The following is a 60,948-nucleotide window of genomic DNA, read 5'->3' as shown; positions in this document are numbered from 1 at the left end:
TTTTTTTTTTTTTTTGAGATGACATCTCACTCTGTTGTCCAGGCTGGAATGCAATGGCACGATCTCAGCTCACTGCAACCTCTGCCTCCCGGGTTCAAGCGATTCTCCTGTCTCAGCCTCGCATGTAGTTGGGATTACAAGCGTGTGCCACCACTCCCGGCTAGTGTTTTTGTATTTTTAGTAGAGACAGGGTTTCACCATGTTAGCCAGGCTGGTCTTGAACTCCTGACCTCAAGTGATCCACCTGCCTCCGCCTCCCAAAGTGCTGGGGTTACAGGCGTGAGCCACCACACAAGGCCACTTTGCCTTCTTAATGGATCATAAACTAACCCCACCCTCTACCAGACCTGGCTGAGAAAACAATTCCTAATATCATAGCTACAGTAGGGAAATTTGGTCCTTTCATGCTGTTTGGAGGTGTTTAAATATAGGTTTCATCATTGGATGACCCTATTCTTCAGTCCAACACTCAATATAACAGGATACAAAATACATCAGCCGTATTAAAGGGAAATCATTCATTTATTAAGGATCGCAAGACAACATCTTAATTTCTGTAGCACGATTTAAATGTTTTACTTCTTTGATAAAGCAGAGTACAATAGAAAAAAAAACAATTAGTTTCCAGTAATATCTATATCTCTAATCAGAATTAAGTCTTCCAAGACATATTACCTGGAAATAAAAGCCTGTTACAATAAGCAAAGCTTCAACCAGAGCGGCTACTTTTCGTGCCAGGAAAAAGTTCATCCCTATAGGAGGAATGATGTGCTATGTAAAATGGCTGTAAGGTCACAGCCTTGAGGGCATTGGAAGTATATTATCCTATTCCACATTAAGTATTTCAGCGAATTTCAAACATCAGTTTATCTGCAACCATGCTGGCAACCTTTAACTGATAGTTCAATCAACCGGTAAAAAATAAATTAAGAAATCCCTTCACGGATATTCCGTGATTTACACTGTTAAAAGGTACACTGTTCATTAACATGTAATTCTGGTTCAGAATTACCTTTGAGACTCCTTGCTCAAAATTTGGTTAACAGTAAGAATCTTCCAGAAATTCAAGTTCTTATTAATCAATAATTTGTCAGCTAGGATACATTCAGGCATCAGCTGCAACTACAGAATAGGTGCACAGCCTCAGCGCTTTGGAAAGACATAATCTAGAACACTACTAGCAGACAAAAAATTACCTGCAACTGGATAGCGTAAGTGCAGTATAGCAAGACAAAACATATATTCATATGTTGGCTTGTTTAAGCCTCAAACCCTCGACCCTTTGTTGAGATCCCATAATTTTATTCCTATGATTTTAATAACTCAAGTTCCAGGAGGACTATAAGTCTAATTTGTACTCCAAACCAAACAGCAGTGCAGTTCGCTACTACTGAGGCTGAATCTGTACAGACTTCAAGACCAAGTCCAGAAGAGAGTTATTATCTAAAAAATAATTACTTGAATACATAGATGATCCTTCAGAGATTTTACCTATAACCTATTTCTTGATGAAGGTTATTTAATGCACTGGAGATAACTGTGACTTACTGATCAAATACTTGAATACTTATACTTACCTGGGATTTCATTTCTGCTGAAAGAAATAGGAAGAACAGGACTCACTTAAAAAAAAAAAAAAAAAACTTTAGAAAGGAAGGTAAAAATCTTACACACACTATCACTTTTGGAAGCAGCATAGAAGGGGCAGTCAAGGGTAAAACACTGGTGAAACAGGTCAAAATTAGGAAAAAAAAAAAAAACTATATTATTATCAATGACAGTACCACAACTGTGCCCTTGATAATTAGTAATCACTCCTAAAAATCTTCATTTGGCACCAGATGGTGTGTTTAAGAGAAACACCCTAGGATGTTTTGAATCAGGCTTGATTTTGTTAGTTGAGTTACAGGAGAATTTTAAGGGTGGGGGTATGGGGGTCAGGGAAGAAAAGGAAATGGGAAATGGACCAGAAAAAATCTTGAGTCATCATCTAAATCAACAAAGCACTGATAGCTCCAAATATTAGGTCAGACACTAAAACGACTGATATAGGCTCAAGTGGTTTATAAAACCTATAAAAAGACTACACCAGCAAAGTCCCTGTCAATCTGTCAGAGTTCAGAAACTAAAACAGGGAGTAACATTTTAGCTTAAAACCTTATCTCAAGAGAATCATATACACTTCACATGAATAAAAATACCTGAAACCAAACATTTTTAAAAGCTCCAGTACCCAAAATATAAAGAAAAAAAAATCCAGAAGACTGAATCAATCCATGGAATCACAAAGCGGCCGGACAATCTATATCTCCCCTCCACACTAACCATCCCATGGAAGACCAAGGGAGATCAGACCTTCCAGACCTATGCACCATCTGGTCGCCGCAAAATTCTACGGAGATTCCTTGTGGAAAAGCAGTTTCCCATCTTTTGTGTCTCTCCCTACCATGCAGGAAGCAAGTCTGGCTGTGCTATTCTATTACCATTATATATCACCCATCTGCAACAAGGTACTGTACAGACAAGTAAGAAGTATGTTATCTAGTTCCCTTTCCCCCAGAAGGTTGAGGCTCAGGTATAGGGGTAATTCTCCTGTGCAGTCTTTATTTATGCTGACTCAGTGACTTCAACAGGCTTAATCATGTGGTCAGGTTTGTTGCCAGCTGCATAATGCTCCCACATCTGTAGATAGAGCCGCTCTAGTTCCATTGTGTATTGTTTGGTGTTGAACAGAGGGCTAGATATTCTTTGCTTCCAGACTTTGCCACGAACTTTCTTCAGGCTGGGTAATAAAAAACGAGAACCCAGTTTAGAAATCAGAGCAGAAACTCAGAAACACACCCTATAAATACCTAGTCGCATTTGTGGCAAAAAATGCATGACCAAACTCTACGCTATCTCATTTCTTGATTGGCTTCGTGCTAAAAAGGGAAGGGTCACATCTTGCATAATGCTAACACTGAAATGAGCTCAACTCCATATACTCTGAAAAAACTTAGTTCTTTCCTAAACAAGTATATCCAAGGGATACCACGCGTTCTCCATTTCGTCTTGTTTCTACCTTTAAAATAACAAGAATTGACAACGGCACATGACTATTCCTATGTACTGTTGCTTACCTTTTTGGTAAGCAATTTAGCAATGTATGTATTAACCTTAAATGTTCATAACCCTCTGGCCTAACAGTAACACTTTAAAATCTATTAAAAATAAATAATCAGATGCAAAAACATACAGGACCATGCAAAGATATTCATTGAAGCATCATTTACAAAAGTTAAAGCATAAACATAAGATGAAGTATTCGATTTATGGTCATTTTGATGAAACAGAAAACCACTCAAGGGGAAAAGAAATACAATAAGTCTACTCTCGTAATTTTCCACTTGTACCTGAACTGAGTTCAGATTTTTAAAAATTGCTAATATCACCAAGAGTATGGTTCTGTTCAGAAAAATAAAAAGGAAGTAATTGATTCTTCAGGAAACACAGGGGAAAAGATTTCTACTTCCCTTTTGAATATATTATTTTTCATGAGATTATTCTTAGATGAAGGGATAAATACTTTAGAACCAGAAGCCAGAACATTTCTGTGCATTTTTAAAAGCAATAATTTTTATTTATTTTCTTTTAATTTTTGAAATAGAGTCTCACTCTGTTGCCCAGGCTGGAGTGCAATGGAACGATGATGGCTCACTGCAGACTGAACCTCCTTAGCTCAAGCAATCCTCCTGCCCCAGCCTCCCGGGAAGCTGAGACTACAGGCACGCATCACCACACTCAGCTATTTTTGTATTTTTTGTAGAGATGGGGTCTCGCCATGTTGTCCAGGCTGGTCTCGAACTCCTGGGCTCAAGCAATCCTCCTCCCTCAGCCTCTTAAAGCGCTGGGATTATAGGCATGTGCCACCACGCCCAACTTTGTTTTAATGTTTGTTGTGACAGAAGCAGTAAAATGGTTGTGCATATCTGTTGGTCTCAATACAACCATGTCCATATTAATGCTACCCTCCAAAGAGAAAGACCTGTGCACTCTATTTTTTTAAAATTCTATGCCAATAGGAAAATAAACTGTAGTGCATTCATACAGTGAAATACTACTCAGCAAAAGAAATAAACTTGATGAAAGAAGCCTTTAGAGTGCATATTGACATAGTTCCATTTGGATAAAATTCTAGAAAAGCAAAACTAATTTATGGAAGGGAAAAAAACCCTTCAGAACAGTGGTTGTCTCTGGGGGTTGGTGAAAAAGACTGACTGATAAGGAGCATGAAGAAACTCTCTGGAGTGATAATGTTTTTTGTCTTCATAGGAATTTGGGTTACAAAGGTATTTCTCGGTTGGGCACTGTGGCTCACACCTGTAATCCCAGCACTTTGGGAGGCCGAGGCAGGTGGATCACAAGGTCAGGAGATCAAGACCATCCTGGCTAACACGGTGAAACCCCATCTCTACTAAAAATATGAAAAATTAGCCAGGTGTGGTGGTACATGCCTGTAGTCCCAGCTACTCAAGAGGCTGAGGCAGGAGAATCGCTTGAACCCAGGAGGCAGAGGTTGCAGTGAGCCAAGATCACACCACTGCACTCCAACTTGGGCGACAGAGCAAGACTCCGTTTCAAAACAAAACAAAAAAAGGGTTATTTCTCAAAACTCACTGAATATTTGTGTATTTCACTGTATATAACTTCCGCCTCAAAAGAAAAAAATGGCCAGGCGCAGTGGCTCACGCCTGTAATCCCAACACTTCGGGAGGCCAAGGCAGGTGGATCACTTGAGGTCAGGAGTTTGAGACCAGCCTGGGCAACCTGCCAAAACCCTGCCTCTACTAAAAATACAAAAATTAGCTAGGTGTGGTGGCTCATGCTTGTATTTCCAGCTACTCAGGAGTTTGAGGGGAAGATTGCTTGAGCCCGGGAGGCGGAAGTTGCAGTGAGCGGAGATCGTATCACTGTACTCCAGCCTGGGAAACAGAGGGAGACCCTACCTCAAAAAAATATATGTGTACTGAACTCCAGTTAATGACAGCCAATCTTAAGTATTTAAGGAGAAGTGTACTGATGTCTGCAATTTATTTCAAAATGTGTCCAATAAGATGGATTGGCAGATGAATAAAGGGAATAAATGGATGAATAGATATGTAATAAAGCAAGAATAGTAAAATGCTAATGGTAGATTCTAAGCAGTAGGTATAGATGTGTTTATTATAAAATTAAAAATTTTGAGAACAAAAATGTTGAGGAAAAGCATTGTATGAACCAAACTAAGTACCAAAGAGTCTAATAAAAATTTTAAAATGCACCACAGGCTGGGTGCAGTGTCTCACGCGCCTGTAATCCCGCCACTTTGGGAGGCCGAAGTGGGTGGACTGCTTGGGCCCAGGAGTTACCAGCCTGGGCAATATTGGTGAGACCCTGTCTCCACAAAATATTAAATTAAAAAAAAAAAAAGCCAGGCATGGTGGCATGTGCCTGTAGTCCCAGCTACTGGAAGGCTAAGGTGGGAGGATCACTCGATCCCAGGAGGCAGAGGTTGCAGTGAGCCGTGATCATGCCACTGCACTCCAGCCTAAGTAACAGAGTGAGACCCTGTCTGAAAATAAAACGCACTACATTTTTTACTATAGTTATCTCTGGGCTAATGGACATGAATCTTTTTTTTTTTTTAATGCCTGGGTTCAAATTTCTCACTTTTCTTAGACGTATGTGATGTTCTATGGAGGAAATTCTGAAAATAATAAGTAGCTAACATCTGCTGAATGCTTACCAGATACCAACAACTATTCTAAGTACTTTACATGGAATGCCTTTTTTAATCCTCACATCATCTCTGCAAAGTAGGCACTAGCATTATGCTCCATTTTGCAAAGAAGAAACCAAGGCACAACACAGAGATTTACTTGCCCAAAGTCTCAAAACTCGTAAGTAGGAGAGCTTGGGTTCACTCAGGTAGTCTGACTCAAAAAGTATGTTTCTTTAATTATTATGTAATATGCTACTTCTCAGAAAAACACAAAGAAAAAACATCACCCATTATACCGAAAGAAAAACCTCATTTAAGAAATACCCGTCGGGCACGGTGGCTTATGCCTGTAATCCCAGCACTTTGGGAAGCCGAGGTGGGTGGATCACGAGGTCAGGAGTTCGAGACCAGCCTGGCCAACATAGTGAAATCCAGCCTCCACTAAAAATACAAAAATTAGCTGGATGTGGTGGTGGATGCCTGTAATCCCAGCTACTCAGGAGGCTGAGGCAGGAGAATCGCTTGAACCCGGGAGGCAGAGGTTGCAGTGAGCCGAGATTGTGCCATTGCACTTCAGCCCGGGCAACAGTGCGAGGCTGTGTCAAAAAAAAAAAAAAAAAACCACCAGGCACAGTGGCTCACTCCTGTAATCGCAGCACTTTGGGAGGCCAAGGTGGGTGGATCACGAGGTCAGGAGTTCAAGACCAGCCTGGCCAACATGGTGAAACCCCGTCTCTACTAAAAATACAAAAATTAGCCGGGCGTGGTGGCGTGCACCTGTAGTCCCAGCTACTCGGGAGGCTGAAGCAGGAGAATTGCTTGAACCCGGGAGGTGGAGGTTGCAGTGAGCCGAGATCGCGCCACTGCACTCCAGCCTGGGCGACAGAGCAAGACTCCGTCCAGAAAAAAAAAAGGAAAAGAAAAAAGAAATATCCAGCCTGGGCAACATATTGAAACTTAATCTCTACAAAAAAATTTAAAAATTAGCCAGGCATGGGGCATGGTGGCATGTACCTATAGTCCTATGGTCCCTGCTACTCAGGTGGCTGAGGTGGGAGGATCGCCTGAGCCCAGGACGTGCAGGCTGCAGTAAGCCAAGATCACCCCACTGCATTCCAACCTAGGCAACAGAGTAAAATCCTATCTCAAAAAAAATAAAAGAATGAAAGAAATACTAGTTTATTGTATGGATAAATCCTCCTCATCTAAGCAACACCCCTCTAATTCCTACTCATTTTCAGGCATTTAAGTTATGCTTTTTTTATTTCTTACACCGACCATAGTGAAGAAGTGACAGTATTAGGGTCAAAGATCTAACTTTTTCTTTTGAGACAGAGTCTCGCTCTGTTGCCCAGGCTGGAGTGCAGTGACGCAATCTCAGCTCACTGCAAGCTCCGTCTCCTGGGCTCGTGCCATTCTCCTGCCTCAGCCTCCCAAGTAGCTGGGACTATAGACGCCCGCCACCATGCCTGGCTAATTTTTTGTATTTTTAGTAGAGACGGGGTTTCACCGTGTTAGCCAGGATGGTCTCCATCTCCTGACCTCGTGATCCGCCCGCCTCGCCCTCCCAAAGTGCTGGGATTACAGGCGTGAGCCACCGCACCTGGCCCAAAGATCTAACTTTTAAGGCTCTAAAAACTCTGAGGAAGGGCTGTACCAATTTATTCACCAATGCATGAAAAGGCTAGTCCTCAATGCTACAAAAAATCTTTTTATTGTATAGGCAAATAATGGATATACCTCAGGTTCTTTTTTTGGGGTTTTTTGTTTGTTTTTGTGTTTTGTTTTTTTGTTTTTTTGTTTTGAGATAGAGTCTCACTATGTCACCCAGGCTGGAGTGCAATGGTGCGATCTCGGCTCACTGCAACCTCTGCCTCCCGGGTTCAAGCGATTCTCCTGCCTCAGCCTCCTGAGCAGCTGGGACTACAGGCACGTGCCACCACACCCAACTAATTTTTGTATTTTTAGTAGAGACAGGGTTTCACCATGTTGGCCAGGCTGGTCTCGAACTCCTGATCTCAAGTGATCCGCCCGCCTAAGCCTCCCAAAGTACTCAGATTACAGGCATAAGCCACCACACCCAGCCTCAGTTCCATTTTAATTGGCATTTCTACTACAGAGCCTGAAACACTTTCTTGTTAACCTTTTGTATTTCCACTTCAGTGAGGTGTCTGGTCATTTCCATTTTTACTTTCCTATTAGGGGATTATAAAATTTAAATGTTCTGCAGTCTTTACATTGCCAGGTAATTAATACTTTGTTATCTGAGACAAAAGATTTTTTCCCCTCGTTTGCTTTTTAATTTTCTTGAATATTTTTTATTCAGCCATTTACTTTTTACATAGTAAAACCTATTGATCACTTCATTTCTAAGAGTTTAGAAGTACTTCTCCCATCCAGAGGGCATACAACTAGTTCACCTATTTTATATTACACTTATTTTATGGTTTCATTTTATAACAGCTATATTCTCTCTACTTTACCAAATAATTTGTTGAAGGAAAAGTTTACTTACTATTCTAGATCAGTTCCCAGCTTCACAGCTATGTCTTCATATTCTTGTCTGTTTTTAGCAATAAGCTCAAGACAACCTAAGCAAGTGAGCTGGGATGCTGCAACTCGAGAAGCAAGAGTCTCTCCTGTAATACAAAAGATAACAACTGCACATCTGAGAACGTAAAACAGCACAGAGTTAATGTTATTTATGTTAAGCCTCCACACAACGCAGATGAAGAGAATGAAGTGAGAACAAGTCTCACTTTCTATCACCTTTCCTTTAATGTTGCTCCTAGTACATATAATTTCACCTGGAAGTTTCTCCCACAAACGGAGATTTTCAAAGGAACAAGGAAGATTCCAGTGATTTATCAGCAACTTACCTGGCATAGTCACCATGGGGGTCCCTGCCCAGAGGACATCCATCCCTGTGGTGTGCCCATTACAGAGTGGAGTGTCCAAGCAGACATCAGCCAGCTGGCCTCTCCTGACGTGTTCCTCTTTAGGAGCAACAGGTGAAAAAATGATACGGTTCTGGGGCAGGCCCATGTTTTGTGCATACTGTTGAATATTAGGTTCTCCTACTGCTGGAAAACGCAACAGCCAGAGTACACTATTGGGAACACGCTTCAGAATCTAAAATAGGGAAAATAAGAATAATTATTAATAGCAGATCTGCCTTTTTCAACAAAGACTCCCAGAGGTCTCTAATAATTCTACCACACTCTATTCTTTCCATCCAGATAGAAGCCTGCTGTGGACTTAAGTCTTTCCTTCACAGAGACGAATGAGATCAATTGAATTATCCCTCTTCTGCTTAGCTGTCCTCAAAGTGAGTTCAAAGAAAGACAGGCAAAATCTGAGGCAGCTCCCTCCTGCGGGAATTGACACAGGCAGTGGGTTTTGTTGAGAGAGGAATTTTGCATTCCAAATTTCAAATCCCCCACTGTGATACAACCAAGAAAGTTACCTCACACTTGCCTAACTTTATTTGCCTAATATAAATCGGTCTTTTCTGTAAAGGGCCAGATAGCAAATATTTTTGGCTCTGTGGCCACACGGACTGTCATAGCTGCTCAGTTCTTCTGCTGTAGCTTGAAAGCAGCCACAGACAATGTGTAAACAAGTAGGCATGGCTATGTGTCCATTAAGTTTTATTTACAAAAACAAGCAGTGGGCTGGATTTGACCCACAGATCATAGTTTGCCAACTCCTGATTTAGATTTACATCTACTCTATGTACCGTGTAAGTTCAAAATCCCTTTCTCTGAAAGCTATGAGAACAGATGAATTTCCAAATTCAGAATATTTCAGATTTTAAAAAAGTAGTACTGTGTGTGTATGTATCACATAACACCCTCAGCAGCAACTTCCTATAAACATATTAGTACCTCTGCATTGAGATGCAGGAACAGTCATACTAAATGAAATAAATAAAAGACTACAAATACCCTGACATAGTTTGACTGTGTCCCCACCCAAATCTCTCTTCTTGAACTGCAGTTCCCATAAGCCCCATGTGTCATGGGAGGGACCCAGTGGTAGGTAATTGAATCATGGGGACAGTTATTTCCAATGCTGCTGTTCTTGTGATAGAGAGTGAGTTCTCACAAGATCGGATGGTTTTATAAGGGGCTTTCCCCGCTTTGGCTCAGCACTTCTTCCTGCCATCACGCGAAGAAGGACATGTTTGCTCCCTTTTCCGCCGTAACTGTAAGTTTCCTGAGGCCTCCATAGCCACGCGGAACTGTGAGTCAATTAAACCTCTTTCCTTTATAAATTACCCAGTCTTGGGCAGTCCTTTATAGCAGCATGAGAACGGACTAATATATACCCTAATGTTAGTTCAGGTAGTTTTGCTGCCAAACAAATTTGCCACACACTTATGAAAAAGCTTTTGATTTTCAGAGTTTTTGTGAACATCAGGAAGTAAGGATTAAGGACAGTAGACCTGTACTCATCTGCTTCCTCTTCTCTTCTATCCTCCCCTCTCCTCTAAACATAAAACAAAACAGATATCGGGGAAAAAATTAACCAAGGAATTATCTCCAGATTACCTAAAGGTAAAACATGCCATTTTATTTTAGTTCTATGGATTAAGAGCCAGTTACAGCTATCCGATATCCCACTTATGCAAACTTGTCTGATGAACTGAGAGACAATCATATGTACAGATCGACTCCTTCTTGGTTATAACTCTACAATACTACAAGAATGTTAAAAATGGGTGGATGTACATGACAGCATATGCTATCAGTTTAGACCAGGAGTTGGCGAACTACACAGCCTGTGAGCCAAATCTGGCATACTGCCAGTTCGTATAAATAAAATTTTATTGGAACACAGCCACACTCATCATTTACAAAATGCCTATGGTTATTTTCGTGCTACAACGGCAAAGCTGAGTAGATGTGAAACAGCATGGACCACAAAACTGAAAATATTTACCATCTGGCCCTTTAAGAAAAAGTTTGCTGACCCTTTAGACAGAAGAATGCTTTGAATATGTAAATTTAAAAGGTTCACAATGTCATATTTAGACACTGGAAGGAGAAACCAAAAATGCCTGAAAAATCTACATCTCTTGAAGATTATAAATGAGCACAAGGCCAGGTGCGGTGGCTCACACATGTCATCCTAGCACTTTGGGAGGCCAAGGCGGGCAGATCTCTTGAGGCCAGGAGTTGGGGGCCAGCCTAGCCAACATGGTGAAACCCCGTCTACTAAAAATACAAAAAAAAATTACCCAGACATGGTGGCACATGCCTGTAATCCCAGCTACTTGGAAGGTTGAGGCACAAGAATAACTCGAACCTGGGATGCAAAGGTTGCCATGAGCCAAGATCACACCACTACACTGCAGCCCGAACAACAGAGTGAGATTCTGTTTTTTAAAAAAAGGGCATAACCCAGTTGAGTCACATGTAAATAAATAAAATAAATTTTTTAAAAAGTATTTTTTAAAAAAATTTTTTTGAGACGGAGGTTTGCTCTTGTTGCCCAGTCTGGAGTGCAATGGCACGATCTCGGCTCACTGCAACCTCCACCTCCCGGGTTCAAGTGATTCTCCTGTCTCAGCCTCCCGAGTAGCTGGGATTACAGGCGCCTACCACCATGTCCGGCTAATTTTTTGGTATTTTTAATAGAGACGGGATTTCGCAATGTTGGTCAGGCTGGTCTCAAGCTCCTGACCTCAGGTGATCCACCCGCATCAGCCTCCCAAAGTGCTGGGATTACAGGCGTGAGCCACTGCACCCAGCCAAAAAAAAATTTTTAAAAGAAATGAGCAGAACAGCTCCTAAATGGGAGTGGAAGGACCATCTTCAGCAAGAAGCTCTAGATACAAAATCTTTATTAGTCTCTAACACGGTAACAATGAGTCTATGCATACTCACGTTTGCCCACATCTGCAAAGTAGAAGGGTCAATTTTATACAACTGATTAAAGTTACAGTATACGATGGCATCTTCTGGTAACCCGTACTGAGAACGGGTGGTTACAATAATGGTACGGGGAACCTCCTCTCCAGTTGCAGCCTTATTGTTGATCTAGAACAAGAAAAAAATGATGGTTATATTTAAAGGCAAAAGGAGTCCAATATTTCAATCCATAAGATCCAAAATGGTATAACCATTAAAAGTCACTGAACCATGAGAAAATATTCATGATATATGAAGTTTAAGAAAAGGCAAACCGTTGCAGCATTATCTTAATTTGGGGGAGACTGCACTATGAAACTTCTTGCTCTAACCAAAAAAGGTCTCAAAATCCTATTAACATTCCAACAGCTTTTGATCACTCTTTTCTTCATGAATGAAATGTCCTTTTCTAAATCACATCTACTCTTCAAGGCTAAATTACTCCTCCAAATGGTCTCTTCTCCCAAGAGTGTCTCCCTTCACATTGATCCTCACCGTTTCTGAGCTTCTACATACATAATTAGTTTCATCTTGTAATTCTCACACATTTGAGTACTGCCTTACATTGTTATATAACTATTCCAGGTGTGCAAGGACATCTATGACCTCTAGAGGTCAGAGATCTTTGCCTTACACTCTCTTGATAGAGCTACTTATTTAAGCATGCAATATATTATTTATTGAGTACATACTACATTACTGTGATTAAGACATGGGCTCAGTAATTCAATTCAGTAGAGGATACAAACACAGGGAATTATCATCTGTTGTGCTGTAGGTAATGATATATTCCAAACATTACAGAGGTATAAAAGACAGGTACCAATGAAGTAGGGATGGAGACGTTAGCGGTAAGTACGGAAATGGATTCCTGGAAGAGCTGTCTGAACTGAACGTTTGAGTAGGATTTAGCTAGGGAAAGGATGAGTTTACAGAAGCAAGAAACTGTATGGAATCTACACATAGTTCATCATATAAGAGAGTAAAGCCACAGGCAGGGAATAACAAGATATTAACACAGCAGTTTCTCAGTAAGTAATAATCTGCTGGCTGAATCCAGGAGACTTTTAAAATCAGACACACCTATATAAGATGCACGTTTCCACTAAACTCATTTCCTCATCCATAAAAATGGTGATAATGATACTTGCCTCCTAGAGTTATCATGAGGTTAAGGGAAATAAATGCATACTTGGCGGGACATATAATGGTGTATTATCTTCTCACCTGAGTAGTTGCCAGTCCATTGCTAATACTGAATCCATTAATTGTTATTTGAATCTGTCCTCTGTTAATCATTTCAATAACTGCTTCTGCAATAGTATTCATAGGAATAACAGGCATATTAAGAGCTGTGTTACTGCTATCTGCATTGTCTCCTCCATCAGGACACTTCATCTGAAAAAAAAAAATGCATCATTAGCGAAAAGATCGTGAATGCAGTTAACTTTATTTCAATGACAATACTGACTAGGTTCTGACCTTGACAATTTTCACATCTGGTAGACTATCAAGAAATGCTTTGAGGTCGATGCCATTCAGAACTATCCGATTGTCATAAATGTGCCCATTGGACTTAAAATCGATGACTGCTTTTTTCTAATGGAAAAAATAGTTTCAGACATGTCTTTTAGGATTTACATAGACAATAGCAAGGAAATAAAAAGCTACAGTTCTTTGAAATTCGTCCATAGCACTGTTTCGTACCTACCTTCAGGTGAGGGAACATATTAGCATGATCACCAATAAAAAAAGTGTGGGGCATATAAGCCAATTTCTCAGAATACTGCTCAGCAACTTCAGCTGGCGAAGTTTCCTGATCAGTGATAATATAATCCATGAAAAGCGCACCACTCGTCCCAGGGTATCCCAGCCACATTGCCTTAAAAAAATCAGATCAAAAACTGATTAAGAACTTTTATCAGTACACTTATCTCTAAATTCATCAAGTCACATACATTAAATATGTACAACTTTTTGTATGTCAACTGTACCTCAATAAAGTGGTTTCTAAAAAAAGAACCTAAAGGTGCCAAAATTAAATAAGTAAATAAACAAGGAGGTCTAACTCTTTTTCAGAGACAGGATCTCACTCTGTTCCCTAGGCTGGAATACAGTGGTGCAATCGTAGATCACTACAGCCTCAAACTCCTGGGCTCAAGCAATCCTTCTGCCTCAGCCTCCAGAGTAGCCAGGATTAGAGGCACTTGCCACACGCACAGCAAGGCTGACTTCTTTAGCCGAAAGCAATGAAGCAGTTCTATAAGAGAGACTCTCACTCTGTCACCTGGGCTGGAGTGCAGTGGCACAGTGATAGTTCACTGCAGCCTCAAACTCCTAAGCTTAAGCAATCCTTCCACCTTAGCCTCCCAAATAGCTGGGATCACAGAGGCACACCACCACTCCGGCTAATTTTTTAATTTTTTGTAGAGATAGGGTGTTTTGCTTTGTTGCCCAGGCAGGTCTCAAACTCCTGGTTTCAAGAGATCCTCCTGCCTAAGCATCCCAAAGTGCTGGGATTACAGGCGTGAGCCACCATACCCGGCCTGTATTTCAGACTAACTTTCAAAATGCTAAAATGTTCTTCAAATTTGCAAGACAGAGTAACTGTTCATAGCCAACCATGAATTGCATGTCTCTATATACATGTACCTATAAGCACTGTGCTCTACACTCTTTTTGTCCTGTGCATTTCAACAACTTAAAAAAATTAAAAGTATGTCTGCCCTACAGTTTCAAATATCAGTTAACCAGAGGGAGGAAAAGCAGCACATCACTGTATTCTTAGCCAAATACATGTTATAAGTGATGACTGTTAATTTGTTTACCTGAATAGGAGCTGGCCTGAGAGCAAAAAGCTCATTTCGAGCGCCCTTAGTATAGCCATTCATATTTACAAGGATATGAATTCCATCCTGATGGATGCGATCAGCTGCTTTTCCATTGCATGGAATCTACAGAATACAAAATAAGAACTCACTATGTATAATCTCAGATCAATTAGTTCTAATGACATTTAGTTTTAATGGCATTTAACATAATTCAGATTCCCAGATGGAAAAGAGGTAAGAACACAAATTAACTACATTAATTCGGGCACAAATATGGTTGACTGTCATTAAAATGGGCCCAAAGCATTAAAGAAACAGAACACAAAGGAAGGAGAGTTCACTTCTGGATTGAATGTATGAATAACAACATATCACAGAGAAATTGGTATTTGAAATTTGTAATCTTTTTTTTTTTTTTGGTAGGTGGGGTCTCACTATGTTGCCCATGATGGCCTCAAGCAATCCTTCCACCTCAGCCTCCCAAAGGATTATACACGTGAGCCACAGCACCCAGCCTAGAATTGGTATTTGAAAATAGGTCTTCAAAGACGAATAGGAGTTTGAAGGAGTTTAACAGAATACAATCTCAGTAGAGAACAGTATGAATGAAGAACTAGAGTAAAGTGTGAGGGAGTTTAGAAAATGGTGAGTAGGCCGGGCATGGTGGCTCACATCTGTAATCCCAGCCGTTTGGGAGGCCGAGGCGGGTGGATCACCTGAGGTCAGGAGTTCGAGACCAGCCTGGCCAATGTGGTGAGACCCCGTCTCTACTAAAAATACAAAAATTAGCCGGGTGTGGTGGCAGGCGCCTGTAATCCCAGCTACTCGGGAGGCTGAGGCAAGAGAATCGCTTGAACCTGGGAGGCAAAGATTGCAGTGAGCCGAGATCGTGCCACTGCATTCCACCCTGGGCGACAAGAGCAAAACTCCGTCTCAAAAAAAAAAAGGGTGAGTAATTCACTTCTATTTAGTATAGGGTATACAAGATGTTGAATGGTGAGTTAAAGTATTGACAAAGTTGTGGCAAACAGAGAAAGGTTACAAAAGCTATGCTGAAGAGTTTAGACTGCAATCAATCAGCAGTGAGTCCCTAAAGGTCTCAGAGGTAGAAAGAGGTATGCTTCTTGGTCACAAAGAGTCCAACTGTGTATCAAAAATGGCCAGGTATACTTTTGAAGCAACAGCTATATTGCAAAATTTGTTAGTACATACTATTTATTAAATGAGAAGTCTCAAAACCTTTCTGCTAGGACTTCAGTGATTCATATATATATACACATACACATGTATATTTATATATATGTATACATACCATACCTGCATGTGTATGTACATACATACATGTGTGTACACACACATATAAAGAGTATATTATCTCTATTAGTCAAAGTGGCTAATAGAGTCTACAAAGAAAACACTGTAGCCTACATACTCAGCAAATTAATTCCCCCATAGGTTTCAATCTTAATTTATCATAAAACTTACTCTCCTAGAGGATACAACAATAGAACAAGTACAGAAATAAAGATAACCAAAGGCAAAGGCCCATGGAAACTGATGAACCATAGTTCATCTATTTTTTCTTTTTTTTTTTTTTTTGAGAGAGTCTTGCTCTGTTGCCAGGCTGGAGTGCAGTGGTGCGATCTCAGCTTACTGCAACCTCCGCCTCCCGGGTTCAAGCGATTCCCCTGCCTCAGCCTCCCAAGTAGCGGGGATTACAGGAATGCACCACCACACCCAGCTAATTTTTTGTATTTTAGTAGAGACGGGGTTTCACCATGTTAGCCAAGATGGTCTCATCTCCTGACCTCATGATCTGCCTGCCTCGACCTCCCAAAGTGCTGGGATTACAGGCATGAGTCACCACACCCGGCCCTATTTTCTTTAAAAGACCTATTTATTCTTCTCCCAAGTCACCATTTTGTCAATATTTATTAAGTATCTTCTGTCACAAGTGCTGGCTCAATCTCCAGAAAAGTTGTATGTCCAAGCACAAGCATAACACATTTCAGTTTCATTTGCAACCTCGGAAAAAGCCATGCTGATTAACACAAATGATCAAGGAAATAAGATCAACACAATTGCCTATATGTGGTACTACAGCATTTAATACTTATCATCAAAAATAAACTATATGCTAATAGTTTTATTTAAACTTGCTCAAAATAAAAAGTTAAAGTATGAGAGTTTCATCTACCTGAGAAAGATCAATGAAATGATTGGCTTCTGCCATCACCTTCACTCGGAAGTTTGTGCCATCGTCTGGGCTCAGGGCATAACAGAACACCTGAAAGGCAGCACATGGCATATTTAATAACATTGGCTCAAATCTTTCTGGCTCAAATCTTTCCAAAAGACACTAGGTTTCCATGCCTCATGGTGACAAGCCAACATTGTGGGTTTTTTCTTTTTTAAACAAATAGTGATTCTAGAGAAACACTAGTCTTACCTCAAATTTATCAGGATTGTGCATGCCTGGAATAGACTGCATAAGGTGAGAAGTAGGATGATTCCCAAAGTCGGAACTCACATATCCTACACGCAGCCGACCATCACTGAGCTTCAAGTCTTTTGGATGTTCATATGGTGGTTTATGAAGAACATTAATCTATCAACAGAATCCAATGCTTGTTAGTAAAATCTACATAAATTTTCATCTAGGAAAACTGACGAAAAACACACCAAACCTATACCTCACACCTGTTGAAAAAGGTCTGCCCAGAGCATTTAGTTAATATTGCCAGAGAGATGCAACCTCAGCACTTTATGTAATATGCTTCATACTTTGACCTGCTCCTGAGATCTATAAAGCATGAGCAAATCCCAGCACTCTGGGAAGCCAAGGAGGTGGATCGCTTGAGGTCAGGAGTTCGAGACCAGCCTGGCCAACACAGTGAAATCCAATCTCTACTAAAAAAAAAAAAAAAAAAAAAAAAAATTAGCTGGGCGTGGTGCACGTGCTTGTAGTCCCAGCTACCTGGGAGGCTGAGGTGGGAGAATCGCCCAAACCTGGGAGGTGGAGGTTGCAGTAAGCCAAGGTTGTGCCACTGCACTCCAGCCTGGGCAACAGAGCAAGACCCTGTCTCAAAAAAAAAAAAAAAAAAAGTACGAGCAAATCTAAAACTTGTAGGTATGAAGCAGTATGGACAGAGCATGGTTTCCTCCCGCATTTTAGAAAATTCTATAGGGAAACATTTTCTAAAAACAAAATTATGGCTGGGGGCAGTGGCTCATGCCTGTAATCCCAGCACTTTGGGAGGCTGAGGCAGGTGGATCACCTGAGGTCAGGATTTCGAGACCAGCCTAGCATGGCAAAGCCCCATCTCTACTAAAAATACAAAAATTAGCCGGGCGTGGTGGCACACGCCTGTAATCCTAGCTCCTCGGGAAGCTGAGGCACCAGCATCACTTTAACCTGGGAGAGAGGTTGCAATGAGCTGAGATGGCACCACTGCACTGCAGTCTGGGTGACAGAGACACTCTGTCTCAAAAAAAAAAAAAAGTACACCTGGCACTCCAATCTATTATCCAACCTTTGATCCAATCCTTGATCAAGTACTGCTCTAATTCTCAAAGGTGAATACAAAATACCAAGCACTCCATTAAACATGATGGCTGGCCAGGCGCGGTGGCTCACACCCGTAATCCCAGCACTTTGGCAGGGCGAGGTGGGCAGATCACTTGAGCCCAGAGGTTCGAGACCAGCTTGGGCAACATAGCAAAACCCCATCTCTACAAAAAACACAAAATTAGGTGTGGTGGCATGCGCCTGTAGTCCCAGCTACTCAGGAGGCTGAGGTGGGAGGATCACCTAAGCTCGGGGAGGTCAAGGTTGCAGTAAGCCATGATCACACCGCTGCACTCCAGCCTGGGCGACAGAGCAAGACCCCGTCTCAAAAAAAAAAGAAAAAAAAGATAAAAGAAAAAAAAATTATGGCTTTCAACTTAAAGAAAACTACCATCAGTCTATCATTAGTGTTTAAGTGAAGGAGTTAAGGATTCCGTCTTATGAAGTGCAGGGGGTTATACTCAGGACACAATGGAAGGGGTTCTGAAGTGGCCCACAAAAGTTTTATTTCTCGACTTGGGTGGTGTTCACTTTATAATCGTTCATTAAGCCACAGATTTGATTTTTACAGTTTTCTGTATTTGTGTTTTAGTTTACAACAAAAAGATTAAAACAAAAGAAACACACCTTATCTAAGCACAGGTTGCCGTGCCTCTCAGCAATAGCCTTCCTGAAGCCATGAGAAAGAGGATATAGCATACTATGATGAGGATGCACAGAAGGCAACCTATTCTTCTCTAACTGGTCAGCCACAATACTGACCAACTTCTTCATTCGCTCATCATAGTCTGTCCAATCACAGACAATCTAGAGAAAGCAAAAACAAGTTATTATTCAGAAAGTCCTATTCCAGGATTTAATATTTGATATGTCTTTGGCCTAAAGTAATGTCAGATAGCCTATTAAAAATACTATTTCCAGTCAGGCTTGGATTCTTATGGCATACAACAATTAAAAAGCTATTACAACACTGAAAGCCAATTACTGGCCTATTATTCTTTACCTGCAGGCAATGAGCCAAGTTACAATAAGCATCAGGAAAATCAGGCTTAAGTTTCAGAGCCGTGCGGTAAGAAGCTATAGCTTCTGGAATATTCCCTGAATCCTGGAAAATAAATAAAGCAGGATGGTAAAAAGTTTCCAAAAGTTAAATTTTAGGTGTTAAACTGCACATATTATAATAAACAGTAGTACCTTATGAATGGAAGCCAGATTGCTATGCGCATCTGCAAATGCAGGATTAATTTGGATGGCACGCGTATAACACTGCAAGGCTCCCTGAACATCCTGCATCTCCTTTAGAGTGTTTCCCATATTAGAGTAGGCATCAGCAAAGGTAGGACTGATTCTAAAAGAGAAGCCAAAGGTTTTATTTCTCCAATACAAAAATCTTTAACCCACTGTAATGCTAACTTATTCTGTTGTTATTTAAAGCCATTTTAGCATCTGCAATGTGCCGAATGTCAAACATTTTAAAATTAAAAATAATTTTAAAAATAAGGCTGTTAGTGTCTCTTACCGAATAGCCTCCTTATAATGCATCAGAGCTTCCTGCAGTTTTCCCTGCTGCTGCAGTACACTTGCTAAATTTGAATGGGCAGCAGCAAACTCTGGGAAGACCTATAAAGAGTCAAGATCAGAACCGAGGTTAAAAAAATTGCTAAAGCAGCAGTAATAATTCACCACAACCTTAAGAACTTTGCTCAAGTACGTTTAAACCCCTAAATTTGTCTCTACCTTTTCCAAGTCTATTCATTCTCAAATTCTACCTCTTCCTCTATTTTATACCTCTTCTTGTTTCAAACATAATGAGGTACGCCTCTTCTCCTCTTAGTTTATCCTGACCACTCCAACACCACTGAAATCTCTCTCTGCTAAACTCCTACCACATCTACTAACCACTACCATACAGCCATCAGGCACTAAGATTATATACTTGTAAGTAACTTCTCTTGAACTGTGGGTTAATGTTTAATTTTTTTGTACAGATCTTATCCACAGAATAATGAACTCTGAATGCAGGGATTTTCTGGAATGTCACATAGGGCCTCACATCATACCTTAGGTACTCAATTGTTACTTCAATGAATAATCCTCTTGTAAATGATTCAACCACTATTTTTACAAAAGAGGTGGATGATGGTAAACTTAACTGCTTTCCCTCTACTATCATGCTAAATGCCCAGCTACACCACCCTCACATACTTCTAATGCTTTACGATACAAGCGAACTGCCTCTTCAATGTTTCCCTGTTCTCGTTTGATATTGGCTAGGTTATTCAGAGAGTCTGCATGGGTGGGACACAGACGGAGAGCTGTATTATAACAATCTTCTGCTTCAGCAACCTAGAAAACAAAACAAAGTCTTCAAAAACTGTAGAGAATCATAAAGCCTCCACTGATACTGTTCTAATAATTGCTTAATTAAGCCTAATGGCTGGTAATGCTACAGAAAATTGATATTTTTTGGTATTCTTACCCTCAACCAAAACTCTAAAGTAAACCAATATACCATCTCAATACTTGTACAAAAGACTTTCCTTTTTTGCTGTTTTTTGGTTTTTGTGATTTTTTTGAGACAGAGTCTTGCGCTCTGTTGCCCAGGCTGGAGTGCTGTGGCACAATCATGGCCCACTGCAGCCTCAACCTCCCAGGACTCAATCGATCCTCCCACCTCGGCCTCCCAAGGAGCTGGGACTACAGGTGTGCACCACCATGCCCAGCTAATTTTTGTATTTCTTGTAGAGACAGGGTTTCGTCATGTTGCCTAGGCTGGTCTCGAAACCCTAAGCTCAAGCAATCCTCTGATCTCGGCCTCCCGAAGTGCTGGCATTACAAGTGTGAGCCACCACACCTGGCCAGAAAAGACTCTTAATCCTACCAGATAACAAATAGAATGAGTAAAAATCCTTACACTGCCCTTCTCTTTGAGAGCATTGGCTAGGTTGCAGTAAGCATCAGGGAAATGTGGTTGTAGTTCGATAGCCCGCCTGTAGGTGTCTATTGCCAGATCTATCAGGCCTTGCTCATAGTATACACAAGCCAGGTTGCCGTGCACCACTGCGTGATTTGGACTCAAACTTAGGGCACGAAGATAAGCTGCCACAGCTCTGTAAATAAACACACACACACACACACACACACACACACAAAATGTAACTCATTCTTAATGGATGGTTTGTTACAACTCATTCAAGCTGTACTATATCAAAATATATCAAGTCATTGTAATTAATTACATAATTCATGCTGTATTACATTTTAACCTCAAACCAAAATCACACCTTTATAAAATGTGTCTTTACACTGGGAAGTTTTCTACTCCCACATAAAAAATAGGCTTTCCTTTGACAACAACAAAAAATTTAAAAGTCAGGATTTACTTTGCTTTCTAAAATCAGGTCAAAGGAATAATTTAGTCTAAGAAAGAACCATTTCAACCATTTTAACAATAAAAAAATTTCAACTAAACTCCCAATGAGAAGGATAACGGCTTTGAGGAAAGCCAACAACAAAAAGTCAGGCAACAAACAACATCTATAAATAAAAGGCAACACAGGACATGGGCAGAGAACAACGTACTAGAAAAGGCAAATATGCTTCAATGGACTATTGTCATCATTTCGGTCCAAACTGTCAAGTGTCAATACAACAAGGATTCAAGAAAATTTATTAAACAGAACATTCTCTCACCTGTCAAAAATGCGTGCCTCTTTCAAGACATTTCCTAAATTGATATAAGCATCCAGAAAGTTTGGGTCAAGGGTGACAGCCTAAAAATTTCAAGACAGTTAGTTACTTAGAGCAAGTTAGGATTTCACCAGATCAACTTCCCAATTACAATTTTTTTACTCCAAGGTCCTTGCAGACTTTCAATTACATTTCATTTTAATAAACCAATTATTTATTTAGTGTCTTCTCATTATTTTTACAAACCTCAACATTATCAAAATAACTTCTCATGCCTCATGTTCTCATGAGCAAAATGGGTCCTGAAGAGAAAAATTAAATATTGGGCCTGCTCCAATTTCATTAAACTGAACACTTCTAATGATTGGCCCTATTTTATTCACAATTAACCAGTCTAACTCTTCTGAAAAATAGTGGCAAAAGAGGCAGCAAACTCTTACTGAAAAGGTAAATATATACCTCAGTTGTATGCATACAAACTACATGCTCAGCAAGACCTTATTAAGACATGCAATTAGAGCTGTATACACAGTAAGATACAATACTTCAAGGAAATACTAACCATTACACGGTGTCATCCAAATAGCTGTCATGTTGTCTAGAGCAGTGATTCTCAACCCTGGCAATATATTAAGAATTTACCTCCTAGAAAAGGTACCTAGGCTCTATCACAGGCCAGTTAAATCAGACCCTCTGAAGATAGGGTCAGGATATCCAGATCTTTTATAAGCTCCTCATGTATAACCAAGGAAGAGAAACACTGATCAAGAAAGATACTCCTACAGCATGGTAAATGCAAACTTCAATCAAAACACCGGCCAGGTGCAGTGGCTCACACGTGTAATCCCAGTACTTTGGGAGGCCGAGGTCAGACCACTTGAGGTCAGGAGTTCAAGACCAGCCTGGCCAACATGGTGAAACCCCATCTCTACTAAAAATACAAAAATTACCTGGGCATGGTGATGTGCAACTGTAGTCCCAGCTACTCGAGAGGCTGAGGCATGAGAATGGCTTGAACCCGAGAGGCAGAGGTTACAGTGAGCCAAGATTGCGCCACTGCACTCCAGCCTGGGCAACAGAGCAAGACTGTGTCTTCAAAAACAAAAAACAAAAACAAAAAAAAAACACACACACCGAAAAGGTATTTGATTAAGACACTGAGTAATTGTATGTTTATTAAAGACTGATAAAGAACACTTCATCTGCTGGGCGCGGTGGCTCATGCTGTAATCCCAGCACTTTGGGAGGCCAAGGCGGGCAGATCACTTGAGGCCTGGAGTTCAAGACCACCCTGGCCAACATGGCGAAACCCCGTCTCTACTAAAAAATACAAAAAATTAGCCGGGCATGGTGGCTCACGCCTGTAATCCCAGCTACTCAGGAGGCTGAGGCAGGAGAATTGCTTGAACCTGGGAGGCGGAAGCTGCAGTGAGCTGAGATCGTGCCACTGCACTCCAGCCTGGGCGACAGAGCAAGACTCTGTCTCAAAAAAAAATAAAGAAAGAACACTTCATCTTCACTTAGATGACAACTCTGTAGTAAACACGGCATGATGCATTTAATTTAGATTGTCTATAGTGATAGATGTCCACCCCAAGAACTTTTAAACTTTATAATAGAAATGTTTAAACATATACAAAAGCAGAGGAACATTGCGTCCAAGTCTCCATTATCCATTTTCAACAATTCATATATATCATGTTTGATCTTATTTAATCTATACTCCAACTTACTCCCCCTCTTCGCAAGATCATTTTGAAGCAAAGCCCAGACATATTCCATTCGAAAATACTTCAATATGTATCTCAGGGACAACACAAGAATGCTTTTTCCTCCCAACCTAACCACAATACCATTATCATACCTAACAGAAAAAAAAAAAAAAGACAGCAATTCCTTCATATTAAATATCAGCTGGGCGTAGTGGCTCATGCCTGTAATCCTAGCACTTTGAGAGGCCGAGGCAGGCAGACTGCCTGAGCTCAGGAGTTCAAGACCTGGGAACATGGCAAAGCCCTGTCTCTACTAAAAATACAAAAAGCTAGCCGGGCATGATGGCGCACGCCTGTAGTCCCACCTACTCCGGAGGCTGAGGCAAGTGAATCCCTTAAGCCTGGGAGGTGAAGGTTGCAGTGAGCCAAGATCACACCACTGCACTTCAGCCTGGGCGATCAAGTGAGACCCTGTCTCAAAAAAAAAAAAAAAAAATCCATTCAGTGCTCCAATTTCTCATTAACCGAGTCAGGATCCAAATAAGACAGATATAATTTGTCAATGTGCCTCTCTGAGTTTCTTTTAATCCTTTAAAAGTTTGTGTGTTTATTTATTTATTTTTGGAGACGGAGTGTCACTCATTATTTATTTTTGGAGACGGAGTGTCACTCACTCTGTCGCCCAGCGGCTGGAGTGCAGTGGCACGATCTTGGCTCACCGCAACCTCCTCCTCCTCCCGGTTTCAGGCAATTCTCCTGCCTCAGCCTCCTAAGTAGCTGGGATTACAGGCACACGCCACCGCACCGCACCCGGCTGTTTTTTTTTCTTTTGTATTTTGAGTAGAGATGGGGTTGCACCATGTTGGCCAGGCTGGTCTCGAACTCCTGACCTCAAGTGATCCACTCGCCTCAGCCTCCCAAAGTGCTGAGATTACAGGGGTGAGCTACCGCACCCGGCCTAAAAGTTTAATTTAAATCTCCATTTTTATTACAATTTGTTGAAGTAAGAAGGTCAGCTTCCCAAAGTTTGAATTTTGCTGACTGCATCCCTATGGTGTCCTTTAACACGTTTCCTGTCCCGTGTATATCTCCTGTAAATTGGTAGGTAGAACCAGAAGCTTAATTAGGTTTGTGTTCTTTTCTCTTTGTGCAAGACTACTTCACTGGTGAAATTGTTTACCACAAGGTACTTACTACCTGATTGTATCTCGTTTTTGTCACTGATAAATGCTTTAACTTTTTTTTTTTTTTTTTGAGATGGAGTCTTGCTCTGTCGCCCAGGCTGGAATGCAATGGCGCAATCTCAGCTCACTGCAACCTCCACCTCCCAGGTTCAAGAGATTCTCCTGCCTCCTCCTCCTGAGTAGCTGGGATTACAGGCTCCTGCTACCATGCCCGGCTAATTTTTGTATTTTTAGTAGAGATGGGGTTTCGCCATGTTGGCCAGGCTGGTCTCGAACTCCTGACCTCAGGTGATCCACCTGCCATGGCCTCCCAAAGTGCTGGGATTACAGGCGTGAGCCACCAAGCCCAGCCTAAATGCTTTCACTATTAATGGTGATATTCTATCATTCCTTCTTCACTTATTAGCTAGAATGCTTTTATAAAGAAAAGCTTCCCCCATCAACTATTGGGTTACTCTATGGTCTAGTTCATACAGGAGAGGGAAGACATATGCTTTATTCTTTTAATTTTTAAATTTAAAGTTGATATATAATTGTGTATATTTATGGCATACAATGTGATGGTTTGATCCACGTATACATTTTAGAAAGAGTCAACCAAGCTAATTAACATACCCATCACCTCACTAACTTATTTTTTTGTGGTTGAGGACATTAAAAACCTATTCTTTTTGCAATTTTGAAATATACATTATTAACAACTGTGGTCACCATGCAGTACTACAGATCACTAAAACTTATTCCTCCAGTCTAACTGAAACTTTGATCAATATCTCCCTTTTCCCCATCCCTCCTCCACCCCCCCAAGCCTCACCACCCTTCTACTCTCTGTTTCTATGAAATCAACTTTTTTAGATTCCACAAATAGGTGACATAATACAGTATCTACTTTCTGTGCCTGGTTTATTTCACTTAGCATAAAGCACAGATAACAAAAGCAAAAATATGCAATGAGATTGCATCAAACTAAAAAGCTTCTGCACAGTAAACAATTACACAGAGTGAATAGGCAACCCCGGATTAGGAGAAAGCATTTGCAAACTATACAACTGATAAAGGGTTAAGAAGCTCAACTCAGTAGCAAATACGCCCATTAAAATACGGGCAAAGGATCTAAACAGACATTTCTCAAAAGAAGAGGTACAGGCCAGACACAGTGGCTCATGTCTGTAATCCTATCACTTGGGGAGGCCAAGGTGGGAGGATCACTTGAGCCCAGGAGTTCGAGGTTGCAGTGAGCTATTATGGCGCCACTGCACTCCAGCCTGGGCAACAGAGCAGGACCTCATCTCAAAAAAACAAAACAAAACAAAACAAAAAAAACAAATGGCAAGCAGATATATAAAAAATATGCTCAACATCACTAATCATCAAGGAAATGCAAAATAAAACCATGAGTTAGCATCTCACACTTGTTAGTACAGCTATCATCAAAAGGACGAATAATAACAAGTGTTAGTGAGGATGTAAAGAAAGGGAAGCCTTGTAACTGATGGGGGAAGTATAAATTGGCACAGCCATTTTGGGAACTAGTATAAAGGTTCCTCAAAAACTTTATTCTTCTCTTTTTAACCAGTTTTCCAAATTAATTGTTCCTTATAAGTCTTCCAAAGATGACCAATGAATTTTTTAGCATAATTATAAGCTCATAGATTTAAACATACTTGATAAGTTTTAGTATATTTCAGTTATTATTCCTATTGATGCTCAAGTCTGCATCTTTAGCCAGTGGGAGCCTCCTCAAGTTGCTTCCTGAGTCCTTTTGATGCAAAGTAATATGTCAAAGCTTCCTTGCTTTCTGGTATGACAAGACACTCCAAAAATTTTTTTAAAATTCCTGCCCCAGACCTGGAATCTGCCTTTTCACCAAGAAGCCCTGCTTCTTTAAAGCCCATTTATAAAAATCATTTTTAATTACTAAAGTACATTTTTTTTGAGACAGGGTCTCACACCGTCGCCCAGGCTGGAGTGCAGTGGCATGATCACAGCTCACTGCAGACTCAAACTCCCATCTCAGCCTCCCCAGTAGCTGTGTGTGTGTCACCACGCATAGCTACTTTTTGTATTTTTTGTAGAGACAGGGTCTTACTATGTTGCCCAGGCTGGTCTCAAACTACTAGGCTCAAGCAATCCTCCCACCTCAGCCTCGCAAAGTGCTGGATTACAGGTGTGAGCCACAGCACGCAGCCTAAAGTACATTTTCAACACAAAATTGGAAACTGCCATACCATGTACTATCCAGCAGATGCTGCAATAAAGATGTTTCTCAACTTAGGATGGGGTTATGTCCCGATACACCCATCATAAGTTGAAAATATCTTAAGTCAAAATGCATCTGTAACACTTAGTGAACATCCTAGCTTAGCCTAATTTTTTTTTTTTTTTTTTTTTTGAGACAGGGCCTCACTTTGTCGCCCAGGCTGGAGTGCAGTGGTGCAATCTTGGCTCACTGCAACCTCCAGCTCCCAGGCCCAAGCAATCCTCCCACCTCAGCCCTACAAATGGCTGGGACTACAGGAGCACACCGCCACACCCAGCTCATTTTTGTAGAGACAGGGTCTCGTTATGTTGTCCAGGCTGGTCTTCAACTCCTAAGCTCAAGCAATCTGCCCACCTCGGCCTCCCAAAGCACTGGGATCACAGATGTGAGCTATCACACCTGGCCCGCCTAGTCTCATTTTAAACATGCTCAGAACACATTAGCCTACAGTTAGGTAAAATTACCTAATACAAAGCCCTTTTTTAAAACTTTAATATGAGTTTTATTTTAATTCCAACATTTATTTTAGGTTTGGGGTACACATGCAGGTTTGTTAAATGGGTAAATTGTGTCACAGCAATTTGGTATACAAATGATTTTGTCACTCAGGTAGTGAACATAGTACCTGGTAAGTAGTTTTTGTACCCTCACACTCCTCCCACCCTCCACCCTCAAGTAAGCCCCACTGTCTATTGTTCCCCTTTGTGTCCATGTGTACCCAATGCTTAGCTCCCACTTGTGAGAACATGCGGTATTTGGTTTTCTGTTCCTGTGTTAATTCACTTAAGATAATAAACTCCAGCTGCATCCATGTTGCTGCAAAGGACATGATTTCATTTTTGATGGCTACATGGTATTCCATGGCATATATGTACCACATTTTCTTTAGCCCACCGTTGATGGGCATCTAGGTTGATTCCATGTCTTTGCTATTGTGAAGTGATGAACATACGCATGCATGTGTCTTTATGGTACCTTTTTATTTTTTAATCTTAGAGACAGGGTCTCACTCTGTCACTCAGGCTAAGTACAGTGGCATGGTCACAGCTCACTGCAGCCTCAAACTCCTGGGCTCAAGTGATCCTCCTGCCTCAGCCTCCTTCTTATTTTATAATAGTGTGTTGGGCACCTCATGTAATTTACTGAATCTTGTACTGAAAGGGAAAACCAGAATGGCTGCATGGGTACTCGAAGTATGATTTCTATTGAATATGTATCTCTTTTGCACCATTGTCAAGTTGAAAAAATATTTAAGTCAAATCATTGTTCTCTGTAAGTCACATACTGCCTATACCACCAGAGAAACAAAGATATAATGTCACTGGTTAAGACCTATTATTCAGTTCTAGTAAAAACACTATATGCATAAGCACTTCAAAAATACCAATTATTAATTTAATGACTAACCTTTTCAAAGTGATGAATCGCAAGCCAAATTTCCCCTTGTGCATTGAAAACACAGCCAAGATTACTCCAAGCTACTGCAAAGTTCGGTTGCGTCTCAATTGCTTTCAAATAACATGCCTTAGGAGGGGTTAATGAAAGAAGATGGGAGGGAAAGGAGGTAAAGGGAAAGGGGAAAATTTGTAAAGGGAAAAAAAAAAGATTGGGGGGAGGGGGGGAAGAAGGTGATATCATTATTCCTTCTCTGACCAGCCAAAAGTGACCCTGCAGCATAGGCTCGCTTGCGCCAAAACTAATGCGCTGCCACAGCTGGCTGCTCCTGCGCCTGCGCCACCAGAACCCAAGTGCAAACCACCATGTTCAGTTCTGCCAACCAAAGACCAACCCTTACACTGGGACTTAACTGGGAAGTCAGTTGCTATAAGGCTCTATGCTGGAGTTCTCTTATCCAAACAACTACGGGCCCTTGTGATGTTTTCAAGTGCTACCTAGAGGGCGCAACTTGAGGCCGAGTTTTCCTACCCCCACTGTTTCCCAAAGTGTGTTCTATGAGGTGTTAAGAGGTATGGCTGAAAAAAAAAGGAGTTCATGATCAAATAAATTCGGAAAATAAGTTTCTTTACTGGACTTCCCTAAGCCTTTAATAGTATAACAGGGTTCCCTGAACTTAGTTGACCATGGAACTCTTCTTTCATTGGGCATTTTATTAGAATACTATGAAACACATTTTGGGAAATGCTGCTCTTCAAAAATGTTCCTCACTAACATCAAAACTATGCTACTGAGGAGAAAAATGTCTTTCTGCCAAGTAGGATATCATAAAGCCAGGCTTTAAGTTACATTCTCACAATGCCCCTGTCTCCCAAGGAGGACTGAAGCTGAAACCTCACATGACAGGATTGCACCTAGGTTGAGGTCCCTGTAATGCGAGCGCAAACATCGCTTGCGCAACCTAACAGCATCGCACTGCGCAATCGCTGCGAACTGCTGCGCTACATAGAACACCCCTAGACGCAGCAAACGGCCAACCAGATCCATTAATCTACTAGACAGGCCCATGGAGAATATTTGTTTAATGAGATTAGTTGGACTCGAGGTATGTTAAAACCCAATTTTATCCAAAAAGGCTACAGAATAGGACTGAGGGAGCCAGTCAATCAGATTACTCATCTAGTCAACCGTTCACAGGGGTTCATTCGCACGCAATGCGCATTAACGCTGCGCAGCCTTTGCGCTACTGCAGGGTCACAGCGCATCATCAGAAGAGCAGAATGCTGCAATCCAAACAAAGAAGAAAAAAGGAAAAAAAATGAACAACAAGAAGAGTTAGAAGCTTTTACTAAGTAAATTATCTCTAATAATTTTTAATATCAATTAACTTTTACTTATCTTTGACAGAATTGTGGCTATAGTATAAAACATTCTCTTACATAACTTGCTTGTAAATAAAATTATTTTAAGCTGTTTCTGAAGCCACAAGACAGAAGATTCAGGCATGGAGGCAAATTGTTTTGCTGTGGCAGTTACAAACCCGTTACCATATTTCTCATCATGTGACTTTTCGGTGCGTTCCTTGCTGGAAGAGGAGGAGGAGGTTGTGTGTCTGCCCTAGATCCAGGCCTCGAGCTCCCTTCAGCGAGGCACCTTACGCATGGAATAGGAGGTTTCACCCACCTGAAACCTTCTAAATACAATATCAATGGTGAAAAACCAAAAACAAGAGAGAAAATAAAAACAAGATCATTAGTAAAAGTTCAACAAAGCAATTGAAATTCTTTGGATGTCTATTACATATGGGAATGAGGACAGTCTCAAGTCTGTAATATGGGAAACATGCAGAAGGGAGAGGGTTAATCAGGGCTATTGCATACAGCAGGGATTTTTGCTGGAAGAAAGGCTCTTCATTTTCTACAAAGACAACTTAATTTTGCTTCCATCTACTAGGAATATGCTGGCTTGAATTTTCAAATGCACTGATTACAAAAGAAATACATTGCATTTCACTCAAGAGTATTTTCTTGTTTACTAAGTTCTCACAAAAAAACAGAATAACATTTTTCAAACTAGGTGTCTCCAGAGCTCTGAAATAAAGAAGTCAGCAACCTAAGGCAGGCGCAATGTCTCAGCCTAAACCGATCTCTAAAGCTGCAGTGAAGTGCAATTCATGTTAGCTGTCCGCTTGGTGGGGTGACAATTAATAGGAGCTTATCAAATATTTGTTCTATAAATTACCAATTAGATTTATCAGCTAAGATTGAAATCAATTACAATTCATTAGCTGGCAACCTACATAAGGTTAATTCAAAATGTCAGCAGAATTTATGAGCTGTGCACTTAAAACTAGTGCCTTTTAAAACATTAGATGGTGCTGAAAAGCCTTCTCCCTCCCTGGATGAAGCAGTCAAACAGACAGCTACGCTGCGCATACACTCCACGCATTAGCATGCGCGTGGGGCTCAGAGCAACAGGTGGGAGTTTCAGAAGCATTCTGGTTTCTCCCCACTCCTCACCCCTGCAGCGCGGTTGCGTAAGGTGGCTTGTAACAAGACAACTGCATTTATAAATTTAATTTTAAATTATACCAAAAGCTTTAATTAACCCAACCTGGTGTTCAAATTCATTATTTGGAAACACAGAATGCTAAAAGCCACCTTTCCACTTTGGCAAGTTTTCTTTCGATCAGTCCATTTCCCAAACAAACCAGCTTTGTCCTTCTGACCTTTTTTTTAAGGGGTTGGGGTGGGGAGGAATAAAAGAAGGAAATGAGGAAGAAAAGAAGGTAGACAACTAGGATTGGAAAAGAGGAAAAAGGAACTTGGGAAGGGAGTGGGGACAAGGGACAGGATGTTCCAATTATTAATTTGTAATCATTTTAACAGCCTTTCTTCCACTGTAAAAAGGGTGAGGAAGATGAAGGGAGGAAGGTTAAATAAGAATTTTAAATGCCAGTATTACAGGGTAACATTTGGATGAAATTCTTCTCCACTTACAAGCCACAAAGGACTTAGAAGAGCAGCATTTTCAATGGCACCTGCATCATATAGGAGTCTTGAGCCAAATCACAGGCGCTCTGCTTGTCACCAGCAGGCAAGCCTCAGATTTGAAGGAATGTTATTTATTCCCACATAAGATCATGACGGAGCCCAGTGTTATAAAGATGGTCTAGCTCAGCAGAAAGGCTCCAAAATGTTCAGGTTCTTGCTTTACCCCCAGATTTAGAACAGATATGCCAAAGCCTGGCCCTGCTCTATTCTGAGGCGATTCGTGCCGTCAGTTTTCCTCAGTTTCAAAGGACTGTTTTGTGAAGATAGCTCAATGAAGAGTTGAAGACTTGGCAAAAAGTACAAGTTTTCATAATACTGATGTTTAAATGTGTTCTATCAAACACCTACCTTGGCTTCTTCCAAGCGACCCAGGGCTTTGAGCAGGTTCCCCAGGTCACTGCGAACACAGTACAAATCCTAGAAACCCAGAGACGCTGTCATTAATTATACTCTGCTTTGTCAATTAAAAATATCTTGAAATCACTTTTAAGCATCTAGCTCCCTGCCATTTTATTCTATCAACTAAAGATACTGCCTGACAAACTTCAGTGCAGGACCACAACCCCTCATCCACAATTCCAAATCCCAAAAAGTTCCAAAAACTCATTTGAGGGTTAAACCTGACTTGAGGTGACATGAAACTATTTATAGAATTTAGTTATCTCACTTAGTACGAATACTGTCTTTTGCTGCGGAAATATAAATGTGTTTTACTAAAAGGTGCTGCTCCAGACTTTTCTGGGTGTTTTATATATGGTATTATCTTTCTAATATCCTAAAAATTCTGAATGTTGAAATGCATTTGGCCCCATTAGCTTCACATAGAATACTATGGGACCTTACTAGAGCTTCTTTCTCTCCTCCCCAAATGTCAGTCACATTAAAAATATATATATCAGGCCGGGCGTGGTGGCTCATGCCTGTAATCCCAGCACTTTGGGAGGGCGAGGTGGGAGGATCACCTGAGGTCAGGAGTTCGAGATCAACCTGGCCAACACGGCGAAACCCCATCTCTACTAAAAATATGAAATTAGCCAGGCATGGTGGCGTGTGCCTGTAATCCCAGCTATTTGGGAGGCTTAAGCAGGAGAATCGGTTGAACCCAGGAGGCAGTGACTGCAGTTAGCCGAGATCGTGCCACTGCACTCCAGCCTGGGCGACAAAGACTCTTGTCTCAAAAAAAAAAGGAAATATATATATATATATACACACATACACACACACACACACACACACACACACACACATCTCAAATATTTGTCCAACTATGTTATTCGAGGTTATGATGAATCACTTCTGTATCAAGGACCGAAAATTTTCCAGAGTGGAAAAAAACATATTTAGCAAATGACTACCTATGAGCAAACCTACCCTTAGGCTGTCAGGCATATTTAGAAACTCTGACTTCATTTCACTATCGGGCAGAAGAATTATCCAACCAAAGCCTCAATCCTGGCACCTGCCACTAGATTACTCATTAGTATTAAGTGCCATTAGAGTTGAGTGGGTGAATAATGAAAAGCAGTTGACTCTGCTTTTTATTAGCAGCTCAATTGTGCTGCTAGTCATCTGACTCATCAGTCCGTTCATCTGGATGAGACACTCATCACAACAGTGAGCTTAAATTTTTATTTGCCCTATTTTGCCATTGTCAGTCACATCTACCAGTCAACAGGCAGAAACAATGACAACAGGAAGTATGCTTATTATTCCAAACTGTTCCATGGGTGAAAGAGACTTAAGTCCTAGAAAGTGAAATTTTGTCAACTGTGCCGAAAAATCATCATATATATGATTTGCTCTGGAACTATATTATGGTTTCCAAAATCACTTAATTCTACTGATAAACAGCTTTTGTGGTTGTATAGTATCATCCATCAGGTGAACCAAAAAGTCTGCCAACAAAGTACAGGCTGCCACACAACAATCTTACGGTCAGCCATACTGGGTCAGTTCCATGATCTCCCTGACTCAATACTGTCCTTCAAGCAATGACTGATGTTCTAGAGAGTAAGGTTGTCTCCCATCACTTCAAGCACAAAAGGCTAATACTAATCCTCAAAACATCAAAGGTACCATTTATCTTATTTGACTTCTCCTCTAATTAGCCTGAGCACTTTTTAACACTATACTCTCAGAAGTAATGAATTACATAATCTTGCTATCTACTTTGTATGGTTATGTTTTTTTCTAAACTGAAAGGGTTACCCCTGTTTTGGCAGACCATGACTGCATAATCCAATCCATGCATACAAGCTCCTTCTACTACTTGATAATTGTGGTTATACATGTTTGGACTTTTACCAATTCCTATGCCTTTTCTAAGTCATAATAATCAGAAGTCTTGCAATAATTCTCCAACAATGACTGTAATGGCCATACATAGTAGCCAGCTGTTGCGTAATTTTATTACCCTCTAGTTTCTATGAACTCTTGGATGGATGCCACTTAAGTCCTGACAGCATATCTATATTTTGTTATCATCTAGATCCATTACAGTATACTATATCAAGTTAACACAATGCTCATAGTTAAAAATACATTATCTTCAAGATTACTATAAGATAATCAATAAGGCAGTTTTAGGAAAAGCTAAAACATCATATTAAATGTAACGGTGAAATCCAATTCTCCTGTTTGGGGATCCAAACCTATGTGCATGAACAGCTAATTTCTAGAAAACGCACGGGCACCACCATTCTCCCAAAAGTTCAAAACCCAAGACATCACTTCTGCTTCATCTGTCAAATCAAAATGTTTTTGACAATTATATTTCTCAAAACTAGCCCATTTTATCCATCCCAGGTTAATACATTTCAGGCAAACTGTTACTCAATTCAATAACATGCCTGGAACTATAGGGAAAAGATATAGAATCCTTATCATCAAGGGGCTTACAATCTACGTGAAAAGACAAGGCACACACTAAATGCCCACTCAGTAGTAAAGAATTTTAAGAGAACTAGATGATGAGCTTATAAGAGAAGTTTAAGCTGGGCCTTGAAGGATGAGTAGGGTTTTAATAGACAAAGGAGGAGGGCACTGTATACAAGGGAAAATCGTGAGAATAAAAGGAGATGGAAATGAGCAAGATTTTCCTGTAGAACTATTTCTCCTAAGATTGCATCAGTTTCCTGCCTTTCCTCCTAGAGCCTCCCACCCCCACCAGCCACAACATCTAGACACGTACATACATATGAAGTAAAATCAGGTCGATAAAAACCTACAGTAATTCTCAATTGCCTCTCAAATTAAATTCAAACTCCTCAGCCTCTCTATTCTTTATAAATCTTCCAAATGACTCTCCTCTACTACATTCACTTCTTGTTACTACTTGACTCACCACTTCAGCCAAGGAAGTCTACTTGCTATTTACCTTCCTACAGAATGCTTAGGTCATAAGCACCCACTCGAGGAAATCTTCTGATTAATACTCTCCAACAATTATCATCCGAGGAACTTACACCATTTTTTCCTTTACGGGTCAGGTCCTGTCTTATATTATAACCCGCAACTTCCCCACAACACATCTCCCCATTTCCTAACAAAGCATTGTATGCACAATAAGCACTCACATATTTAAATGTGGCATTTGCACAGCAACCTTAACAAAAAGCAGAACAGAGAAGAATCGAAATATACAACAGAAAGCAGAACAGAGAAGAATCGAAATATATGGTTTTCTACAGTGCAGCTGTATAAGAGAGGCTCAGCAGTAACAAGTAACAAATAACATGACAGGAACACACATGATGGCCAGGATGCCAGCAGCTCTCCATTCTGTGCATCCACAATCAAAGCACAAGCAACAATTCAACAACCTATAGATTCAGAAACAGACCTGTTTAAAACAACTCAGGGTTATAGCCGTTACAGAAAGGACAATTTTATACATAATTTGCAAAAGGAATTGCCAGGTATAGGCAACTCTAGTGAGTCACCATGTAAAAGAACATGTGCTGTCACTGTAAGGTGCTATCTGCAATAACACCTTCAAATACAACAGACTGGCCAGGCACAGTGGTTCACGCCTGTAATCCCAGCACTTTGGGAGGCTGAAGCGGGCGGATCACCTGAGGTCAGGAGTTCAAGACAAGCCTGGCCAACATGGTGAAAGCCTGTCTCTACTAAAAATACAAAAAATTAGCCAGGCATGGTGGTGGGCACCTGTGATCCCAGCTACTTCGGAGGCTGAGGCAGAAGAATCGTTTGAACCCAGAAGGCAGAGGTTGCAGTGAGCCAAGATCGCGCCACTGCACTCCAGCCTGGGTGACAAGGGCAAAACTCCGTCTCCAAAAAAAAAAAAAAAAAATATGACAGACTAAAATCTTACCAAAATTATGAAAACACCCAACATTATAGAAGATAATTCAGAATGAAAAAAATGAGATAGCTGTCTCAAAGATAATTTCTATAATCAAGTCACAGAGAACAACTTCTAAATTGACATATCTATTAACTTAAAAAGATAAACACTGTTGAAAACAGTTACCAAGGTTACCAAAGATACCACCTTAACATTCTACTCTTTCACTGCTGCAAAACCAAAATAACCTGAGTTTCTTTAACCATTTTTCATAGAATGCCAACTACATCTATGATTCAGGTACACAATGTACTAATGATGCATTTAAGCACTGTCAACAAGAACATAAGGAACAGACGCAAGATTCTACCAGTACTGAACTGACAACGGGCATTTGACAGTAAGTTTAAATCTAGTTAAGACTTTAGATATCCTGAAATAAATTAAAATATGATCACTGTGGCATGTTTAGTTGAAATCAAGGGAACTTGCACAATCCCATTTTCATTCTTATTGGTAAAAACAGTAATAAATAAGTAAAGCAGCACCTTCCACTAGAAGAAACATAGAACCAGATGACAACACATGGCCATTCAATGCATTCAAGAGGTAATCCCATGATTTATTTTAGTACTATCTCACTTCCTTGGTAGGGTACAATAATAAGCTTCCTGCTAACAGCAGGTTAGATATTAAATAGCAAGGTTCCATCTCTCACTTTAGTTTTCCTTCTCAGCATAGTCCTACTGCTTGGGTACACTATCAGTAGCAATGATTGCTCTGCTACACACATAGGCAACTGGAAACCTGAGCCAAGGGCATTAGAGTTAAAGATGGCAAGAACCACAGCTGTGTAAGAGGGTACACTATCAATAAGAGTAGAATCAACCTGATTAATAAAGGGAAAGAACTTACTGTGACAACCGGGTACAGAGGTGAGCCCTGAGCCCTGGGAAAAATGGGGTCCAAGGCCCAGTGGCAGTACATACCGGGCTCCCTAAAACTTTATGTGGGTAACTAGCTAGATTAGTATTGCAATAAAACTTACAAAAAGTCACTCAAATGTACATATATATACACTGAGTGTCTCAGAAAAGATAGACAAGAAATTAGTTTCATTTGCTACCTCCAAGAGTGCTAACTGGAGGTATTCACTGTATCCATTCAAAAACCAATAAATTTAGAAGCTGGGTGTGGTGGCACACACCTATAGTCCCAGCTACTCTGGAGGCTGAGGCAGGAGGATTGCTTGAGCCCAGGAGTATGAGTACAGCCTGGGCAACATAGCAAGACTCCATCTCTTAAAAAAAATGTTTTTTAAAGCAATGGATTTTCTAAAAAGGACACGTTTAAACTCTCAAAATTAACTACAAAAATTGTTAATAGATGTCATCATGAGAAGTGACTTCGGATCTTTGAACAAACTACTAAATTTAGTTTCAGTTTCCTAACCAAAAAATAAGGGACAGCAAGATATGATCAATGGTTTTTTAACTGTGCTCAAGGGCTGCTTTGATGGGTGAGTGCCCTCTGGGCACATCATCCCACTTTTATTTCTTTTCACTTCAACATTTGCTTTGAGGATATTCAGACTCAGGTTTTAATATCTATTAATACTTCATTACTAGCTTTGTCCCCATGAAAGCCACATAACCCTGAGTCCATGGTTTTTTTTTTAATTGATAAAAATCAGAAATAATATCATCTATTTTGAAGAATTATTGTGAGGATTAACTAAGACCAATCATTTAAAGCTGTCAGTAGAGTGTCTGACCACACAGACTTTCAGTAAATGGTAGCTAAAATAAACTATTAGCCATTTCCAGGTTGGTCACAAAACTGAATGTTGACAATGTAACTTGGGAACTTTTTCTAGATTTCTATAACCCCACTATCATTTACCTCTTAAGTTTACATCTACTTTCTCTAACTACATCATAAGTTCTGAGGGAAAGTCTTATGTTTTTGTATCTTTCGGAGATCCTAAACACAGTATGAATTTAAGGTCTGCCAGCTGAGCCTTACTTGTTCCCAGAACACATCTGCAACTTAGACAAAAAAATTTTTAAACTAATCAAAAGCCCAGTATAAGTAGTATCATCTAAATTCTATGACTTCTAATTACATTGAAAGAGAAGAGAATAGGATATTGAGGAAGAAATTTTGTGGCCTAATTTTCACATCATTCCATATAGTGGCATCTTGTTTCAAACTATTTTATATTACAGATTTTACAGATTAAGACCCATTATCCACCATTCCTTGAAAATCAATTAACTTGCAAACACTTATCAGAATTTATCCAAAGTTAATCACAACAGAAAAAAGTCATGTGCTCTGTACTTTATACGTGTTATTTTAAAATTGATGTAGTTTCTTGCAATAAGAATTTTTATGCTTTTTAATATACCTTGCTAAATAAAACAAATATTTTAGCATAACGCAGACCAGCTAAAAGCAGTTTCACCATTTTAAGTACATACGCATTTCTAAACTTTTGACTTTATTCCATGTGAAAACCTACTTTAGTGTCTGAAATATCACACTATGTTTCTTTCTGGGTTTCTAGGAAGGGAAAGTAACCATTAAAATTTTACTCACAGGATTGTACTGAAGAGCAGAGACGTAAGCTTGTACTGCCCCTTCCATGTCACCCGCTGCTACCAAGGCGGCTGCCAGGTTAATATAACCATCGATGAAATCAGGTTTGAGACGCAATGCATGTCGATAATGCTCAATTGCCTCCTGCAACTGCCCTCTTTCCTTGTACACATTCCCCAAATTCGAATAAGCTTCTGCCAGAAGGGGGTTCTGTTTAATTGCCAGAGTGCTAAAGTGAGCAGATCTGGAAAAGGCGACAAGTGTTAATGCATGGGTATGCACGTTACAGAAAAGAAGGTATGGCCCATATGCAACTCAAACAGTTTGAGATCTGTGCTATTGCTCATTATATAATACCTTATCTTTTAACTAGTGCATAGCAAGAAAAATTTGGGAAATCAAAGATTTTCAAAAGTGGAGGTATTCTAGATTTCAAAATGAAAAGCTTTTTCTTATTAAATAAAATTATTGGCTGGGCGCAGTGGCTCACGCCTGTAATCCCAGCACTTTGGGAGGCTGAGGCGGGAGGATCACCTGAGGTCAGCAGTTCGAGACCAGCCTGGCCAATATGGTGAAACTCCGTCTCTACTAAAAATACAAAAAGTTAGCCACGCATGATGGCGGGCGCCTGTAATCTCAACTACTCGGGAGGCTGAGGCAGGAGAATCGCTTGAACCCGGGAGGCGGAGGTTGCAGTGAGCTGAGATTGCGCCACTGCGCTCCAGCCTGGGTGACAAGAGCAAAACTCCACCTCAAAAAAAAGAAAAAAATTCTAACTAGAGTCTTGTTACAAAACTACCACATTGGCCGGGCGCGGTGGCTGATGTCTGTAATCCCAGCACTTTGGGAAGCCAATGCGAGCAGATCACCTGAGGTCGGGAGTTCGAGACCAGCCTGACCAACATGGAGAAACCCCGTTTCTACTAAAAATACAAAAATTAGCTGGGCGTGGTGGCACATGCCTGTAATCCCAGCTACTCAGGAGGCTGAGGCAGAAGCATCGCTTGAACCCAGGAGGCAGAGTTGCGGTGAGCCGAGATGGCGCCGCTGCACTCCAGCCTAGGCAACAAGAGCGAAACTCCGTCTCAAAAAAAAAAAAAAAAAAAAAAACCCACCACATTGGAAATCATGATCATTAAGATAAAAAATGGAAAGCTATGTGCACGAGTTTCATTTTCCATTTAAGATTTAATGATGCACATCTTTAAGTGTCTAAATATGCCAGAATAACAATTATTAAAAGGACAGGAACACAAATTCTTCCCTTTTGATTAATTCAACTGATTAACTAAAAGCAACACACCATAACAACTTAATGAAACTCCAGGTATGCATCTCCTGCCACAGCATACATAACCATCATTTCTGAGCATTTCAGTCCCTCAAACTGACAGGTCTCATGAAAGGGAGACTGGATGCTCAGATATACATTGATAATAATTTATTACCTGAACAGAGTCTAGAAAGCAGCAGACCAAGATAGAAAAATCTAGAAAAGGTCCCTAGTCATACTGATAATATAACCACCACCACAAAAGGAAGGAGAAAAACTGGCAGCTGGGCATGTCACAAGTGGGCAAGAGAGCAGATGTGCGTTGGCGGCTCAGTTGAAACCCGGTACTGGAAAAATTTCAAGTTCAAATATTTAAGTATCATTTTTCAAGCTCAGCACCCAGAGGCAGCAATCACGAGCAGGTACCCCAACATCTCCTACCTGTCCAGCCTTCGACACTGGAAGTGTATAGATGAAAGTAATAAAAGCACACCAGTATTGTCTGGCTCTTGTCTCCAGAGCTGCATGCAGTGTCTCTCAGCTGCCTCAAAATCTCCTGCCTGATATTCTCGATGTGCCAACTCAGCTAACCCTTGGAAGGAAAGCATACGTTTCGTTGGTTCTGGAGAATCATCAAAACATTTGAGGGAAGGAGGGGGGAAAACAAAAAGTTAGAAATGTAAACCAAAAAAATGTAAAAATATGGTATATTTAACTTAAAAATGGAAATGCTTGAAACTATGTAAAGCACTAGAGTGTTCTGCACGTTATTTATATCTTCAAGTTAACATCAAGTGCAGAATTGGCATTTTTAGAATTCACCCATTAATACTTTCTTTCCCAGACTAGAAAGGAATATTTACTTCCATATGAGATTACATTTTATGACCAAAAATACTTTGTACTTTTAAATTATAAATCATAGGTAGCATCTAAGGATTCACTGAACATTATTCCTTATACCTTAGTTAACATACAGAAACAAAATATTAAACGTGTGATTTGCAAGGTCACAAAGACTTAATAATATCAGAATAACATATTGGGAAACGTAATATTTTGTGCCATATTTCAGGTTGGATTTGTTGAGGTGGAGTACTGGTAACAATCTATTAATCTTAACCTCAGTGAGGACACCAGATGTGTTAACTCTTTAAATTATATCAATTTTTGTATATTTCATAATTTAATTCTTTAAAAGGACAAGTAGAAACGAGCCTAAGGGAAAAACCAAAAAGTCAAAGTGCTATTTTTAAAACAGCTGATAAACAAGATGTTTGTCATTTGACAACAGCCAAAATAGTTAAAGGGGTCATCAAACATTTTAAATAAAGACCCAAGATTACACTGCTCCTCTACCATCCCAAACTCACAGGGAGACTAAATTGGCTAAATCCCACCCACGTTGGTTTAGCACTAACATTTTCCAAACAGCTCTGGTATTGACTAAAGGATTAAGACATTGCAAACAAGCCTATATAAGCCAGGCAGTTACCTGCAACTGCAATGGTCAAAACGTTGGGAGGGAGGGAGGATGGACGCTAAAATATATTTGATAAAGCGCAACATAATGAATAAATAAAAGCACTTCGCTGCAAGTGACTTAATCCAGATACACAAAGATCTTTAAAGGATATAGCTAAAGCCCAGAGAGGGAAAAAAAAAAAAAAAACTGCTTGTCACAACTGTAAATACTTAAACTGGGAATTCGACCGTAGCACTTCACTAGCTGGTTGAAATGGGAAACCATGGACAAATTATTTAATTCTACCAAGGTTAAGGTGACTAGTTCAAATTTGAGCCCAGCTCCCCAATCATCAGAGCTGATGAGCGTTCCGGAAACTGAGGAAAGCAAAGTAAATTTCCTGACAGAATGCACAGCTGACCACCAACACAAAGAGCATTGAGACTTGCATCCACATCTGGGAGAGGTTATATCTTTAACAGAAACTAAAATTACATTTTAGCTAAGTCTCTAGAACTTCCTAGCTCCTTGTTTTCACACACTACTTTGTCACTTTTCAATGCCGCTTATCTGCTATTTTAACACTTGAAACGACAGCTTTCTCAAATAAATAACACATTAAAAAGGGTAAGCTAGTACAGAATCCAGTACAGAATCTTAAACCTTTGAAAATCACGGTGGAGACGTAGGGAGAGGAGCACGGACTAATTATTAATCCCACTCCCTACAATTACGGATAAGACACTATTGACGATTCACCTACTACTTACAGCACAACTTCCAGAAACAGTAGCTAAAACCCTCCACACATCTCAACTGAGAAACAACCAAAAAATAACCTCGCGGAAAACCTCAGAAGCGCAGCCCCAATTCCCCACCCCCTTCCGCCCAAATCGCCTCAATATGGAAAGGCAGCTGAAGGACACTCCTACAATTTGGTTGTTTTCGTATTTTTAGTACCAAATGCTCGCGACTGAAGTGTCTAAAAGGGCAACCGCCTTGTACTTGTGCAGCTACACTCCAGTTGCTTTACAAACTCTTCAAGCAGGGATGGAAACTTAAAAAAATATTACACCCTGTGAATAAAGAGATACTGGGCTGAAGAATGGGGATGGCAGACCCAGAGGCGGCGGCGGAGGAATACATCGAGAAAGTAACACAAAGCGAGAATTGGGCGGGCAGGGTGGTCAACGCCAAAGCAGCAGCATCGGGGTGGTTTCTCCCCCAAGGATAGGAAGTGAACAGGGCTGGCAACCTCGCGAAGGGAAGGGTGTGGTTCCCCGCGGACAGGGTGGGAAATCCAGGCTGAGGGCAGCGGTGGAATTGGGCGATGGCAAAGGAAACCCCTGGAAATTTCCAATCTAAACCGGGACCGCTCAACCGAAAGAACACCAGAAAGGCACTGCCTAGCGGGGTGCTGCTCAATGTCCCCTCTTCTCGAGGTGACTTGTGGCACCATCGACGAGCTTTTGATCGTCCTCGGGTGATGCAAAGTGAGGATATGATTACATCGGAACGGCACCCCCGCCCTAGATTGGCAGAGAAGGACCAAATCTGGCTAAGGGGAAAAGACTGGGGGGGGGAGATGAAGGGGGAGATGGAGGGGAAAAAGGAGAGGCGATGAGCTGGAATTAGGGGAGAAAACCGCTGCAAAGGAGTGAAAGGGCAGGGATTCCAATGCAGTCCATTCCACGACATTCTAAGCGCGCACGTGTGATAAAAGCGCCCGGAGAGAGTGGAATGCTAGAACATTTAAGAAATAAAAACAAAGCAAGAAAGGCAGCAAAAAGCAAGCAAGGGAGGAGGAGGAAATATTCGAGAAGCGGACGACAGCGGAAAACCCGATGTGATCAGATGCCAGTAGACCACGAAAAGCTTAGCAATGTCACTGATGTAATGGGGATGGTTCGAGGGAAGGGAGGGAAGGAGTGATACAAGGTAGAGGACGGCGCGAGACCCCAAGGGGGCATCTGCCAAGGTAGAACGGGACACCGGTACCTGTGCTGTCGGCCACGTTGCCCACGGAAGACGCCATCTGGAGCTTCTCGAGGGAGAGCAAAAAAGAGGTAATTGGTCCTGCTGCCGCCACTACCGGCAAGAACGTATTTGGAGGTAGTAGTACAAGGGCAGCAGCCGTAGCAATGCTCTGGAGGGCTTGAGCGGCGGCAGCAGTTACAGGCTTCAAACCCTAGGAACTCTAATTGACCATTTACCTAGTACGGTCTTGAAATGGCGGCGACGGCTCCTCGGCCGAAACAACATGGGCCGGAACTACTTTCTGTTACAATCAAGTGCCCGCGCGGAGGTAGCCGGTAACCAGCGCCGCCAACAAAATGACTTCAAGCTGCAAAGTCGAGATTCCATGTAGTCCTCCGCGCAGCGCCCATTGCGACAAACACCACGGTGGAGACCGCGCATGCGAGCAGCCCTGTCAACACGACTCGTGGTTAGGGCACTCTCTGGGGCGGAAGCGGCCAAGTTTCTTAAGAGTGTAGCGGAAGGGTAAAAACAAACACACACACGGGACGGATACGTTTTTGCCACCGCGATTAAGAAGAGTGTTACTTAGCAGGTGGTGTAGTTTTAAACATAAATGCCAAAGGCGTCTAAAAAAGTTTATCAACCGTATTCGTACAAAAACGGATGGTTACGACTCTCACGGATCAATTCTGAGCCAGTCAATTCAGAAGATTGCCTCTCAAAGACAGCTGCTCAAAACGAGGAGCGAGAGGGTTCCGATTTGAGCCCGTCTTCATTGTGACTCGGCCATCGATTTCAGCACTTCGATGAAAAAGACTGAAGCTTTCACAGGGCCAGTTGAATGCAGACACCTTCAATGTTGGCCGTATAGCCTGAAATTTCAAAATCGTTTTGGTATTCAGAATACTCCTGCCCACGGTGATAGGGCAAATGTTTAATAACTCAGGGACATGCTGGGCGTTTGCACTCCGAAGGCAGCCATAAAAATGTTAAAGGTGATTCACGTTCGTCAAAATCCATGACTCTCCTCGAGTTGTGACTTCATTTCAACCAGCTAGCTCTGCACATTGTCACAGTCGGCGATTCCACTGAGCTCAAAGCAGATCAACAATGATAAATGAATTCACTTGCCATCTGCCTAAACCACACGTCTAGATTGAGTCATGAATTGCCTCTACTTCCTTGAACAAATCGGTTCTTACGATCTTCCTGCAGTTTCAAGTCTACTGTTCAGATATTTTGTCACATTGGTATTTATACCTCACCTCTTGTTCTAGAAACGACTTAAGGTAGCTTGCCACATCAGCAAGAAAGTATTACAAGCCACTGGAGGCTACAAGTTGGATCTCTGAGAGCCTTTTTATTTCAAAAAGTCCTTGATCTAAGAAAGCAGGTCAATGAATTTCTTCAAAAAGTTTTTGCTACCTAGCCCCTTCACTATATTTTTTAAAAAACTAAGTCCTCAAATTCTGCTTAAATTTCTTCAAAACAGTCAACAAACAATTAATTATGGAAATGGCACAGAGAAAATTCATAATGCTAATTTCTTCCATCCCATAATCAAGAGTCACATCATGCAGTGAAAAAGACAAAAATCACTACACAAACTCTCCTGAAAATTGGGCACCAACCTCTTGTAATTTGATTTAACTGGTAAAACCTCTCCCCCGCACACACACACCTACTACAAGTTCCCTATCTGTAATGAGTAAACTCAGCTTTTCAACTTTTAGAAGAGACTTCTCAGATTCCACTGGCAGATGTTTAGGCCTTGCTGATGAGCGGGTGCTAGCTAATTAACAAAAACTCTTTTTGTTGTTAAATGCAGGTCATGTTCCTAATTCTTCAGCCAATAAGTAACATTTACCAGAGTCTCTATGTGCAAGGCACTGTGGGGGCACAAAAATGAACAAAAATCCTCGCCCTCAAGGAATCTGAAGCCTAGTTAGGTAGACACAAAAAGCTACTAGAGAGCAATACAGAAGACTATTTAGATGATAAAATATATTACTCTCTATGAATATCTAGGGAGGAAACAGGTAAGGTTGGAGCGGGTGAGAAAGAAGCCTTGATCTAGACATTGAAGGAAGTGCTTTTGTATGTGTTTTATTGTTGTTCACATTGATTTCTGGGTTTTTTTATGTGCAATTTTAAATTTAGAACCAATTATAATTAAATCAGCTGGGTCTTCAACCCCAATCCCAAACTTTGTCACCCAATAACACCACTGATGTTGCATTACTTTTTTTGCTGCTGTGTAACAAAGTATCACAAATACAGCTGCTCAGAACAACACACATTTCACAGCAGTAGCACCAGCGCTGGACGAGACCCGGGCTGGTGGCTGCTGTTGCACTGCTGCTGAAAAAAAATGGCTCCAAAGGTTAAATGAAGCCAAAGAAATACATAGTTGTGAGAGGAGAAGCCAGCTGGACTTCCTGGGTTGGATGGGGACTTAAAGAACTTTTCTGTCTTACAAGAGGATTGTAAAATGCACCAATCAGCACTCTGTAGCTAGGAGTGTAAAACGCACCAATCAGCGCTCTGTGGCTAGCTAGAGGTTTGTAAAATGCGCCAATCAGTGCTCTGTGGCTAGCTAGAGGTTTGTAAAATGGACCAATCAGCAGTCTGTAAAATGGACCAATCAGCGCTCTGTAAAATGGACCAATTAGCACCTTGTAAAATGGACCAATCAGCACTCCGTAAAATGGACCAATCAGCAGGACATGGGTGGGGACAAATAAGGGAATAAAAGCTGGCCACATTCCGCACCCACCCACCCACCAGGCCAGTAGTAGCAACCCGCCCGGGTCACTTTCCACACCATGGAAGCTGTGTTCTTTCCGTCTTCACAATGAATCTTGCTGCTGCTCCCTCTTTGAGTCCGTGCCACCTTTAAGAGCTGTAACACTCACCGTGAAGGTCCGTGGCTTCATTCTTGAAGTCAGCGAGACCAGGAACCCACCAAAAGGAACCAACTCCAGAACCACCTCCGGAGGGAGATGCAGCCGCACAGGCTCTCCAGGGGTGCGGGACTAATATTCCAGAGAGAAATTGGTCCCCTGGATGAAGTAACCAGTCACAAAGACTAATTAAAATTGATCTTAAAACCTTCCAGAAATCTTGTAACCTGAATAAAAGTAAAGAAGAAACTGATTTCATGGTAGTACAACAACCATCACTAACTAGTGAATGTGGAAAAGATGATTTCTTATTTGGTAGCTGCACTGGTAAAGATATGGCCACCTGTGATATCAACAGTGAAAGATGAAAAAGGTAAAAAAGGAAAAAACAATGAAAGCCTAATGAGTACATTGAAAAAGGCAGCTTTCTGCAAAACAAAAGCAGAACAGCAAGGGGAGCACACCCTATGGGAGTTCTGCCAGATGAGGATACTTTTTCTCTCAGCACCAACAGTCTTTAAAGATGTGAGAGCTCAAAGACCAATAAGGTCCACTTCCCTCCGCAATCCTCACTGTAGTCCTCTCCTTGGCTTACAAACTAAGGAGACACGTATCAAAACGGAGATGAGACGAAGAGACTCAAAGCCTTGGTTCATTCTTCCAATCCAAGTCTGGCACGGATTTTCACTATCTTCAGCCTGAAGCTGCATACAAAGAACAAAATAAAGAGTTCAAAATTTCAGAATGGAGACTTGCATCTTCACTTCAAGGAACATGTGCCTGTACTTATTGGACTTATGCCTCAAGACTATATTCAGTATTCTATGCCTTTAGATGAGAGGCTTTATCCTTTGCAAGGGTGTCATGCTATTGTCTGGACAGTTCTCTCATGGAAGTGAGTGGTGAAGCCAGCTGGACTTCTGGGTTGGGTGGGGACTTGGAGAACTTTTGTGTCTTACAAGAAGATTGTAAAATGCACCAATCAGCACTCTGTGTTTAGCTAAAGGATTGTAAATGCACCAATCAGCACTCTGTAAAAATGCACCAGCCAGGCGCAGTGGCTCACACCTGTAATCCCAGCACTTTGGGAGGCTGAAGCAGGCAGATCACGAGGTCAGGAGATGGAGACCATCCTGGCTAACATGGTGAAACCCCGTCTCTACTAAAAATACAAAAAATTAGTCAGGCGTGGTGGCGGGCACCTGTAGTCCCAGCTACTCGGGAGGCTGAGGCAGGAGAATGGCATGAACCCAGGAGGCGGAGGTTGCAGTGAGCTGAGATTGCACCACTGCACTCCAGCCTGGGCGACAGAGCGAGACTCTGTCTCAAAAAAAAAAAAACAAAAACGAAAACAAAACGCACCAATCAGCGCTCTGTTTCTAGCTAAAGGATTGTAAATGCACCAATCAGCACTCTGTAAAATGCACCAATTAGTGCTCTGTGTCTAGCTAAAGAATTGTAAAAACACCAGAGAGCACTCTGTAAAATGGACCAATCAGCACTCTGTAAAATGGACCAATCAGCAGGATGTGGGCGGGGACAAATAAGGGAATAAATGCTGGCCGCCCCCAGCCCCAGTGGCAACCTGCTTGGGTCCCCTTTCACGCTGTGGAAGCTTTGTTCTTTTGCTCTTCACAATAAATCTTGCTGCCGCTCACTCTTTGGGTCTGTGCCACCTTTAAAGAGCTGTAACACTCACCGCGAAGGTCCACGGCTTCATTCTTGAAGTCAGCAAGACCAAGAACCCACTGGAAGGAACCAACTCCGGACACAGATGTTTCTGGGAATTCTATCCCCAAAGCTGAGAATCGGGTAGAGCAGGACCTGGTCATTGCTCCAGAGATCTTTGTGGATCCATCTCTGAATGGCTTGTTCATTGGTACCTGTAGGAGTTACAGGTACCTGTAGGAGTTACAATGCAGAGCCCAAGAGCAAGCCATGAAGACATTCCTGAAGACACTTTCATCATTACTTTCATCATTACTACCTCCAATACAGAATCTAAAGGAACTTCTGTGGACTCACAGGTGCAGTTGTCTATGTGTGTGTCTGAAAGTATCCACTGTCATTTGAATTCTAATCCTGACTGTCCTCCTGGGGTTGCAAGAGTTGATGATTCTGTCCAAAGTAGTGACACTATGGTTGTGACAAGCCTTACAGAGGAGCTGAAAAAACCTGCAAAATAACAATGGTGCTGGGGGCAATCAAACACTGACAGGCAGAAGAAAAGTGAGCAAATGTGCTAGATGGTTTTTTTCTTGTCCCAGATAGCCATAATGACTGTTATCTTTCAAGCTCAAGCTTTTGCTCCCATAGTAAAACACTTCACACTAGAATTGAACACTCGAATGGTAGGTTTTGCTTTTATGAGCAACCAGATGTGAAAGGACAATTAGTTGATCTAATTGAACATTCAACCAGGGACTCTGGAAAATAGAGTTTTTTCTTATTGAAGGTCTCGGTTACCTGGATCTGCAATTTACCCTGTAAGACTGACCAATCCAATATTACAATTCATACAGGTTTGTTCTTTGCAGCACCCATGACATTTGTTTTATGTCAGCATACCAGAATAGACTTATTTCAAAAACTGCCCTTGCCAAACAAAATGAAGGCTTATTTACAGGAGGAGCATTGCTAAAGGATTATGAAAACCCTGCATCTTGCACTTTGGAATCAAGAAAAAGAGACTGAAATACAGTTTTACAAACTTTCGTTGCTATCAATTTTGATGCCATAACTGTTTCAGTTTTATGTGTAAAAGAGTAATCAATTTGTTGAGAGGTGGGGAAGTGTTGGCAAGGTGTCTTGAGTTTATTTTGGTCCTTTAAAAAGTAAAGTCTTGAGTTCTTAGAAGTGTGAATTATCCTTATCAATTTCCAAAATAATTACAATAGGAATTCTCAGATTCTCCTTAATCTGCCGCAACTCCTCCTCCACTGCTACTCCCACTCCTTTGCTGCTGTCCACTATGATTTTTATGTATTGAAAGCACATTTCATATGTATTCAATCCCAGGTAAAGTTGAATGAAATTTTTCTTTTCTTTTTTTTTTTTTTTTTTTTGAGACGGAGTTTGGCTCCTGTTGCCCAGGTTGGAGTGCAGTGGCACGATCTCACCTTGCTGCAACCTCCACCTCTCAGGTTCAAGCAATTCTCCTGCCTCAGCCTCCCGAGTAGCTGGGATTACAGGCACGTGCCACCACACCCAGCTAATTTTTGTATTTTTAGTAGAGACGGGGTTTCACTATGTTGGCCAAGCTGGTCTCAAAGTCCTAACCTCAGGTGATCTGCCTGCCTCAGCCTCCCAAAGTGCTGGGATTACAGGTGTGAGCCACCTCACCCTGCCTGAATGAAATTTTTCAAATGAAAATTGTTGTCTTTATTTTTGAGACAGGGTCTCACCCTGTCACCCAGGCTGGAGTGCAGTAGCATGATCACAGGGCATGGTGGTGTGTGGTAGGAGGATCACAGTGGGAGGATCCTGGGCTCAAGTGATCCTCCCACCACGAGCCACCACACCCAGCTAATTTTTTTTTTTTTTTTTTAAGAGACTGGGTTTCACTATGTTGCCCAGGCTGGTCTTGAACTCCTGGCCTTACGTGATCCTCCTGCCTTGGCCTCTCAAAATGCTGGAGATTACAGGCATGATGGATGCCTGTAATTACTGGCCTAAAAATTGTTGTCTCTTCAAATGGCCCATTTTCAAAAGCTAGTGTTGAAGAGACATACATATGTGATAAAACACAGAATTTACATATACCTTGTACATTAGATTACATATTTTTAATCTTACACTTTAGAAAGATTTAGAATTATGCATTGATATAATCTTAGACAATAGAACACAGATCTGCAACATATCTTTTAGAACATCGTTTTCCAAATTATTTTAAGGTTGCACTAATTTTTTGGTTGTGAAAAGTTGAATTTTTCTGTCGCCTTCATTTTCATCTGTGGTTTGTCCTCTTTTTAAGTGGCCTTGCACATAAAAATCTTAAATTTATCCCACCAATATAGACATTGTTGCTTTTTCTGTTATTAAACTCTGCTATAAATTGTCATAACATATAAAGACAACTAGAACTATTATTTTTTAAAGTATTAGATGATCTTAGATTCCTATGATAGTATTTTTTGTGTTATCTATATTTTCCTTTGCTAAATGTTTTATCTTGATCTTGTTAGATTAGTAAACATTATCTTGGTTAGAACTTGATTGTACAATTGGTTTTTGTAAGTGATTGTATTATCTTGCAACATTAAAATTTTTATAAAGTTTGAATTGATTTGAATAAAAAGAAAACATTGTTTAAAAAAGAAAAAGCATTGAAGATGGATTTATATTTTTCTTTAATGTAGTCACTATTAAATATGCTACATTTGACCCCTGCCCTCCCTACTTTGCACAAAAAAAGACTCTGCCAGGTTTATGGGAGTCTTGTTGCATACCATACATACTGCCATTTAAAAAATAGTTATTTTGTGGGGAAGCACAGTGGCTCACACCTGTAATCCTAGCACTTTGGGAGGCCAAAGTGGGAGGATCGCTTGAGCCTAGGAGTTTGACATCAGCCTGGACAACATGGTGAAACCCCATCTCTACAAAAAAAAAAAAAAATACAAAAATTAGCTGGGTGTGGTGGTGCTTGCCTGTGGGCCCAGCTACTCAGGAGGCTGAAATGGGAGAATCACCTGAGCCCAGGGAGGTGGAGGTTGCAGTGAGCCAAGATCACACGACTGCATTCCAGCCTGGGCGACCAAGCAAGACCCTGTCTCAAAAAAAAAAAAAAATAGTTTTTTGTTTGTTTATTTTTATTTTACCTAAGTCTCAAGTAATTTGGAACCATTAATCTTTTTATTCTCTGAATCAGTAGTAATTGGAGGTGGTTATCCCCAATAGTTTTCAGTTATTGTGAAATGCAGCATGTGTATTCATTGCACAATGCTGTAATGTAGTGTTTTTGTATTGCCTTGTTCAGAAGATGTTTCCAGTTACACAGCTTTAAAGGAAAATGTTTTCATCTCACAAAAAACATGTAATTCAAGGTGTTTCTTCCTTTGTCTTTTACAGTTTTCCTATCTCTACCCTCATTTAAACACAGAGGCAGGGCCAGGGGTGGTGGCTCATGCCTGTAATCCCAGCACTTTGGGAGGCCGAGGCAGGCGGGTCACCTGAGGTCAGGGGTTCGAGATCAGCCTGGCCAACATGGTGAAACCCCCTCTTTACTAAAAATATAAAAATTAGCCGGGTATGGTGGCGGGTGCCTGTAATCCCAGCTACCCTGGAGGCTGAGGCAGGAGAATTGCTTGAACCTGGGAGGTGGAGGTTGCAGTGAGCCAAGATCACACCACTGCACTCCAGCCTGGGCAACAAGAGTGAAACTCTGTCTCAAAAATAAATAAATAAATAAACACAGAGGTAAAGGTCTTAAGTCAAACTTAATGGCTTTGTCATTCAAACATATCTGTATCCCCACTTCTTATTAATTTTCCTTTTTTTTTTTTTTTGAGACAGAGTCTCACTCTGTCGCCTAGGCTAGAGTGCAATGGTGCGATCTCAGCTCACTGCAAACTCTGCCTCCCGGGTTCAAGTGATTCACCTGCCTCAGCCTCCGGAGTAGTTGGGATTACAGGCAACCGCCACTGCGCCTGGCTGATTTTTGTATTTTTAGTAGAGATGGGGTTTCACCATGTTGGCCAGGCTGGTCTTGAATTCCTGACCTCGTGATCCGCCCTCCTTGGCCTCCCAAAGTGCTGGGATTACAGGCGTGAGCCACCACACCCAGCCATTTTTTTTTTTTTTTTAGAAACAGGATCTTGCTCTGCCACCCTCCCACCTCAGCCTCCCAAGTAGCTGGGACTACATGTGTGCACCACCACACCCAGCTTTTTCTCTGTTTTTTGAGATCAGACTGAGATATTATCAGAAAAGACACAAAGCCATAATATCATGGTATTATGCTATTTTGACTTAAAGGGGAAAAGGTACTTAATTTTGGATAAACATTGGTTGTACCTTGTTAATGAAGATTCATTTTCTGATATATTTTCACCTAATATGACACAATATGGAGTGTGTTGTAATATGTGTTCACTATAACACTGTAAGAACTATTACAGACTGGGTGAGGTGGCTCACATGTGTCATCCCAGCACTTTGGGAGGCCAAGATGGGCAGATTGCCTGAGCTCAAGAGTTCAAGACCAGCCTGGGCAACATGGCAAAACCCTGTCTCTACAAAAAAAAATTAAAAATACAAAAATCAGCTGGGTGTGGTGGCATGCTCTGGTAGTCCCAGCTACTCGGGAGGCTGAGGTGGGAGGATCACTTGAGCCTGGGAGGTCGAGGCTACACTGAGCCGTGTTTGTGCCACTGCACTCCGGCCTGGGTGACAGAGCAAGAATCTCTAAAAAAAAAAAAAAAAAAAAAAGAACTATTACAGTTGTGAACTTGTTCTCAAATTAATGCAGACATTTAAACTACTTTTTTGGCAAAACTGTTTATATGTAAACAATTTAAAATGTATCTAGGGTGAGTTAAAAGTTCCTGTGCATCTATATTAGGATGGCAGGTATTGTCAGAGAGCCACTGTATGTTAATAGTAAATGTTGAAATGGCTTCTTCATGTTTCGAGAAGCACTTACTTGTACTATTTGTGAAATCATGGCGCACAGAGATCTTTGAATTGTCCTGAATCCCATTGTATCATGTGAACATAACTTGTCCCCTGAGTTTTCCTTATGATACTATGTGTTTAAGATCTGGCTGTTTAGTGTCAACATTATTCAAATTTTCATCTAAATGTTTTTAAAGTTGTATTTTATGTTGTTTTGGAGAACAAATGTAAATACTGTTCTCTGTCATAAAGTAAATATTTGATGTGCTTTTGTATAGCCATAATATATTTAAAGAAATATACCCTGTCATAATACAATTTGAAATTGTTAAATTCTGATAGCATATTGATGAAAATAAAAGTGTTTCCCAAGAAATTAACTGAATTTACAAACAGAAAGAAAGGAGTATTGCAATATTTTCTGCTTTTGTATGGCAAGATAGTCATTTGACATAGGTAGCACAACATTATGTGAAAGATTAACTTTATATGATACTAAAACAGTCTGGTTAAAAATGGAAAGGAAAAGGAGAAATAAAACTTCATTCTGTAGTTTGGTCTAAATACATTTTGATCATAGTTTTGGATGGTAGCTGAGATGACATATGGACACAACCTATAACGGATTTTTTTTTTTTTTTTTTTTTTTTGAGAGGGAGTCTTGCTCTGTCTCCAGGCTGGAGTGCAGTAGTGCGATCTCGGCTCACTGGAACCTCTGCCTCCCGGGCTCAAGCGATTCTCCTGCCTCAGCCTCCTGAGTGGTGGGGACTACAGGCGCACATCACCATGCGCAGCTAATTTTTGTATTTTTTGTAGAGACAGTGTTTCGCTATGTTGCCCAGGCTGGTCTTGAACTCCTGAGCTCAGGTGATCTGCTTGCCTCGGCCTCCCAAAGTGCTGGGATTACAGGCGTGAGCCACTGCATCCAGTCTTATACCTGATTTTTAAATATGTGCTTCTAAAAATCTAAGCTCAAAGGAAAAAAAAGGAAAGAAAGAAAAAAGAAAAGAAAGAAAACAGGCAGGAAAGCTCTATCCATTTGCCATGATAAATAGATCAGAGGTTTTTTTAAATCAAAAGTTTTATCACAAAATATGATGAAGACCAGAGTTATTGTCAAACCTTACTAGGACACTGTTATGCATTTCTACAAATAAGAACGCTATTGAAAGAACACTAAAGTTCTCATTCCCTCTTTGTCAGAAAAAAAAAAAAGGAAGAAGAAGAAAAGAGAAAAAACCTACTTTCTACTTGGTGCAATATTCTGAAATTTTAGAAGGTCAAAATATTTATCACAGGAAATTATGATAGAACTAAAATAGTTTTCAAGGAGACCAACTGCACAGGGCAGCTATCTTGCTCTTGAAGAAAATCAAGTGTCATCTAGGAAGTAAATTATAAAGTACACATTATAGTTTCTGAGTCAGTATTATTAAAACAGGATAAAAGTTACTAAAATCTTTTTTTTTTTGTTTTGAGACTGAGTCTCACTCTGTTGCCCAGGCTGGAGTGCAGTGGCACAATCTCAGCTCACTGCAGCCTCTTCCTCCCAGGTTCAGGCAATTCTCCTGCCTCCCCAGCCTCCCGAGTAGCTGGGATTACAGGTGCCCACCCCCACACCCAGGTAATTTTTGTATTTTTAGTAGAGACGGGGGTTTCACCATGTTGGCCAGGCTGGTCTTGAACTCCTGACCTAGTGATCAGCCTGCCTCGGCCTCCCAAAGTGCTGGTATTACAGGCGTGAGCCACCGTGCCCAGCCAGTTACTAAAATCTTAAATGGGTTATGAGCAATCTCTCTGTTAATGCTACATCTCAATATTTTCTTTAAAATGCCTTCAGTTACAAAAAATTCGCCGGGCATGGTGGCGGGCACCAGTAGTTCCAGCTACTCGGGAGGCTGAGGCAGGATAATGGCGTGAACCCAGGAAGCAGAGCTTGCAGTGAGCCGAGATCACACCACTGCACTCCAGCCTGGGCGACAGAGCGAGACTCCATCTCAATAAATAAATAAATAAATAAATAAATAAATAAATAAATAAATAAAATAAAATGCCTTCAGGCCAGGGGCGGTGACTCACACCTGTAATCCCAACACTTTGGGAGGCCGAGGTGGGCGGATCACTTAAGGTCAGGAGTGCAAGACCAGCCTGACCAACATGGCGAAACCCCATCTCCACTAAAAATACAACAACAAAAAAATTAGCCAGGCATGGTGGTGGGCACCTGTAATCCCAGCTACTCTGGAGGCTGAGGCAGGAAAATCGCTTGAGTGGGGAGGTAGAGGCTGTAGCGAGCCTAGATCGAGCCACTGCACTCCGGCCTGGGTGACAGAGCTAGACTCTGGCTCAAAAACAAACAAACAAACAAACAAAAAATAAATAAAACAAGGAACAATTGCCAGTTCCATAAATAAATTTCTAAAATAAAGTATTGGTACACTAGCAATCACAAATTTAGTTTTTTATAATACTCTTTAACCTTTTTATAAACATCCTTTTTATTTGTTTTTATTTTTTTATTTTTATTTTTTTGAGATGGAGTCTCGCTCTGTCTCCCAGGCTGGAGTGCAGTGGCGCGATCTCGGCTCACTGCAAGCTCTGCCTCCTGGGTTCATGCCATTCTCCTGCCTCAGCCTCCCGAGTAGCTGGGACTACAGGTGCCCGCCACCACGCCCGGCTAATTTTTTGTATTTTTAGTAGAGACGGGGTTTCACCATGTTAGCCAGGATAAACATCCTTTTTATTAATCAATTATAACATGGCAAAATATGTAGTTGCTGTTTCTGAAGAGAGTGTTCCAAACTCTATATTTAGGAGTAATGAAAAATTATTACTTTTTTTTTTTTTTGAGACGGAGTCTCGCTCTGTCGCCCAGGCTAGAGTGCAGTGGCTTGATCACCGGCTCACTGTAACCTCCGCCTCCCGGATTCACGCCATTCTCCTTCCTCAGCCTCCCGAGCAGCTGGGACCACAGGCACCCGCCACCACGCCTGGCTGATTTTTTGTATTTTTAGTAGAGACGGGATTTCACCGTGCTAGCCAGGATGGTCTCGATCTCCTGACCTCGTGATCCATCCGCCTCGGCCTCCCAAAGTGCTGGGATTACAGGCATGAGCCACCGCGCCCGGCCAGGGTAATGAAAAATTCTTATAGAATTTTATAATAAGTAGCTGGGTTCAGTGGCTCAGTGGCTCACATCTGTAATCCCAGCATTTTGGGAGGCTGAGGCGGGCAGATCACGAGGTCAGGAGTTCGAGACCAGCCTGACCAACATGGTTAAATCCCATCTCTACTAAAAATACAAAAAAATATCCGGGCATGGTGGCACACGCCTGTAGTTCCAGCTACTCGGGAGGCTGAGGCAGGAGAATTGTTTGAACCCGGGAGGCGAAGGTTGCAATGAGCCGAGATTGCGCCACTGCACTCCAGCCCAGGTGACAGAGCCAGACTCCGTCTCAAAAAAAAAAAAAAAAAAAGAAAGAAAAGAAAAGAATTTTGTAATAAGTATACATTGGATTAAAGAAATTTTATAGTCATGTTGGAGTGTTATGAAATTAACACTTGCAATCAGACTTCTGTAATTAACACCTTTTCTCTGTTTCAAATCAGGTGTGTACCATTTGTATTTAGAATCCCACAGAATTATCCCAATTCCATTGATTTCAACATGTTTTGGTTTGTAAACAAAGTGATTTATTGGCCTGGCATGGTGGCTCACGCCTGTAATCCCAACACTTTGGGAGGCTGAGGTGGGCAGATTGCCTGAGCCTCAGGAGTTGGAAACCACCCTGGGCAACATGGTGAAACCCTGTCTCTACTAAAATACAAAAAAAATTAGCTGGGCATGGTGGCACTCGCCTGTAATCCCAGCTACTTGGGAGGCTGAGGCAGGAGAGGCTTGAGCCCAGAAGGCAGAGGCTGCAGTGAGCCAAGTTCATGCCACCGCACTCTAGCCTGGGCAATAGAGCAAGACTCCGTCTCAAAAACAAACAAAGTGATTTCTTATACACTTCTGGGAATTAATTGTATAAGAATTTATGTATCTGTTTCTAGATATAGTCTATATATATACATTTTTTAAGTGGAGATGGGAGTTTCACCATGTTGCCCAGGTTGGTCTGGAACTCTGGGCTCAAGCAATCTGCCTGCCTCCGCCTCCCAAGGTGCTGGGACTACTGTGCCCAGTCTTAATTTTTTTTTTTTAATTTTTATTTAAGGGTACAGTAGTGTGCACTTGTGGTACCAGGTACTTGGGAGCGTCAGGAAGGAGGATTGCTTGAGCCCAGGAGTTTGGAGCTGTAATGCAATATGATTACACCTGTGAACAGCCACTGCACTCCAGCCTGGGCAATGTAGCAATACTTTATCTCTAAATAAAAATTCATTTAAAAAACAATAAACCCCCCTACACACACACACACACACATTTATTTTCTTACACTTTCCATGGATCAAGAATCCAGGCACAGGTTAACTGGGTCCTCTGCTCAGGGTCAAGGTGTTGGCCAGGCTTCAAACTCATATGAGGCTAAAGGTCTTCTTCCAGACTCATGTCGTTGTGGCAGAATTTAGTTCCTTGTGGCTGTAGGACTGAAGTTCCCATATTCTTGCTGGCAGTTGGGGTGGTGGGTGCTCTCAACTGTTAGAAGCCACACATATTCCTTGTCTTGTTTTGTTTTTTAATTTTTAATTTTAATTTTTGTGGGTACCATAGTAGGTGTATATATTATGGGGTACATGAAATATTTTGATACAGGCATACAATGCATAATAATCACATCAGGGTGAATGGGGTATTTGTCACCTCAAGCATTTATCCTTTGTGTTACAAACAATCCGATTATATTCTTTTAGCTATTTTTAAATGTACAATAAATTATTGACTATAGTCGCCCTATTGTACTATAAAATACTAGAACTTATTCATTCTATCCAACTATATTTTTCTATCCATTAACCATCCCACCTTTCCTCCCCCCTCCACTACCCTTCCCAGCCTCTGGTAACCACCTTCTACTCCCCACATTCTGGTGATGTGGCCTCCTCCCTCTTCGAAGTCAGCAATGGAGAATCTCCCTTGTGTCAAATTCCTGTCACGCTTTGAATCTCACAAGAAATAGCCCAGTTCCCTCCCGCCCTCTTAAAATTGTGGTTAAAAAACACCCAACAGCCTGTAAATCCCAGCACTTTGGGAGGCCGAGGCGGGCAGATTGCTTGAGCCCAGTAGTTTGAGACCAGCCTGGTCAACATAGTGAAACCACGTCTCTGCTAAAAATAAAAATTAAAAAAAATGAAATTAAGAAAAAATGAGCTGGGAGTGGTGGCGGGAGCCTGTAGTCTCAGCTACTGGGGAGGCTGAGGCAAGAGAATCACTTGAGCCCAGGAGGTGGAGGTTGCAGTGAGCCAAGATCGCGCCACTGCACTCCAGCCTGGGCGACAGAGAGAGACTGCATCTCAAAACAACAACAACAGCAACAAAAAACCCCACAACATAAAATTTACCACCGTAACTTTTTTTTTTTTTTTTTTAAGACGGGGTCTCACTCTGTCGCCCAGGCTAGAATGCAGTGGCGTGATGACAGCTCACTGTAGCCTTGAACTCTTGGGCTCAAGTGATCCTCCTACCTCAATCTCCCAAAGTATTGGCATTACAGGCGTGAGCCGCTGCACGTGGCCCATCTTAACCCTTTTTAAGTGTGCAGTTCAGTAGTGTTAAGTAGATTCACATTGTTGTGCAATGGATCTCCAGAACTTTTTCATCTTACAAAACTGAATCTCTATCCATTCAAAAACAGCTCAGGCTGGGCACGGTGGCTAATGCCTCTAATCCCAGGACTTTCGGAGGCCGAGGCTGGCAGATTGCTTGAGCCCAGGAGTTTGAGACCAGCCTGGGCAACATGAAGAAATCCCAACTCTACAAAAAAAAAAAAAGAAAGCAAAAAATCAGCTGAGCATTGTGGCCCCAACCTATAGTTCCAGCTACTCAGGAGGCTAAGGTGGGAGGATCACCTGAGCCTTGGAATTCGAGGCTGCAGTGAGCTGAGATTGCACCATTGCACTTCCGCCTGGGTGACGGAGTGAGACTCTGTCTCAAAAATAATAATAATAATTAATAAAAATAACTTTTAAAAAAACTCCCTCCCTCCCCCAACCCCTGTTGACAACCCTTCTACTTTCCATTTCTATGGATTTCACTACTTTAGATACATCCTATAGGTGGAATTATACAGTATTTGTCTTTTTGTGACTGAAGAGCTCAGTCCTTTTTAAGAGTTCACTTGATTAGGTCAGGCTTACCCAAGATAATCTTTATTTCTTAAAATTAGCTGACTTAATTACATCTGCACAATCCCTTCACAGCAGTTTCTAGATTCATGTTTGACTAAGTAACAGGGAGAAAGTATGTATACACCGGGATGAGGGAATATTGGGGATCATCTTAGAATTTTGCCTACTACAAACAGCAATGAGTAACCCTGAAAAAGTGGGGAGAGTGCTAAGTGGGGGATGGGGGAGAGGGTCTGTCGGTTTCATATACTGAGTGTAACTTTCATATATAGTATTAGCCCTTTCAATTTGTCACATACGAACCTCTAGGCAACAGAGCACTGAAAAAGAAATAACCTGATTCCATAATGTTCAAGGTATGAAATTCTTGCCTCAGATTAACTGAAGGATTTGGTAGAGAGAAACAAAAGCAAGTAAAGAAAAGTAAATTAACTGAGACCAAAAAGCTTTGGATAATTTCATCCCCTGCCCTATGGAGTGGGCATAGCAGAGATATTAGTGATAAGGACCCCATCCTCAAAGGTCTGAAGGCTGCCTCTGGGGTGAAGAGCTGGGACATTAAAGAGCATAAACTGAACGGAAAAACCTACCAGGCCTCACACTGCATGCTGAAAATAGGTGAAAGGGTGTAGAGCTGCAAGAACACATGTGGGATATCAAAATAGCTCTGGAATTCATCCTCCAACTCCACTGCCAGTGCCACGCCCCTCATCCTGGCTTGGGCAATTGCAACAGCCCTGTAACTGGTCTCTGGGGCTCTATTCCTACCTGAATCTAATTTTCCACACTTGACCTTAGAAAATCTAAAATACAAACCAGAATTAAGTCAATACTCAGCTTAAAACCCCTCAGTGGCTCTGCATCATTTGGTTTAGTGCACAAGGCCCTCCATATGTCAGCTCTGCCTACTAATCCAGTCTCATCTGCTGCCACATTCCTGTACTCACACTTAGCGTCACTCATACTGGTTTTAGTTCCCTAAAAAGATCAGGCTGTTTCACACTTCCAACCATGCCTTTTCCCAGTCTCCTCCCTCTAGCTAGAATGGCCATCCCCTCCATCCCAGTCTGCCTAGCAAATTCTTACATATCCTTCACTCTCCTCTTTTTAAGTAAAGATACTGGCATGTGGCCCATCATCTCCCTCCCGACTCTTAATTCCTGACTCTTTTACGAGGGGATCTCATTGTCTATGAAGATGACACAATCAGCAACTTCTCATTTCCTTGACTCTCTCAATTACCTTCTCTGTTGCACTTCAGCCACACACAAAGCACCACATCTTGAAGTTTATTGTGGTCTGGAACTGCTCACCTCTAACATCTATAACCCCAGTGTTTCATTTGAACCACAGCGCCCTCTCCTTTCTGCTCCCTCAGGCCCCCGCCTACATGTGAGGTTTTTTTTTTGTTTGTTTTTTGTTTTTTTGGTTTAGTTTTTTAACCTCTTATGGACTCCTCTAGTCCTTTAAGCCCTCTTTTTTCTCCCAGTCTGTCAGTCCCTCCTGGCCTCTTTTCCTTCCCCTCTCAATGGTTTTTGTTTTGTTTGTTTGTTTGTTTGTTTGCTTTTCTGAGACAGGGATCTCACTCTACCACCCAGGCTAGAGTGCAAAGGCACGATCCTAGCTCACTGCGGCCTTGAACTCCTGGGCTCAAGCGATCCTCCCACTTCAGCTTCCTGGGTAGCTAGAACTACAGGTATGTCCGGAATTCGTTCCTTCTGGTGGGTTCTTGGTCTCGCTGACTTCAAGAATGAACCTGTGGACCTTCACGGTTAGTGTTACAGCTCTTAAAGGTGGTGCGGACCTAAAGAGTGAGCAGCAGCAAGATGTATTGTGAAGAGCAAAAGATCAAAGCTTCCACAGTATGGAAGGGGACCCGAGCGGGTTGCTGCTGCTGGCTGGGGGTGGCCAGCTTTTATTCCCTTATTTGTCCCTGCCCACATCCTGCTGATTGGTCCATTTTACAGAGTGCTGGTTGGTGCATTTACAATCCTTTAGCTAGGCATAGAGCGCTGATTGATGCGTTTTTACAGAGTGCTGATTGGCACATTTACAATCCTTTAGCTAGACACAGAGCGCTGATTGGTGCATTTTTACAGAGTGCTGATTGGTGCATTTACAATCCTTTAGCTAGATAGAAGAGTTCTCCAAGTCCCCACTCAACCC

The 60,948-nt window shown here is 41.3% G+C and overlaps 1 protein-coding gene across 5 annotated transcripts; it reads right to left on the bottom strand.

Annotated features, from left to right (window-relative positions):
• Positions 1 to 503: 503 nt before the first annotated feature.
• Positions 504 to 43,386, bottom strand: OGT (O-linked N-acetylglucosamine (GlcNAc) transferase). Of its 5 annotated transcripts, none has more exons than XM_063804768.1 (23): positions 43,207 to 43,386; positions 42,992 to 43,034; positions 39,970 to 40,150; positions 38,256 to 38,499; positions 31,697 to 31,765; positions 28,308 to 28,424; positions 21,748 to 21,827; positions 20,969 to 21,164; positions 20,260 to 20,400; positions 19,574 to 19,674; positions 19,249 to 19,402; positions 19,058 to 19,159; positions 18,682 to 18,861; positions 16,936 to 17,094; positions 16,684 to 16,773; positions 14,484 to 14,609; positions 13,367 to 13,537; positions 13,138 to 13,254; positions 12,883 to 13,053; positions 11,632 to 11,784; positions 8,620 to 8,872; positions 8,256 to 8,379; positions 504 to 2,782 (listed from the first exon to the last, which is right to left on the bottom strand). In XM_063804768.1, the coding sequence occupies exons 2-23, from the start codon at positions 43,026 to 43,028 to the stop codon at positions 2,608 to 2,610; spliced, it is 3,141 nt and encodes a 1,046-aa protein (XP_063660838.1). In that variant the 5' UTR covers positions 43,029 to 43,034; positions 43,207 to 43,386; the 3' UTR covers positions 504 to 2,607. The 5 variants fall into 5 exon arrangements, with proteins under 5 accessions (XP_063660838.1, XP_063660839.1, XP_016798521.1 ...); XM_063804769.1 differs by having other exon boundaries at positions 39,970 to 40,120; positions 43,207 to 43,255; XM_016943032.4 differs by having other exon boundaries at positions 42,992 to 43,331.
• Positions 43,387 to 60,948: the final 17,562 nt, after the last annotated feature.

Source organism: Pan troglodytes, chromosome X (genome assembly GCF_028858775.2).
Source record: "Pan troglodytes isolate AG18354 chromosome X, NHGRI_mPanTro3-v2.0_pri, whole genome shotgun sequence".
In the NCBI taxonomy this organism is placed as follows: Eukaryota; Metazoa; Chordata; class Mammalia; order Primates; family Hominidae; genus Pan; species Pan troglodytes.
The sequence above is the reverse complement of the archived record's forward strand: the minus strand, read 5'-3'. Positions and strand labels throughout refer to the sequence as shown.

Coding starts and splice junctions, on each gene's coding strand:
- OGT (XM_063804768.1), bottom strand. CDS start 43,028: ATGGCGTCTTCCGTGGGCAACGTGGCCGACAGCACAG. Junction 11,785..12,882: donor ATGGACTGGCAACTACTCAG/GTGAGAAGATAA, acceptor TTCTTGTTCTAG/ATCAACAATAAGGCTGCAAC. Junction 2,783..8,255: donor CTGGGAACTGATCTAGAATA/GTAAGTAAACTT, acceptor TTTATTACCCAG/CCTGAAGAAAGTTCGTGGCA.